The sequence below is a fragment of the Gossypium raimondii genome, chromosome 3 (genome assembly GCF_025698545.1).
Source record: "Gossypium raimondii isolate GPD5lz chromosome 3, ASM2569854v1, whole genome shotgun sequence".
Taxonomy (NCBI): Eukaryota; Viridiplantae; Streptophyta; class Magnoliopsida; order Malvales; family Malvaceae; genus Gossypium; species Gossypium raimondii.
The window spans coordinates 1,828,164-1,900,252 of record NC_068567.1 but is presented as its reverse complement, the minus strand read 5'-3'; the positions used below and the strand labels follow the sequence as shown (position 1 = coordinate 1,900,252).

The 72,089-nt window shown below is 34.2% G+C and overlaps 4 protein-coding genes and 2 pseudogenes across 4 annotated transcripts in view; 2 read left to right on the top strand and 4 right to left on the bottom strand.

The window, feature by feature from the left end:
- Nucleotides 1–2,370: 2,370 nt before the first annotated feature.
- Nucleotides 2,371–5,078, bottom strand: LOC105795583 (cytokinin riboside 5'-monophosphate phosphoribohydrolase LOG5-like; annotated as a pseudogene).
- On the bottom strand, nt 4,679–8,373 carry LOC105796435 (wall-associated receptor kinase-like 3). Its single transcript, XM_052627908.1, has 4 exons — nt 7,669–8,373; nt 6,737–7,546; nt 6,411–6,590; nt 4,679–6,295 (listed from the first exon to the last, which is right to left on the bottom strand). Exons 1-4 carry the CDS (start codon nt 8,360–8,362, stop codon nt 5,097–5,099), a joined length of 2,883 nt encoding a protein of 960 aa, XP_052483868.1. The 5' UTR covers nt 8,363–8,373; the 3' UTR covers nt 4,679–5,096.
- A 21,034-nt stretch (nt 8,374–29,407) lies between these two features.
- LOC105796433 (wall-associated receptor kinase-like 1) lies at nt 29,408–33,709 on the bottom strand. Its single transcript, XM_012626149.2, has 4 exons — nt 32,914–33,709; nt 31,308–32,129; nt 30,878–31,075; nt 29,408–30,778 (listed from the first exon to the last, which is right to left on the bottom strand). Exons 1-4 carry the CDS (start codon nt 33,665–33,667, stop codon nt 29,589–29,591), a joined length of 2,964 nt encoding a protein of 987 aa, XP_012481603.1. The 5' UTR covers nt 33,668–33,709; the 3' UTR covers nt 29,408–29,588.
- A 10,732-nt stretch (nt 33,710–44,441) lies between these two features.
- Nucleotides 44,442–53,504, bottom strand: LOC105795581 (wall-associated receptor kinase-like 1; annotated as a pseudogene).
- A 4,559-nt stretch (nt 53,505–58,063) lies between these two features.
- Nucleotides 58,064–61,397, top strand: LOC105796432 (wall-associated receptor kinase-like 3). Its single transcript, XM_012626148.2, has 4 exons — nt 58,064–58,866; nt 58,960–59,730; nt 59,827–60,015; nt 60,091–61,397. Exons 1-4 carry the CDS (start codon nt 58,206–58,208, stop codon nt 61,272–61,274), a joined length of 2,805 nt encoding a protein of 934 aa, XP_012481602.1. The 5' UTR covers nt 58,064–58,205; the 3' UTR covers nt 61,275–61,397.
- Nucleotides 61,398–71,221: 9,824 nt separating this feature from the next.
- The window catches only part of LOC105784965 (wall-associated receptor kinase-like 10), a 3,188-nt gene continuing 2,320 nt past the window's right edge, over nt 71,222–72,089 (top strand). The window contains exons 1-2 of the mRNA XM_012610894.2: nt 71,222–71,885; nt 71,980–72,089. The exon at nt 71,980–72,089 is cut by the window's right edge and continues 661 nt beyond it. Coding sequence (XP_012466348.1) covers nt 71,225–71,885; nt 71,980–72,089 — 771 coding nt within the window. The 5' untranslated portion in view covers nt 71,222–71,224. The remainder of the gene's footprint in view (nt 71,886–71,979) is intronic.

The window sequence follows — 72,089 nt, the reverse complement described above, 5'->3', positions numbered from 1 at the left end:
AAAGAAGCTTTACAACGAATGCTTATGTGATTATTATCCATTTTTATGATATTAAACCATTTATATAATTTAGACATTTATGAACTTGATATTAAAAAATTCTATCCTTATTTAAAAAATTAAAATTATTGTCTTTTAAGTTTAAAATCTTATGTATTCAAATATTTAATTGATTAATGGCCAAAAAATAATAATTAATCGATCAAATTTTCCAATAAAAATTCTAATATAATAATACATGTAAATATTTTTTAATTAATGCTTATGATGACATATAAGATTTATTCATAATGTATTAAACAATTGAAAGAATTAAAACTAATAATAATGTGTAAAATTTTCTTAATCATAAAATCTAGAATAAATAATAAAATTTTTCATAAAATTGCTTGACACGTGCATGTTGCAACAACCATGTATTCTGCTTCACGTATCGAGAAGGCTACTGTTTATTGCTTTTTCGATGACCATGAAAATGTCGCAGAGCCAATATGGAATAAATATCCGAATGTGCTTTTGTGATCATCCAAGTCATTATCTGATTAATCAACCAAATTTGAACTTTGTGAGTGTGTATAAAATAAACCATGATCCATCGTACCTTTAACATATCTCAAAATTCTCTTTGCTGCAGTCAGGTTATCTTGTTTTGGTTTCTCCATGTATTTGCTAACTATTCCCAATGCATACATGATGTCTAGCTCTGTTATAGTCAAGTACCTTAAACTTCCAACGATGCTTTTAAACAACGTCGGATTTACCAGATCTCTTGATGAATCAACACTTAATTTCATATTTGGTTCTGTTGGCGTGGTTACTGACTTGCAAACTTTCATTCTGAACTTTCTTAAAATTTGTTCTACATCTTTTGAGACATAAATATTTCATCTTTCATTTGTTTCACCAATACCTGTCATTTCAAATTCTTTACTCATAGTTTTTTTAATTTCATTGAACATACCTGGATTGTTTCCCATGAAAATCATTTCATCCCTGTATGGTCACACAATCCTGATGTCACCAATTCCATTTTTCTTCATATATAGGGCATGCTCATATGGGTTTTTCATAACTCATCCTTCTAAAGGTATTCATCTATTCTTTTCTTCTATGCTCTCAAGGCTTGCTTTAGTCCATATAAAACTTTCTTCAAGCAATAGACTTTGTTTTCATATCCTTATTTGCTATATCCAGGTGGTTTTTCAATATAGACTTCTTCTTCTTGATAGCCATTAAAGAATGCCGACTTCACGTCTATTTGATAAATCTTTCATTTATTTTGTACTGCAATTGTCATGAGTAGCCTTATAGTGTCAATTCTGGCAACCGGAGCAAATACTTCATTATAATCCACTCCATATCTTTCCTTGTAGCCTTTTGCAACTAGTCTTACTTTCTTTTTCTCTATTTTTCCTTCTTTGTTGGTCTTCATCTTATACACCCATTTGACTCCAATTGGGCTATGTCCTTCTAGTAGACTTGTTAACTCCCATGTGCCATTTCTTATCGCTACAATTTCTTCATCTATTGCCTTCTTCCATTTGATATCTTATTGAGTGTTGTTTCTATGGGTTCTGTGACCTCATAAATATATTGTAAACTACGTATTCTTGCAAGTGCTTTGGTGATCACGATGTTGCAGGATTTGTTGCAATAAGATTTGACTGGAGGGTTTTAATCATCACCGTGTTAAAGAAGATATGTTATAGGGTTAATTGCACCAATCTCTCTAAACTATTTCTCAAATTTTAAGTTGATCATTAAACTTCAAAACATTTTAATCGAGTCATCAAAGTATTTATATTGTATCAATTAGGCCTCTGCATCTTTTTTAACACCTCAGTCTTAAGTCATTCATAAGATACGTACATGTGTCTAAGCTAATGGTAAAACCGTTATAATTATATCATATTTTTGTTGTATTTATATAATAAATTACATAAGTTTAAGTATAAATTCATATATCATTGATAATTTCCTATGTTTTTTATATAATAGCTGTGTAACAATTTTTACATCTAACTCATTATTACATTTAATTCATTATTTTTTAATATCATGTAAATATATTATATTGTGAATTTGAAGGCATAGTGGTTCGATTTGAGTAAATGAAATGGTGATGCGGAAGACACACAACAGGAAGCAGGACCCGTATGGTTGTTATTGTGGTTGGGCCATGGGCTTTGAGGGTGATCCAAAAATCATAGCAAAAAGCTAGGCGCTTAAAAGACCTTTTTCCCAACCTTATGGTATGGTTGGTATTTGACCCAAAAATCATAACAAAAAGCTAAGCGCCTAAAACACCTTTTTCCCTACCTTTTTTTCATCTTTATTAAATTTCCATGTCTTCCTTTATAGAGCACCCCACCTATTGCGGCACTTGCTGCTGCTGCTGCTCAACCTCCCAACTTGCCTTGGCTATTATTCCATTATGCACAGGCACGTACTCCTAATCAAAACAAACCACTGTTACCATTTACAAGCAAACAAGTCTGTGGAAAGTAATCTGAGAGGTTCCTTTTCCTTCTTTTTTTTCTTTTTTCTTTTTGTGGTTTTGATAAAAGAGATTCCTATTTCTAAACCACCATATTACATTCCATATATGTTGAAAATGTGACCAACCATGCTGCTAACTTGTTTAGGTAGTGAATAATTTGCTTAACTGACTTGTTTTAGTGTACAATCAATGTTTTAGTGAGAAGTGCATATCAGTTTGCAAACAAGTTTTTTACTTGTAAACATTAGCTCATTTGTGCATGTTAGGGTTATTAGGACATAGAACAAGGAAGCAAGATGCATGAAATATTTTTACTTGCTCACAATCTTTCAGCAAGGGAGCTTATGGCTGATAGCTCATTTTACTTATTCATTCAATTAGAAAAAACAATACATTTATAGCCAAATACATCACCAAATACTACCTACTACCACTATTAATCATACTTTGAAACAAGTAAAACTTAACTTGCAGACAAGCTGATTATGTCAATCAACACCTAAAAACATCAAAACAATACCAACTTAGTTCATTTTCAACTAAGTAACTTAACAAAGTAACTAAACAACCTTGCTGTTACAGCAAGCATACGTGCTGTAGCATGTTTACAAGCTGCATGCACTTAATCAAAAATATAACAACAACATGGTTGGTCATTTTCAACACTGCAACAAGTAACCCACCTCAAGCTTCTAAATTAATTCTTTGACATTTGGTGTAGAGACAATAATGTGGCATTCAGAAGGTTTGACAAATTGATGTGTCGTTGAGAGCACCAAAAATATCCTATCCCTATAAAATAACAAAAAGAATAATATAAGGGAAGAAGGGCCAAATCTTTAGGGACTGATTTTGCACAAATTCCTGTTCCTCGAGATCCCAAGCAGAGTCGTGCCCAAGAAAAACGATCTACCTAGAAATAAAAAAACAGAATTAAAAGTTTGGATAAATCAAAATTGCGTAAATTGAAATTGAAATTGTAAAAATAAACAGAGTTGAGAAAAGAAAGTCTTTGATAGAGAGATTCCAACCTCCTGTTATCTCGATCCTCCTTGAGTTTAATCATAGGCTTTTAGTTGATCCTTATTGAACAAAATAAGCCAATTATAGTGGAAGAGGACGCCTACGACCACCAGCTCCATTAGATTTTAGACTTACGATTTAGAAGAACCTAACTCTAGCCAACCGTCACTTTTGTGGGACCGTCTTACACTAGATCATCATTTCTCAATGGCGAATGTCACGCCATTTTGGAAGGAATAACCACTGACGCAATAAGCTAACGAACCAACTATGCAACTTTACCAAAACATACAAAGCAACCGCCTTTACACAAGATGAAAAGATCACTTTTGGAAGGACATGGACGAAAGAGTCAGTCCCGTAATGCGGAGAAACGATGAATACTCGTTGAGAAGGCTAAGTGCATATTCTAAGTCTCGACAACCTTTGGCTAGATGAGTTTAGTGGCTCATGCTTTTCGAGAAAAAAGAAATAAATTTAATAAAATGGAAATTTATTGAATAAATAATAAAAACAAAAAAAGCTAGAGCTTTTTGGGAGAGGAAGCTTTTACCGAAAAGATAAGTGTTAATTAATTTGTGTCACTCCATCCACTATTTATAGTACTTAGAAAATTTTAAAAGATAAATGCTAAATTATATCTAAATAATCTTAACAATAATCCTAATATAATTAAAATTTAAATAGTCTTGTGTTTATAAAATCTCTTCTTTGCACTTTTGCCCTCAAGTCTTCCACACTTTACATTTTCAGCACCACTTCTTTCTTATTTCCCATACCGGTCCTTTTTATCTTTAAATTCATGCTTTTTACCTCCAAATTTTCTTTTGTCTTCAATTTAGTCCTTACAAGATAAAAACCATAAATAGCTCAGATTAGTAGGATCATACTCAAAATAAATATGTAATTAATACATATATAAAAATATATATTTCATAGTATTATCACAAACTCATCATCCACGGCTTTGTCGATGAAAGCCAATAGATTATCATAATAGCCATCAATATTAAGCAAGCCCACCTGCATATTTTTGGAAACATAAGTTTGGTTTCAAAAAAGAGGAACCAAAGGGCCTATAAATCAACTTTTTCTTTTCTATAATGGAAACAATAACATTATACATATTATTATTGCTTACAGGTTTGTCATGGATACCCAACTGAACCCAGGCTATCACTTCCAGTAACTCCTCCAAAGTTTCATACCCACCTGATACCCAACAAGAGAACAAAGTAAGCACTTTTTGGTTATATTTGTTGGACAGAATAGGTAAAGTACGTATGAATTTGGATATTATATTTAAAAGGGTAGATGGGACCTGGTAGGGCAATAAAACAATCAAAATGGTTGGCCATTGCTTCTTTTCTTTGGTGCATGCTGCTGACTGGTTTCACTTCCCCTACCGTTTCACCAGTTATCTATGTCTCCACATGCAACATACACTCAAGACATCATTGAAAAGCTAGACTCAAATCTCAAAAGAAAAAAAAAAGAAATTGATATGCACCTCTTTCCTCATCAGGGTTTTACGAATGATACTGTTAACAGGAATATAGCTAAATAACTAAAACTAGGTATCTATGAACAAAGTTACACTATCTTTTACAACAGAACAAGACGTTGAAAAGGAAGCAACACCCAAAGCTTCGGTCATTTCATCCGTATTAGAATCTTCATCTGCACTTTGTTGAATGGCATTAGCTTCTTCTGATGATCTAATCCACTCCAGCTCTAATGCAACTTGTTTCATTGTAGGTCTTTTCTTTCCTTTGAAATTCAAGCATCTTTTGGCTAGCTTAGCAACTGCTACAACTTCTTCTTTTGCATTACTATTCATTACCATCGGATCAACAACGTTAAGCAAGGAATTCTCCTTCATTGAGAGCAGAAAAAAATTTGCCAAGCTTCTCACCACTTCCTTTGATTCACTTGAACTGATGGGTTTTTGTCCTGTTATAAGTTCAACAAGAACAACTCCAAAACTATACACATCACTCTTTTCTGTAAATTTACTTGATCGAAAATACTCTGGATCCAAGTATCCAAAAGTTCCTTGTACTCGAGTGGTCACATGAGTTTGCTCAAGTGCAACCGATCTTGATATTCCGAAATCTGACACTTTTGCTCTGTATTTATCATCCAAAAGTATGTTGCTAGATTTGATGTCTCGATGATAAATAGGGATAGAAGCAGCTGAATGCAAGTAGGATAAAGCATTTGCAATTTCAATTGCAATCCGTAAACGCATTTTCCATATCAGCGGGAACTCTTCATTTGGCTGATTTATGAAGTGATAAAGTGTCCCATTTGGAATAAATTCATACACTAGCAAAGGGACTTTTGTCTCTAGACAACACCCTAAAAGCTTAACCACATTTCTATGGTTAATTTGTGATAAAATCATCACCTCATTTATGAATTGTTCAAGCTTTGTTTTATCTATTATCTTCTCTTCCATCAATTTAGATTTTTTAACAGCGACAATGGTTCCATCCGCCAACATTCCTTTATAAACAGTTCCTTGACCACCTTGACCAAGGACTCGATTCTTGTTATAGTGGTCCGTTGCCTTTTCCAACTCCTTCGAACCAAATAGCCTTAGTTTCTCAATGTTACCTTCATTTCTAGATAATTGTTGTTGTAGAAGTAACCCTCCGTTCCTTCTAAAATATTTTTGCTTTAGCTTGAATTTTTTTCTTCTATCTAGTACTTTGTACAAATGCCATGTACCAAGTAGTGCAAATAGTGTCCCCAAACTTGTGCTGCAACCTATGTAGTATAGAAAACATATTTTATTAAAACAAAAGCTAAAATTGCATATTAATAAATAAAATGAAGTCATACTACTAAAAATAAGAAAAATAAAATGAAAGTTAGCACGTACCTATAATGACAGTCGAAATTTGATGTTTTTTGGACTTTTCTGTCAATTTTATGGGTTCACACATAACTCCCGAGTACTGATATCCATCAGGACATGATGACGACGACGAACACTTGTTGCCAGGAGCATCCAAACAAAGCATATAACAATACCTATAATAGGTACATGTATATGGTTGATCTGTAAACATTAATGAAATGAATAAAAAATAGTTAGATACATATATAATACATATTATATAGGATATACCAGAGTAAATAAAAAGTTTATAGTATAGTTGAGGTTCATGCGGAAAGTTCAAGTAGCAAAACAATGAAGTACGATACCTTGGCATATATCAGTAGAAAAGTTATTGTCGTCCTCATTTGTGCAAACACATAGATAGCTTTGGCCCAAGTTTTTCCAACAGTATTCATTATTGATGCTTGAAAGATTATTTGAACTGCAATTACAAATCCCACGTTTCAGTGTGGCCCATCGCAGTGTTGTGGGAACGTGCGTCAACGTCCAATTGCTTGTGTCATTTTGGTCTGAATTTATTGTCTCAAGATAACGTTTATCGACAACAAAAGCAGATCCACACGATCGTCTGCTGCTATGACTAGGATTAATCTCTTTCATGTTTACCGCGAAAGATCTTAGATCCGTAGGAATATCAATGGAGCAGGTAGCATTGGAAGTCACAGAATCATCACAATAAGGTTGTTGGCAGCCACGTGCAGGATAATTATCCTTTGGACTACGAAGAAAAGTAGCTAAACTGCCGCAACCTATAGAGACAAATCTGTTGAAAGAATGTGAGAAGGAAAAATGGGTGTCTGTAAGGTTGACACTAACCCCATTAGTTTCTCCATTTTTGTCGAGGCAACTGAAATAAGTTATTGAATTGTTCACGACAACAGTGCTTTCGGAGTTATCGGAAAATGAAATCTTGAGTAGTTGCAAATTGATGCTACTTATGTAAGGTTTTGGCCCATCAGTAGTTTCCTTACAAGTCACTCTAAACCATTCATTCATGTAACAACCGGATTCTATTCCGAATGGGTATGAGATATCAAAATTCCCACAACTTCTGCTACAATCATCACGCTTGTAAGGTAGTGCTACACTTTTATCTACGTCAAAGCACAGTGCGGCTGCATAGAGATTAAAAACAACGTACCAATTAATCAAAATTGAAGTCCGTGGCAAAATTTAATCAAACAAAAGAAAAAAAAATAAAGAAATTAATAATGAAGTGAAGATAGTAGATAATGACCTTCCAAATCACATGGATTCCACTCGAGAATTGCAGGAACATGCGTGGTATTGATGCTTATCTTCCATGATGGTAATTGGTTAGAATCAAACAGGAAGGCAGATGCACATCTCTTTCTCCCTGCAGGGTTTTTCACCTCTGCTATGCTTGTTGTATAGGAAGTGAGCTGTTCCGAAATTAGAGCATAACAGCCACCGAACCCCAAACTCGGGTCGCCACAACTGTGCTGTACGCAGCTAGCGATTGGATCGATTTGATTGTTGCGAAAAACTGTAGCCAGATTGCCGCAACCTATAGATCCGAATGTGTTGTGTTGATTTGAGAAGAAAAACGGGGTGCCTTGTAGGTTGACACTTGATGGAGAAATGGTACTGTTGTCTCCTTTATCGCCGCAATTTAGATAAGTTACCGGATTGTTGATGGTGACGACTTTATTGTCCAGCCAAAATTTACCAAGTAGCTCCAGATTGATGCGAGTGATGAAAGGTTTTGGCCCATCAGCGGTTTCATTACAAGTTACTCTGAACCATGAATTATTATAGGCATAGCAACCCCTTTTTATTCCGAATGGGTACGGAATAGAAACAGTCCCGCATGTTTCACTACACCCAGAATCGCCTGCTTCGAGCGATGTTACCGGTCGTATAAGCCATGGTAGCTGCAGGATGAAGTAAAACACAAAACTAACGCCCATTCTCTCTTTAATTTCTCCCACCCTCGATTGCTAATGAAAATTTAGGTGAGTCTTTTAAGTCAATAAATATAGGCTGAAAGGGAGTGCGGTGGAGCAAATTAAAGGTATAAAGAAATTTCTTAGCTCTTGCTCGGTTAGAACCAGTTTTCTACTAATCAATTTTGACACCATTAAAAGAATTATGTAAAAAAAAAAAAATCTCTTGAGATTGAATAAATTGATGCCTCTTAAAAGGTTTAAGCAATTTAATTGTGGTAATTTTGAATGTGAGAAACTAAAGATGATTAATCACAGGTTAATATCTTTCATTAATTGTACATGATTTTAATTAGTATAGTAACAAAATTTAACTTTTAATATCTCCATATTTTATCATTTTGACCTTAATTCTAAAAATTATCAAATTTAATTTTAAAACGAGATCAATTTGTATATAGACATGACACAATTGAGTATTCCTCCTTGAAAAATCAAAATTATCTGTTCTTTTCTTTCAAGAAACAAAAGTCTTTTTGTTTGTATTAGTGGAGATTGTGATGAAAGACCATTCAGCTATCTAAAATGTAATAATTCCATACATCTACATCATGAGACCGTTCAAACTTATTAAATTTCATAATTTCATATCTGATTTAATTACAAAATAAGAATTTATTGTTATAAAATTCTCATTAAATTAATCACACAACATCAATTCAATTAAATAATAAATTTTGTTCATAGTTCCTCTATCCAAAGGAAGTCCATTTTCTAAGTTTTCTCTTTCTTGAATTTTCCTTAGTCTTCTCTCAAATTTTTCTTTAGAAATTGTAGTCTAGCCGATGCTAGAAAATATTCTATAGTCTTCTATTTAATAATTTTTGTAGACATTAAATTAAATTACAAATAATTTAAACACAATAATTATGTACAATAATAAAATAATAAAAATATCATATATATATATATATAACACTAAATTAAAATTCATATATTAAATTTTATATTACATCAAACTTCATATAAATAAATTTTAGATTTACCCAATTGTATAATGTTTATGAAGAAAAAGTATTTATTTTGTTTGAATAAAATTTCATTTTCATGTGAAAAACAGTGAGAGTGTCCAATACGGCTGAAACTCATTGACCTTTGGCCCTACTTTTTTGACTTGTTAGAATCTTCATTAACAAATCATAGGAGAGAGAAATAAAGAGAGAATGGGCATTGGCAAGGTGTACTTTTACTTCATACTGCAGTTACCATGGCTAATACGAGCAGCCAGTTCTGTTTGTGTTAGACTTTGGCCTTGGGACAAGCAGCAAGTTCACAAGAAGACCAGCAACAGCAAAGCAGCTTGAAGTGCAGCATTGAAGCAGAACCGAATGCAACAGCTGCTTTGATCATTTTGTTCCTAAGTAACTTTGCTTAGTTTACTTGTATTTTGTTCAACAAAGTTAGTAGGATTTGGTCTGATGTAATGGCTGATATGTCAGCCTATTTTGTGTGTAATTCAAGTTAACAATTAGTCATGTATTAGTGGGGGCAGTTAATCTATTAGGTAATTGTCAAATTAACTTTGTAACTCATATATTTTTCAATTTTTGAATGAAATGTTATGAAGTTCTTCAGTTACATTTTTGTGCTTGGCTGCTGTTTTTCTTTTTCTGTTTTTGCTTCTATTTCATTGCTTCTGTTTTGTTATTTTACTTTTGTTTTAATGTCAACGTTACAACAAATGGTAATCAGAGCCTGTCATCTTTGAGGGCCTCTGTTGTTGGTTGTGTTTTTGGTCAAAACAAAGCTTGGAGAAGAAAGAAATTGAAGCTGTTGGATTTGTTTTAGCAGGATGAGCTTCACACCGCCTCCACCACCTGTGTTCACTGGAGAGAACTACCACATTTGGGTAATTAAGATGAAAACATATCTTCAGGCACACGATTTGTGGGATGTGATTGAAAATGACATCGAACCACCTCCATTAAGAGCAAATCCCACCATTGCTCAGATAATGCAATATAGTGAAGAATGCTCCAAGAAGCACAAAGTAATGTCCTGCTTGCAGAATGGGGTATCAGATATAATCTTCACTAGGATAATGGTCTGTGAGTCACCTAAATAGGCATGGGAGAAGCTGAAGGAGGAGTTCATAGGGTTAGACAAAACAAGGCAGCAACAAGTGATCAATCTCAGGAGATACTTTGAGAATTTGAAGATGAAAGAGTCTGAGACCATTAAGCAGTACTCAGACAGAATCATGGCCACTGTTAATAGCATAAGGCTCCTTGGAGAGGACTTCAGTAAGAGCAGAGTTGTTGAAAAAGTCATCACTACTCTCCTTGAGAAATTCGAGTCAAAGATTTCATCACTTGAGGACTCGAGAGATTTGTCAGCTATCTCATTGTCTGAACTGATAAACTCCTTGTATGCACTTGAGCAAAGGAGAGCAAATAGGCAAGAAGAACATCTTGAAAGTGCTTTCCAGGCAAAAGCCAATGAAGGCTCAAGTTCAAGTCAAAAAATGAAAAAGCTTTGGTCCAACAGAAAGGAGAAACCAAGGAGAGATGTAGGCAAGAGAGAGTTCCCACCATGCATTCACTGTAAGAAGACCACACATTCAGAAAGATATTGTTGGTTTAGGCCAGACATTCAGTGCAGGAGTTGCAAGCAGTTTGGCCATGTTGAGAAGATGTGCAAAAACAAAAGGAAGGAACATGTTCAGTAACAGGCTCGAACTGCAGAAGACCTTCAAGCTCAAGAGGAGCATATTTTTACAGCCTCCTGTTTTGTTAGCACAACAAAAGTCAGAAGTGATTAGTTAGTGGATAGTGGTTGTTCACACCACATTGCAGCTGATGAGAAGCTGTTTAAGGATCTGGACAGGACCTTTGTTTCAAAGATTAGAATTAGAGATGGCAACCTGATTGAAGCTAAAGGGAAAGGCAATATGTTGATCAGCACTGGTTCAGGTAACAAAATAATCTTGATGTGCTTTTTGTGCCTAACATGGATCAGAACCTACTTAGTGTTTGCCGGTTAGTGGAAAAAGGATACACTTTGGTTTTTAGAAATGGCTTTTGCATTGTTAAAGACTCATTTGGTCAAGAGCTAGTTACAGTAGCTATGACTAATAGATGCTTTCTGCTTGATGTGAGTCAAGTTGAGAGAAAGGCCTATGCCAGTCTTACTGATAGTACTGGTCTTTGGCATAGGAGATTAGGCCATGCCAATTTTAGATCACTTGATCTGTTGCATAGGCTGAGTTTGGTTGATGACATGTTTAAGGTTGAAGTCAGTAGTACTGTTTGTGAAGTTTGTCAGCTTGGTAAGCAGGCTAGATAGCCTTTTCCTGCCAATAGTGCATGGAGAGCTCAAGAAAGGCTCAAATTGGTACATTCTGATGTCTATGGTCCAATGAAAACTCCCTCTTTCAATGACAACAAGTATTTTGTCCTGTTTATAGATGTCTTGACCAGGTTCTGTTGGGTTTATTTTTTGAGGCAGAAGTCAGAAGTGTTTGAAACATTTAGCAAGTTTAAAGCCTTGGTTGAAAACCAAACTGGTTGTAAAATCAAAGCCTTAAGAACTGATAATGGTTCTGAGCATGCATCTGACAAATTTCAAAAGTTATATGAACAAACTGGAATTCATCATCAGCTGACCACTGTTTATACTCCTCAACAGAATGGAGTATGTGAGAGAAAGAATAGAACTATGCTTGATATAGCCAGATGCTTGCTATTTCAGAGTAAACTTCCAAGCAAATTTTGGGCTGAGGTAGTCAACACCTCAGTGTATTTGCTCAACAAGTTACCAACTCGAGCTGTTAAAGACAAAACTCCCTTTGAAGCCTGGCGTAGACTCAAGCCAGTGGTATCGCACTTAAAAGTGTTTGGCTGTGTCTGTTATGCCCATATTTCAGTAAAAAGGAGGACCAAACTTGAAAATAGAGCTGTTCCAGGGATCTTTGTTGGCTATAGCAATACCAAGAAGGGCTATAGAGTGTTTGATACCTCAACAAAGAAAATTCTGGTCAGTAGAGATGTAAGATTTGATGAAGAGAAAGTCTGAAGCTGGAATGGTACTGAAGCAGACTCGATTGAAGAGGGTCATATGGATTTTGTCTTTAAACCAGCAAAAGAAGGATCAAACAGTGAAGCTATTGATGATGCTCCAGTGAGAGGCACTAGAACCATTACTGATATTTACCAAAGAAGCAATGTTACAATAATTGAGCCATCTGATTTTGAGGAAGCTGTCAAAGGCAAGAACTAGAAGAAGGCCATGGAAGTAGAATTGGGATGATCCACAAGAATGACGCTTGGAAATTAGTAAGCAGACCTGATCACAAGAAGGTCATTGGTGTTAAATAGGTGTTTAGAGCCAAGTACAATACTGATGGCTAGTTGAACAAGCATAAGGTAAGGCTTGTGGTGAAAGGCTACAGTCAGTAGTATGGGATTGATTTTATGGAAACATTTGCTCCAGTTGCAAGGCTGGACACTATCAAACTCTTGTTTGCTTTGGCTACTCAGAAACAATAGAAGGTTCACCAGTTGGATGTTAAGTCAGCATTTTTAAATGGTTTCCTCAATGAAGAGATTTTTATTGAGCAACCTGATGGATTTAAAGTTGCTGGAAAGGAAGATAAAATCTATAGACTGAGAAAGGCTATTTATGGCCTGAAGCAGGCACCAAGAGCCTGGTATGACAGGGTTGACACTTACCTGTCTAGGCTCGAGTTCGAGAAAAGTATTAATGAAGCTACACTTTATGTAAAGAGATCAGAAGGTAGGACATTGCTGATTGTTTCTATTTATGTGGATGCCTTACTTGTGACTGGAAGTAATAATGAATTGATTGATGAATTTAAAGCTAAAATGCAAAAGGTGTTTGAAATGACTGATTTGGGGATCATAACTTACTTTCTTGGTATAGAAGTACATCAGTTTAATCAAGGAATTTTCATTAGTCAACATGTTTTTTCTTTGAAAATTCTCAACAAATTCTGTATGCAGAACTGCAAAATAGTTAACACACCTGTGGCTCAAGGTGAGAAACTGACTAACAACGGGATCAAGAAAGGGTTGATGAGAAACAACAACAAAGTCTGGTAGGCTATTTGCTTTATTTAACATCAACTAGACCTGATATTATGTTTGGTGTTAGTCTATTGTCAAGGTTTATGCACTGCTGTGATGTGGTTCATCTGAAAGCAGCAAAGAGGGTCCTTAGATACATTAAAGGAACTGCAAGTCATGGTGTTAAGTTTGAAATGAGAAAGGAGCTTAAGTTAGCAGGGTATTCTGACAGTGACTGGGTTGGCTCTGTTGATGACATGAAGAGCACCTCTGGTTACTTTTTTACACTTGGATCAAGTGTCTTTTGCTGGAGTTCTAAAAAGCAACAAATTGTTGCTCAGTCTACAGCTGAAGCAAAGTACATTACAGCTGCTGCAGCTGTTAATCAAGCCATTTGGCTCAGGAAGCTCCTACATGATCTCAATGAAGATCAAGCAGAACCAACTAAAATCATGGTGGACAACCAATCCTCAGTTGCCATAGCTAAGTATCAAGTCTTTCATGGCAAGACCAAACACTTTAAGATCAAATTTCATTTTGTTCGAGAGGCTGAACAATCGAAAGAAGTCAGCCTTGTTCATTGTAGCTCAGAGACTCAATTGGCTGATATACTGACTAAGCTATTAAGAGCTACTAGATTTGAAACTTTGAGGAAGGCAATTGGTGTTTGTTGCATACAGTCCAAGGTGGAGTGTTAAACTTTGGCCCGCAATGCAACATGGGACCAACAGTAAGTTCATAAGAAGACCAGTAACAGCAAAGCAGCTTGAAGTGCAGCATTGAAGCAGAACCGAATGCAACAACTGCTTTGATCATTTTGTTCTTATGTAACTTTGCTTAGTTTACTTGTATTTTGTTCAACAAAGTTAGTAGGATTTGGTTTGATGTAATGGCTTATATGTCAGCCTATTTTGTGTGTAATTCAAGTTAACAATTAGTCATGTATTAGTGGGGGCAGTTAATCTATTAGGTAACTATCAAATTAACTTTATAACTCATATATTTTTCAATTTTTGAATGAAATGCTATGAAGTTCTTCAGTTATATTTTGTGCTTGGCTGTTGTTTTTCTTTTTCTATTTTTTCTTTGATTTCATTGATTCTGTTTTGTTATTTTACTTTTGTTTTAATGCTAATGTTACAACAGTTTGTGATGAAAACAATTTATAGTTTAAAGTAACTTGCAACCAAACCACTAATGGACCAAAAACCTTTCATCAGTCGCATCAATCTGGAGTTACTTAGTAATTTTTGGTCAGTCAACAATGTCGTCTCCTTCAACAATCAGTTGACTTATCTAAATTGTGACAATAAAAGAAACAATAGGCTAATAGCATCACTCTACAAGGCACTCATTTTTCATCTCAAGTGAATATAACGTATTCGGGGGTCAGCTGTTTGTGGTAATCTTGTCACGATTTTTTTAACAGCAAAACTAATCCAATCGCCGGTTGCCTACAGCAAACATGTATGACAACATGGGTTCTAAGTTAGGAGGCTACTATAATAAGAAACATACAAAGAACTCGAGTAATAAAAACACAATCCATAGTGATTGGAAAGGCTCAATTTCATTGTATTTAAACACAATCTGTCAACTGATAACTAATTTATAACTGCTAACTACTATAATAGTTTTCATTCCTTAGCATGCCTCCATCTTTGAACTACTCTTAATAGTTGTTGTTTGTTCAAACTTTGCAACAACTTTAAGATACAATCTAAATTTTGCAAACTAATAAGCTGATAAAGGTTTGGTAAACACATCTGCTGCTTGTTCCTGTGCTGGAACATGCCCCACTGTAATAGCCTAAATTTTTAGTGGTGTCGGAATGGTGATTCGAGATCACTAAATCTGACAAACGAGTAGAAAATATTATAAATTTAGTAAGTATAAGTTAAATGTGAAGTTAGGAAAATTTTTGAAATAGTGAATAGTGTACTAGGAATAAATATTAAAATAATTAAAATAAAAAACGAGGTATCGAGACCTCGAAGATTTTAAACCGAGCCATAAATATTTTTAGAAATATTTATAGAGTGTCATTGAGTTGGTATTAAAGTTTCGTTAGAAAATTTTAACGTTTGGATAGTTAATTAACTAAAAGGACTAAATTGGGAATAGTGTAAAATTTGTTAAATTGTGATTAAATAGCTTAAGTGACTAAAGTGGAGGGATTTAAAGGCTATTAGGCCCAAATTATATGGGCTGGACGGTTGGGTAAGAAAAATCAGCAGAATGTAAGGAGAAACAGGGCAAAATTGGAAACTTAACAAATTAAACATTTAAAACAAAGACAAAAGTGAAAAATCTAGAGATCTCTTCACAATTTATCAGCAAAATGCCATAGGAGGTCTGGAATAAGCTGGTTTTTCATATTTTTGAATCATGTAAGTTTAATTCTTGATTATTTCTTCTAATTTTGTGATTTTGATACTTTTACAATTAGGTCCAACTAATTATTTCATTAGTTTTTGATTCCATGGCTGATTTTGAAAGTTACCATTGATTAGTGTTGGATTTTATGATGAATAAACATGAAATTGAAGCTTTAATTTTGTTATATGATGATTTTATTAAGTAATTTTGATAGAAATTGATTTTAGGGACCTAATTGTGAAAAAGTTGGGAATTAAGGTTTGGTGTTGCGGTTTTGAGTATGAAAGGCTATGTAGTAGTCTAAAATAGTTGGAAAAGGTGTTAATTGAGAAAAATTAGATCAATTGAGGGTTAATTGAGTAGGGATCAAATTGTAAAAGCTGTAAAGTTTGGGGTAAAAGTGTAACTTCAAAATTAAAGGGCATAAATTGTGAAATGAATTAGAATTGAATTAAATGCTGATGAATGAATAAATTTGCATTTTAGATCGAGAACACAAACAAGTCGAGGAAAAGAAAAAGTAGTCGATTAGTCCCGAACTTTTACAAATTCGCAAATCGATCCAGGTAAGTTCATATGGCTGAAATTTAATGATTAAATGTTAATTTCATGAATTATACAATGTATGGTGAAATGTATTTATTGTTGAAATGAGAATAAAATAAAAATGTGAAAATCGAATAAATGATCAAATTAAGTGGAACGTTGGTTTGAGTACTTCTGATCAAGTGACAAAGTGATAAGTGGTAGTTTTAGCTACACTTATCTGATCAAGAAACAAAGTGATAAGTGGTTACACTTATCTGATCAAGAAACAAAGTGATAAGTGGTTACACTTATTTGATCAAGAAACAAAGTGATAAGTGGCTACACTTATCTGATCAAGTGATAAAGTGATAAGTGGTAGCTTCAGCTACACTTATCTGATCAAGTGGTAAAGTGATAAGTGGTAGCCTAGCTACACTTATCTGATCAAGGACAAGTGATAAGAGGTCATATGGCAAAGTGAAAGTGAAGTACTCAAATTTCCATAACCGTTCCTTAATTTTGATCAAGGATGGTAAGTGACAAATGGGCCCAAAGGAATTATGGTAAAAGAATAAGTAGTAGTGAGTTTATACCAAGGAACTCACCAAAGATTGTGGTTGACAGGTAAATTTAGTAATGGTGTATATTGTATAAGTGTACAAGTGTTTGGTAAGATTTATGTTTTATGCCTATGAACTTACTAAGCTTTTCTATAAGCTTACATGTGTGTGTTTATTGTTTTTGTAGATTAACGTATTTATACATTGAGGATCGGATCTACATCAAGAATCACACTACCCGGATATACTCCGTAGTTTATGTTAAGCAACTTTTGGATTTATATGGCATGTATAGGAATTGAAGTAAAAGTAAATTTGAATGTTATGGTTGCGTTAGATATCGAAATATATACATGTTTTAGTTTGAAATGGTTGATTGGTTGAACTTCATTAGTATTTAAATGAAGTAGATGAAATCTGGAATTGGTTGTGACTTGAAATTTGCAGGGAAGGTTAGACAATTATAAAGGGTTATATTGAATTTTTTAAAATTGCAATGGAGCGATTCTTGGACAAAGACATTGATGTAACTTTTAAAAATCACCAAAAATAGTGGAAATAGAATTAGAAGTTGAGTGAGATATGAAATTAAAGCTGAAAGAGTCTACTTTCATAGGAAAGAAGTGGAGTAAGCAAAAGAATTATATACTTTCATAGGAAAGAAGTGGAGTAAGCAAAAGAAGTGGAGTAAGCAAAAGAAGTGGAGTAAGCAAATGAGTCTATTTTCAGTAGAAATAAGTTTAATCACCATATGAAGCCTTTAATAAGAGATAATTAAATTTTAGTGATGAGTGGTTAGGATAGTCGATTAGTGAAACAGGGGAGACTTAAACTAATAAAATGTACTAATTGGCTAAAGCAAAAATTCTGAAAAATTTATGGTGAATAGATATATGAGTCTAGTTTTATGGAAAATTTACGGATCTAAATTTCGAGTTTCATATCTTGAATTATAATTATTTTAGTGACTCATGCAGGAGGACAGACTTTATTATGAATGATGAAATTAAATTTGAAAGTAAATTTTTATGCCCCGAACTTTTAAGTTAAGTCAAGTAACGCCTCATGCTCGACTCCGGCCATGGTCTCGGGTAAGGGGTGTTACACCCACACTTAGCTTTCTAGCAATAACTTCCTCTCGAACAAAGAACAAATCTAGCTCGATATGCTTGAACTTTGAGTGCAACACTGTATTAGTATATACAACAACTACTCCTAAGTTATCACACCACACTGTTGCCTTTCTTAAGGTAGAAACATGCAACTCAGGAAAGAGAGACTCTAGCCAGACCACTTTTATAATAGTGTGAGCTAGCCCTCTATACTCAGCTCTATAGTCGACCTGGAGACAATTTGTTGTTTCTTGGATCCCCAAGCCACAGGATTACCCCTAAGGAACACACAAAACCTTGTAGTAGACCTTCTATCCACATCAATTCCCTAATTTTCATTCGAATAACCAACCAAATCCAAGTGGATAGCTACTATAAAGTGAAGTCCATAGTCCACAGTGTGTTGAAGATACTTGAGAATGCGTTTTATAGCCTTGAAGTGCTGGTCAAGAGGCTTATGCATGAATTGACAAACTTTATTAACAACAAAAGTAATGTCAGGTCTGGTGATTATCACATACTGCAGAGCCTCCACAATACTTATATACTCAGATTTAATCTCTATTGCACTGCCAACATGTTGAGACAAGTTTGTTGAAGTGACCATGGGTGTGGAAGATCCTTTTGCCTGATCCATTCGAGCCTTCTTGAGAAGATCAAAAACATATTTGCTCTGACTTAAAAACAATCCATCAGTGGTGGGAGTTACTTCAATACCAAGGAAGTAACTTAGAGGCCCAAATCTTTTAATGAAATCTGGATATCCAAGGTTGAAACAAAGTTATCTATGCTACCATGATGATTTCCAGTGACAATGATGGCATCCATATATATTAGGACATACAGAAGCATATACAGAAGCACACTCTTAACTTTTATAACAAAAAGAGAATCATCTGACTTAGCCAAAACAAACTGTGGAATAGGAAAGAAACCTCTTAGCTTGGAGAACCATGCTCTAGGAGCCTGTTTAAGACCATACAGTGCTTTCGTTAATCTACACACCAAAGGTTGTTCACCATGCTTCTGCTCAAAACTAGGAGGATGAACCATATAAATTTCTTCAGAGAAGTCACCATTAAGAAAAGCATTGTTGATATCCACTTGCCTTAGCTGTCATCTAAACTTCATAGCCAATGTTAAAACCATTTGAATTGTTGTTAGTTTCACAACTAGGCTGAATGTTTCTTGAAGATCATTACCTGCCTCTTGAAGATATCCCTTGACTACCAAACATCCCTTGCAATGAGAAATAGTGCCATCTAAATGGCATTTGAGTTTGAACACCCACTTGCATCCTACACCCAATTACATCCCTTATAATGAGAAATAGTGCCATCTAAAGTCATATGTCTTATTTTTCAGTAGAACATCATATTCCTGCTGAGCTACTAGTGTCCACTCTTTACTAATAAAGGCTTCCTCAATTGTAACAAGCTCAGTCTCACTCAACTCAGCTGAAAACACATTAGACTTGAAAATGCCACTTTTGGACCTGGTTTGCATGGGATGAGAATTGATAGGTAAAACTGATGGATGATCCTGAAATTTCTCAACAAACAGATTATCACCAGAAGCTATACTTGAGTTCTTATGAGGATTTGCAACATGCTAAGATGAATTTGGTGTATGAGTAGAACGAGCAAAACTACTACTTTTATCTTCATTCCTGGTGAGATGCTATCATCTTGCCTCAATCTCATATCAGTGGACTTCAAAGGAAGATTACCAGAATTTGGAGTAGCAGACCTTGACACATCACCTAAATTAATCTGAGCTGAAGTAGCAAGCACATTTAGAGCACCAGATTGTTCCAAAGAAGATACCACAACTGGAACCTGAGACTGTTGATGCTAAAACTTTGGTTGAGTCCAAGAAGTCGCAGAACCACTACTTGATCCAGTAGAACTAGCAAAAGGAAAACATTTTTCATCAAATACCACATGCCTAGAGACAAAAATCTTACTAGTATCATCAAGACATTTGTACCCTTTGTGAACAGGAATATAGCCAAGGAACACACAAGGCCTAGAATGATATTGTAACTTATGAGTATTAAAGGGTCTGAGATATGAATAGCACCTATATCCAAAAACCTTTAAATACATGTAGTCTAGTAGAGTCTTATGCAACACCTCATAAGGTAACCTTCTATTGAGAACAAGTGTGGGAAGTCTATTGATGAGATAAATAGCACTAATGAAAGCATTAGCCCAAAGATGCATGGCACACTAGCTTGAGCCAACAATGTCAGGCCAATATCAACCACATGCCTGTGTTTCTTCTCCACCAAGTCATTTTGCTCAGAAGTATGAGGACAAGAAATCCTATGATGAATCCCCATTTAAGAGAGTACTTTTGGAAATGAACAAAATTCTCCATCCCAATCACTTTGAAAAATATTAATCTGACATCCAAACTGAATTGCAACAAACTTCTGTAGATGAATAAATTTGTCTAGGGCCTCAAACTTGCAGATCCCCGTAGATCATAAACAATTAGTTCAAAGGGAGCTGAATAAACAATAGTAGAAGTAGGAAATAGAAGTTTATGAAACTTTCCAAGTTGACATGCTGAACAAACTGAATTCAACTTACAACTCTTTAAAACAACATTAAACTTTTGAAGAACTGTAGTGATAGTTTTATTACAAGGGTGACCAAGACGTTTGTGTTACAAATAAAAAACTGAACCACTAGAAATAGGAGACCCTAGCTGAGTAGTATAAACAGTGGTTGGAGAAGAAGAAGAAGAAGAAGTTTTGAAACTCTGAGTGTCTAATAGATCAAACTGGTACAAACCATCATAAATGCGGAGAAGTTTTGAAACTCTGAGTGTCTAATAGATCAAACTGGTACAAACCATCATAAATGCGGCCCATCAACAAGATGCTCCCTATCTTGATATCCTTCACAAAGCAATGGAAATGATGGAATTCAAAATAAACTTGATTATCTTTAGCAAATTGTGTAACAAACATTAAATTTTTACAAATTCTTGGAACATGCAGAACATTTTTCAAATGAAAAACTCTACATTCACTTGTAAAGAATGAGGAGCCAACATGAACCACTAGTACAAACATACCATTCCCCATGAAAAGCTTGTTGTTACCTGTATATTTTGCTGCCTCTTGAAAATTATCCAGATCATTGGTAACATGGTTGGATGCTCCTAAGTCTGGATACCATACTTTTGTATTCAATGAGCTTGTGGGAAACTGTCATTTTGTTGAGACAACATTAGTTTGCAAACCAAAACTTTGCACAATGTTTCTTTGGGAACAATAATAAGAACCACCATAGGTTAAAATTAAAGAATCTTGAAACTGACGACAATTCACCTACATTGTCTGATCAGAAACCCTTTTAAAAGACCTATCAAATTTATAGTAACACTTCTGTACAGTGTGATCAATCCTACCACATAGTTGGCATTGAGGTTTGTTATGGACAAACCATCCTCCTCGACCACTGCCTCGAAATGTCTTAGAACCACCACCTCTATAGTGTGGTCTAGAACCTCTATTGAATTTCCTAGTGCTTCTATCATCATTACCACTTTGTTAGGCAACATTAGCCTGTAAAGGCACACTAGAAACAAAATTTTATTGTCGAGCTTCACAATCAGTAAGCATCTTAACAAGAAGATCAAGAGGAACACACATTGCTGAAGCCACAACTCGAATTGGCTCATACTCTACTGAAAGACCAACAAGAATGATGCTAATTTGTTCTTGCTCAGAAATTGCATTTCCTGTAGCCATTAAGGTGTCACACAAACTTTTAATTTTGGCCAAGTACTCAATAATGGTTAATTGCCCCTTTTTCTGAGGATACAAAGAATGCCTCAGAGTAGAAATTATCCTATTAGACTTAGTAGCAAACTGCTTCACAACTGTACTCCACACATCAAAACTCGATCGAGCACTAGTGAGATGTACCAAGATATCATCACAAATGGTGGGCAATAACAAAAAAGCTAACAATTTATCTTGTTGCTTATGAATCAAGAAATCAAGATTATCAATAAGTTTACCATCTCTATCAATAACAGACTACGGAAGAACATTAACAGTTCCAAGAACAAATTCATGCAATCCGTATCCCTAAAAAAATTAACATAATATGTTGTTTCCATAGAAGACAATTATGCTCACCTAGTTTCACAGTGTCACGCTTAAGAAATTATTGAATCTTTCTCAAAAACCGCAACTAGGATTGGGAGAAGAACCATCTATTGGTACAACTGTGTTGAACGACTGATGATTCTCTTCATCATTGCTAGAAACAACCTTTGTCGCCATGGAAGAACCACAAAAAAAAACACTTAAACCAAAAAATGGCTAAGGCTCAGATACAATAATGAGAAACATATAAAGAACTTGAGTGAATAAGAACACAATCCATAGTGATTGGAAAGGCTCAATTTTATTGTATATAAATTGAATACTGAGACATGGTATTTAAACACAATCTGTCAACTGATACCTAATTATAACAACCTGAACTACCAAGCTCTAACTGCTAACTGCTATAACAGTTTTCATTCTTTAACATGCTACGTCATAGTTCCTTAACATCTTGTTTCCTATACCACAAGCATGACGGTATGAAAAGATGTGGAAATGTTGTTAATCTATTCTTGTATATCTTCATGTCAACCTCACCGCCACCCTTTTTTTTAACTTTTAGAATTAAAATTAAATTTAAATTGAAACATTTAGTAAATACTAAGGGTTAAATTTGTTGATTTTTTTAGAATTAAAACTAAAATGATAAATTTTATAAATATTGATAGTTAAATTTGTTGATTTTTTAAAATTTAGGATCAAATTAATAGAATGTGTAACAATTGGAACCTAAATTTGTTATTAGGCTAATAAAAAACTCACTTCAACTTTGTGTCACTCATCTAACAACAACTAACGAGAGAGTAATTGAATATATTTAATTTCAAAAATTAAGTGACTAAATAAAAAATTAATAATTGGATTATTGAAATAGAATAAAAGGTATAGTTGGGTGATTTATGCGTCTAGTTTACCCAATAAAAATATATAATTTTTCAACAAAATTTAAAGAATATGGCTAAATGTTTATAATATGAATTATTAACATAATTAGAATAGAGTAAGTACTCCAATCCTATAATTTTTTTTACAAAATAAAGATTAAAGACATGATAAATATCCACATAAAATAAATTGGCATATGAGCTTTTAAGTAATCTCATCCTTACCTCTAATATAAAAAAAACTCTTAAGAACTTTTTTTATAAAAAAATAACTGTATGAAATTAATGTTGATTATTTATTTTATTAAAGCAACAAATGCAAAATGTGTTTTAATTGTTAGAGAGAATCTAGAGATGATGAAGGGAAGAGACACTCAATGTGGAATGAATTCTTTTTTTATTGTTTTAGTCACATCATAACTTTTTCACTTAGTGGTAGAGGTAGGGCCAGGTAGGAGCCCCAACCACCCCCTCCCCCTAAAATGGAAAATTTTATGGAATTTTCTGGCTTCAACCCTATTTTCACTCTATAATGATTTATCACTTACAACCTTTTATACAGTAGTTATAAGTGACTATTATTTTTCTATACATGCATCTTGTGACTCTTGATATACTACATTCACACATGTTAATTAAATGACTATTAGATTCTTCAAATCCATTCATCTTAGTCACTTTGATTAAACACAATTTTAATGACATCACATTATCTAACATACTCGCTCTTAATGTGATGTTATTTGATTGTGTCTCATTGAGCAACTGGAGCAAAAATCTCATGATAATCAATATTAGGCAATTGTGTATAGCCTTTCATCGCTAATCTAGCTTTGCTTCTTTGGACGGAACCATTTGAACCGTGTTTCACCTTGTACACCTATTTCAAACCAATAGTTTCTTTATTATTTAGCTTTTCAACCTACTCTCACGTCTTATTATTTTCAATTTCTTATTATATAGCTTTCTTCCAAACAACCTATTTGATTACTTCTTCAAAGCATTTTGGTTCAACTACACAATAATTGCACCTAGCATAAACTCTTCAATTGCTTTTGATTCAATTGTTTCAATTTCTTCTTGTATAGCTTTAAATTGCAATTTCTTTTTGGAGTGAAACTAGGTGATAAAGAGCTAGAACTTGGAGAAATTAACAAGAATGGAGAATTTAGTGTAGAATGGGTTGGTTGCTCATCAACATTTATTGAATGCATAATTATAGCAGGAAAGGTCTTCTCAACCTTTTTTTCTTGCCAATTCCATGTAACATTTTCATCAAACACCATGTCTTAACTAATGATCACCTTCTTGGTCTTCAAGTTGTAACGTCTATAACCATTTGACATAGAACTATAGCCAATGAAAACACACTTCTCACTTCTTTCTTCAAGCGTTGTCTTCTTTTCTTTGGGGATTTGAGCATAGTAAACACACCAAAAACTTTAAGATGGTTCACATATGGCTTTCTTCTACTCCATGTTTCAAATGAAGTCATATTTCATACGACTTTAGTTGGACATTTGTTCAGCAAATACACAACTATATTAATAGCTTCATGTAACATTCTGATTTTAGCTAAATCAGAACATTGGTTTCAGAACCACAAATCTGAGGTTGTAAAATTATTTTAATATTATTTTTGGTATTTACAGTATGTTATTTAATATGTGTGAAAATTTCGTGATTTAATTTTACCGATTGGTTAGTTAATTTGATAAAAGGACTTAATCGTGTTAAATATAAAAGTTGTACACTATTTGTTTAAATTGCCTAATTACTATAATTAATTAAATTAAAAGTCCTTATGGTGATATTAAACCATTAATTAGATAGTGGATGATAATGGCTTGGCAGAATTGAAATATTGAATTAGTAATAAGTTTAATTAAGTCATTTAGTAAATAAATGATAATTAAATAAAAACAAAAGCCATTTTCTTCATTATCATCTTCTTCTAACCGAAATTAGGGTGGAGAAAAGCCATTTTCAAGCTTTCAAAGTTTCGTCTACTTCATTTGGCTAAATTGATCAAGAAAAGCGGAATTCGGACCTAGATCGGGGGAAAACTAAAGTTATTGACTAAACGACTCGATTCACTATTTTAGCATCCCAGGTAAGTTCGTACGTAATAAACATTGTTACAATTATGCTTTTATTGCTTTGATATTGCATAAATTGTATACATGAGAATACGGTCATATTTGACAATAAATCGACTATGTTTATCACTTAGTGTGCGATTTGAGATAGATTCGGCTATTTATGGCACTTAGTGTGCGATTGGGAATAGCTTCGGCTATATATGGCACTTAGTGTGCGAGACTGAGATAGATTCGGCTATGTAAGGCACTTAGTGTGCGGGATTATAATAGCTTCGGCTATGCAATGGCATTTAGTGTGCGAAACATTGAGTATTCGATAATGTTACGAGAAAATATGAGTTCGTTATGAATTTGTACGTACAGGTATATACATGTAAGTATGAGGTTCAAATAGAAAAGGTTAAGACTTTGCATAATAGTATATGAATAAGCTTATGGAAGGTTTGATATTATCATGAATTATACCTTAATTTGTTCAAATTGATGATTTGTGTTTTATGAATTGTTGAGTATATTTAGTACGAATTTACTAAGCTTTGTAGCTTACCTTGTTTGTTTTTCCTGTGTTTTATAGTGAGTTCAAGGCTAGCTCGAATTCGAGAATCGTCAGAGACTACGTCACACTACCCAACCATCTACTCGGTACTTTTAAGTTATGTATATATGGTATATGGCATGTATAGGCTAGTGTCAATAGGATATGTTTTGAGATATGAAATTATCCATACGAAAATGGCTTGATAATGAGGTTAATGTTTGTGTTTATTAGGCCATGTAATTAGTTCATTTTGGAAGTATGCTATATGGTATATCTTGTGTGATTATAAGGATGTTCAAATATGCTTGTAGATTTTGCTTCTTAATGTTCAGATATGGTTATTAAGTAATGCTTGAATGTGTTTAAATGCTTGTTTATAATTGTCTTAATGGCGACTGAATAGGGCTGCTCATTATGCTATAAATGTGTTTCAAAGGTATTAAAATGTGGTTGTTTTTACATGTTATAATGTTGTCCAAATGTGGTTGCTTTGCATGTATAAATGTTGTCCATTTTGAGCATATTAATGCTGTCCATTTTTCATACAAATCTATGTTGTCCGAATGTTATTAATGTTGTCCAAATTAGTGCTTAAATGCTGTCCATTTTTGGTACAAGTCAATGCTGTCCAAATGTTTTTACTGCTGTCCAAATATTTGCGAATTAATGATGTATGAATGTTGCAAATCAAAGTTGTTCAAAACAAGACATGTTTCCTATGATTACCTAATGTAAATGCTTGTTAATGACTTATGTTTTGATGTGTAAATTGCCTTGTAAGTTGTTTTGTAAATGATGAAAATTTTATTTGATCATTAGCTGAGATAAATTATTTGGCTATAGTATTTGGTTCATTTTGATAAGCATGAAATTTTGATAATTGGTAATGTATAAAGATTATATTTAACTATTTGTTGATGTTTACTAATGAATCATATTTGGTTAACTAATAAATGATATAATAAAATTAGTTTTAACTTGTTATGTGAAAATGCATAAGTATATAAAATGGTTCGTATAATAATTAGTCATTGAAATAGATGTATACTAAAGAATGAGGTGATATGATTAATAAGGCATGTTTGAATTATTTGGTTATGTGCTTTGTATATATATATATATGAATTTGACATATATGAATGAGTAAATGGTAGCTGTCTGAATTTGATAACTATTGTAAAGAATTTTAATAAATGATCGTGATAAACTATGTCTTGTTCTATAATACCTCGTAACCCTAATCCGGCGACTGGTGCAGGTTTGGGGTGTTACACTTCAGGCCAAAATTCGTTAGGCATACATTTCTTGAACAACATCAATTAAGTGACATTGTTGAAGGAATTAAGAAAATTCAAATTTGATTAGGATTCTCTTGATTTCTTAAAAAGATAATGAGCAGATCATATTAACATTGACTTTAAGTGAGACACATATTTGCTAAGAAGTTGATCAAGTTTACTTTAAGAGAGATTGAACTTATTGAAGGCTAACATATCTTATTTCAACTTGAGATGAAATTGTTCAAAACCTATTTATTGGCTACCAGACATAGGGTGTGCTTTTTTGTTGAGTATTTACTGTCTGATTCAATATTTTTGGAGCCCTTTTCTTAGGCATCTTAGCATCCTTTAAAGAGTTTAATTGAATGTATTGTGAGATTCTTTAGTTACAATATTTATTAGTGTGAGGGTAGATTACTCTTAAATCAAAAGATATATTAAATAAAATGTTGAGTAAAACCATTATTTTGGCAAGGCTTTAAAGAGGTAGGATTGTTGAAATCCGAACCAAGTTGCGTTGATGATAAGCCATAAAAGTAATATATTTTTAGTCTCATTATTGATGCATTTTTGGATGATTTATTATGTAAATTGGTGAATTTGATGCTCTTAATCCTTTAAATTCATGTTTCTATACTTAGGTGAGCATAGAGGAGTGAAAGGAGCAAAAAACAAGCCAAAATGGGATAAAAAGAGCTATTTTCGGGATCCACACGGCCTGGGCATTTCCACACGGGCTGGCCACATTCCCATGTGCCAGTCCATGTTGATTTCGCACCATGCTTCCCTTTTACGCAAAAAAAAAAACTCAATTTTTAGGGTTTTTGAGCAATCTAAAGTCTATAAATACCTATTAGAAGAAGACCTAAGGGAGCCATCAGAGAAGATTGAAGAAAACACTCGAAGAACGCCATCGAAATCAACTCGGAAGCGGATCTCCATCAAGATCGAAAAGCTCCTTTTAATTTCTTTTGAAGTTTTATTGAGTTTCTTTATGTCTTGTAGTTATCCTAACTTTGAGGTGTTTCTATTCAAAATTATGAACTAAATTTCCTAGATACCTAAGGAAGATGAAACCTATGATGAATCTTATTACTTGATTTCTGATTTACGCGATAAATATTTGATTCTTGTGCTCAATTATGTATGCTTATTTCTTGTTTTGATATTTGTGGGATATTAATTCAAGTTTAATGTGCTTATTTTTGTGGAGTAAAAGCCCCTGTTTAAGAGTAGATCTAGCATAATTGAGCGGATCTGCATGCAATCCTAGAAATAAGACGACATAAATCTACTGGATTAGAGTCAAATCTAATAAGGGAATCCATAGATCGAGTTAATACGATGATATGGGTTTTAATTAGAAAGAGATTTCAATTAATCAACCTAGAGTCAGTTGTTCTTACTCTCGAAAGAGATATTAGCATAATTTAGGGATTTCTACGGATCAAGTCACAAGTGAATAAATCGTTTAGTTCAGATTCATAATAATAGGTGAAGTCTAGGTGGATTCTTTTTTGGGTATTGTCTATCTCATTAGTTATTTTCGATTATTTTTCTATTTCATTCTATGTTGCGTTCTTAGTAAATTAGTATAGTTAATTTTAGATAAAAATAATCTCCCCAATTTGTCGACTAAATAATAAGAAGACGGTAATTACTAGCACTTTTAGTTCTCGTGGATACGATATTCCCTACTCACCATAACTATACTATTTTTAGATAGGTGCGCTTGCCTTTGTCATATTTATAGTTAGTTTATTGACCATCAGTTGATTTTTAATCTCCTTACTTATCTCATTCTCTCCTTACAAAATTGCATTGTTCTATTTTCTTGTCCTAATCCTTGTTTTGTTGCAACAACAGTTAGAACATTTAGTTCGGACAAAAGGCAAACCAAAGTAATTTCAATAATAATAAATTGCAATGGAAAATAGAATCAAGAATCAAGAAACAAGTTTCAATATTGGCTATAATGGGCAGAGTTAGAATTAAATTGTATATTTTACAATAATAAAAATGTAATTTCATAATTTTAAAATATTAAATCAAAATTTTATTATTTTTAGGCTAATAATTTTATCATTTTAAATTTTAAATTTTATAAATTATAAAGTGACCTAAATGAAAATTTTTCAATTTTAGTGGAATGGAGCTCCTCCTAACTTCGCCACTCATTATAAAGTCTTCTTGATACCATCCTGATCTAAGGATGTTTCCAACAAAATTCAATTAAAACACACAATAAAAAGAAAAGGATGCGAAAGAACTGAGAAGATTATACAACCGATTTACATGTGTTCCAACACCAACAATTAATACATTCTCATTAGGTGGTACAACCAGATTGGATGATTAAAAATTAATGAAATTATATTATAAATCTACATTTAACATATTATGGAACATAAGCATGGAGATTTGGATTAAGTACCCAAAAAATGATACAACTGCATCAACACTCGTCTAATAAGTATAAATATTACTATTCTTAGTTGCATTTAGTCACTATCATAAACAAACATAGACCATAGTAAAGATAAGTCTTAGATATGCATTTAAGAGCTAAACCACACAAGGAGACATTACAGAGAAAACACACTATTGGGATAACGTTTAACCAGTGTTCGAAACTAAATAGAACTATGCATCTATTTCAAAGTTACACTATCTTTTAGAACTGAACCAGACGTTGAAAAGGAATCAACACCTGAAGCTTCGATCATGGCATCCGTATCAGAATCTTCATCTGCACTTTGTTGCATGCCATTAGCTTCTTCTGATGATCTAATCCGCTCTAGCTCCAATGCAACTTGTTTCATTGTAGGCCTTCTCTTTCCATTCAGATTCAAGCATCTTTTTGCTAGCTTAGCAACTGCTACAATTTCTTCTTCTGCATTATCATTCATTACCAGTGGATCAACAATGTTGAGTAAGGAATTCTCCTTCATTGAGTGTAGAAAAAAGTTTGCCAAGCTTCTCACCACTTCCTCTGATTGACATGAAGAGACGGGTTTTTGTCCTGTTATAAGTTCAATAAGAACAACTCCAAAACTATAGACATCACTCTTTTCTGTAAATTGGCTTGATCGAAAATATTCAGGATCTAAGTATCCGAAAGTTCCTTGAACTCGAGTGGTTACATGAGTTTGCTCAAGTGCAACTGATCTTGAAGTTCCAAAATCCGACACTTTCGCTCTATATTTATCATCCAAAAGTATGTTGCTAGATTTGATGTCTCGATGATAAATAGGAACGGAAGCAGCTGAATGCAAATAGGATAATGAATTAGCAATTTCAATTGCAATTCGTAAACGCATTTCCCATGTCAGTGGGAACTCTTCGTTTGGCACATGTAGGAGTTGAGAGAGTGTTCCATTGGGGACGAACTCATAAACCAGCAATGGCACTTTTGTCTCTAGGCAACATCCTAAAAGCTTTACCACATTTCTATGGTTAATCTGTGATAAAATCATCACCTCAGTAATAAACTGTTTAAGCTCATTTTCATCTAGTTTCTTGTCCTCTGTCATTTTTGACTTCTTAATTGCTACAATGCTTCCATCCGTTAACATCCCTTTAAACACAGTTCCTTGGCCGCCTCTACCAAGGATTCGATTCTCGTTATAATAATCTGTTGCCTTTTCCAGTTCCTTTGAAGCAAACAACTTTATTTTCTCAAAATTACCTTTATTATTGGACAATTGTTGTTGCAGAAGTAAGCCTCCATTTCTTTTAAAGTATTTCTGCTTCAACTTGATGTTGTTTCTTCTCTCTATTAGTTTGTGCATATGCCATGTACCAATTAGCACAACTATTGTCCCAATACTAGTGCTGCAACCTATTTAGCATGAAAAACATGGTTTATTCAAGCAAAACATAAAATTTCAAATTATATATATACCTATTTAGCATCACTTGAGCTTTAAGGTTCACGTACCTATAATGACTGGCAAATTTTGAGATCTTTTAGACTTTTTGGTAGGAACCTCTGATGAATCCAAAACATTTAGGGGCGGGCACATATGTCCCAAGTATTTGTATCGATCAGGACACGATGATGAACAATCGTTGCCATCAGCATTCAAACAATGTATAAAACAATTTCTATATTTCATATCCACACATTTACCTATCTCTGCCATTTGCGAAATGAAGTAAAGTTAGATCCATATAATAAATGTTAATTAAGAAATATCAAAGCAAATGGACATTTATAATATGGATATCAAGTTTCATTTTCCTTTATTTTGTGCAAAATTTCACTCTAAAACAAAATATTTTATAAGATGGTAATGCTTCATAAAGTAGCAAAGCCATGTGATGGTGCCTATCCGAATGAAGCCTAAGACATTGTACTAATATGATACCTTGGCATACATCAGTGGAAAGATAATCATAGTCATTATAGGTATCCGGGGTACAAACACATAGATGCATTTGGCTCAAGCTTGTCCAACAATATCGGCCATCGGGGCTACAAAGGGTGCCAGACTCTTCTCCCAACTCACAGAGCCCACGTTTTGGTATACCCCATTGCAGTGTTGTGGGAACATACGTCCCACTACGATTGGTTGTTGTGGCATTGTGGTCAGAATTTGCCTCAAGGGAATCAAGAAAACGTGTGTCAACAATGAAAGATGAAATGCATGAGCTCTTGCTGCCATTATTAGGATAAATCCGTCTGATATTTGTGACAAAAGAACTAAGACCCGGAGGAATATTGACAGCGCATCTAACAATGGAAGTCATATTATTCTCACAAGGAGGTAGCTTGCAGCCACCAATACGATGATCATTAGTCGGACTATCAAGAAAAGTAGCCAAATTGCCGCAACCTATAGACATGAATCTGTCGAAGATATGTGAGAAGAAAAATGGGGTGCCTGTTAGGTTAACACTACCCTCGTTATTTTCTCGATCTTTGCCAGGGCAGTAGGAATAAATTACTGAATTGTTGACGAGAACTGTGCCTTCGTAAAAAGAAACATTAAGAAGTTGCATATTGATGCTACTTATGAAAGGCTTCTCACCATCAGCAGTTTTGTTGCAAGTTACTCTGAACCATTCACTCTTGTAGCAGCCCACTTTAATCCCAAATGGAAATGGAATATCAACATTCCCACATCTTTCATTACAGCTTGTCTTGTAAGGTAATGCATAATTTGGTCTTACCATTGAGCATAATGAGGCTGCATAGAAGAACAAATAAAGCACCAACCAATCAATTAAACAGAAGCACCTATACATACATCAATTAATTAGTTAATAATAAGTATTGTATCCATATTAGCATGACTGGCATAGTGTAGTATTTACGAAATCCGTGCAATCTAACATATTTCTATAGACATTGTCATTTTGAGGCTAATTTATTAATGAAAATCAACTCGAATAAAGTTATTAAATTCACTTGTATATTCTTAAAAGAAAATCATTTATGACTTATTTAAAATTTGTTTATTGTGCAATTATTATATAATTAGTAATAATATTATTTGTGTTTTATTTTATTTACTAATAAACAATTTCTTTTTGGTATTATGCATATTCGTTTTGTTCGGGGTTTGTGACTATCTCTCCCAACAATATTGTCTCCAAAATTTGAGACATTCTCCCCTTGAAAATGTAATATGCCTTACCATCGCAGCTAACCACTTATTGATATTAATAAATTTTTTACTAAATTATTATCAAAAATAAAATGAAAAAATCTAATAAATTATTTGGAAAGTGAAAGTTGACCAATAAAATACACAATAATAATAGAATATTTTAAATTTCCTCAACTAAAAATGAATTAAAGTATTAAATTTTTTAAAATTTAAACCCTAAATTGAAACCCGACAAAAATATAATAATTTAGGGAGAGTTGTTGAAATAAACATGATGAGATCGAAAAAAAGAAAAAGAAGCTGTATACTTAAATTAATAAAATAAGAAATCAAAAGTAACGTGATGATAGTAAAAGGTCACCTTCTAAATCGCATTTGACCGGATTCCACTCCAGCGTTGCCGGAACATGCGTCATATCAATGCTTATTTCTGAAAACTCGTTTGAGTCACCAACAAAAGTAGATGTGCATCTCTTGCTGGATTCTTTTTCCCCGGGACTTATGATCTCTGTCATGGGCCTCAAGGCTGTTGTATAGGAAGTGAGGTTTTCAGGAACCATAGTAAGGCAGCCAGGTAATTTAGAGGAAATATGGTCCTCACATCTTTGTTGTAGGCAGGCAGCGATGGGATCAGTTTGATTGTTGCGAAAAATAATGGCCAGATAACCGCAACCTACTGATCCGAATATATTTTGTTCACTTAAGAAAAATGGACTACCTTGTAGGTTGACACTTGAAGAAGAAGTAGTGCCATTGTTTCCTTTATCATCGCAATTTAGATAAGTCACTGGATTGTTGACGGTGACTCGGTTGTCTTCGACTAACCAATATGAAGGAAGGAGCTCCATATTGATGCGAGAGATGAAAGGCTTTGTCCCATTAATAGTTTTGTTGCAAGTTACTCTAAACCATGAATTTTGATAGCAACCTCTTTTGATTCCAAATGGGTAAGGAATAGAAACATTCTCACATGTTTCTTTACAACCAGCCTCACCTGCTTCGAACGTTGATGCTGATTGTATGAGCTGTGGTAGCTGCAGGATGAAGTAAAACACCATGCGAATGCCCATTCTCTCCTCAGTTCTTTGTGAAGACTTAGCTGGGTCACAAGTCATTAAACATAGGCCGGAGGAGACTGAAATTGAACAAATTTAAGGTTCGAAGAAATCTCTGGGCTCTTGGATCTTTAGGCTTAGTTTTCTACTAATTAATTTTCAACGACTTTTAGCGCTCGAGTAGGGCCAGGGACAAGGAACTTCCATAGTGATGGATATTTTCATTGTCTAAGGATCAGTTTGGATCGACGGTGGGATGTGATTCAGTATGTTTAATTTATTTTTTATCTCACACTACAATATTTAATCTCACTACTACCATTGTTTTTACACTAACCGCATATAAACATATCATCAATCCAAACTTATCCTAAACCTTATCATTTCTAAAAATGTCAAAAGAAAATCCGAAATCAATGTCTTAAATAGGAGGATAAACATGTTTCAGCACGCTCAAACTCACATTCTCCTACTGAGAACAATGCTAATGCTAACTGAGCTAAAACTCAATCGGCCAAAATCAATGGTTTTTAATCCAATATAATCTGTTAAGATTTTTTAAAATTAGATTTGAGATACGTCAGATTAACTATAAAAGCAAGTAAAGTTGGGCCAGGTATATTTCGTTTGAAATGATGATTTAACGTGTCACATCAGCTTATATTACGTGTTTTCGTCTGGTTGTTCCATCAATAAGACTAATATTTAACGGCAAAAATAGATTCAACTTTTAACAGAATAATTGATTTCCTCTTAGATAAAATATAGACACCTCTATGATATCATATCCAATATCAGCAAGGTGGAAGAAAAGCAAAGATCAGAAGGTTCCACCTCCTACATTAAATTATTAAATACCTATTAGTGGTGGGCTTACATTAAAGATAAATTACGTCTAATACTACTTAATATTTGGCTTAACAGCTAAGAGATTACTTAACATCATTTTCTTATTTCGCCTTTATTAACTGTGGGTCCAAATATCATCTTTTCTTCTTCTTTTTCTCAAATGCGTTGAAATTGGTAAATGCATTTTCTCTTCTGTTCACGTTTATGCCCTCCCTACCTTCAGAAGCATGTCCACAACAATCAATTAAAGTAATACTTTAAAAATAAAACAAATGTTAACTTTATATAAAGTTTTAACAGTTTAATAATTTTACTTATTCAAGCTCTGTAGGCTAAGTCAATAATGGTGTACAGTACATTATGTACTTAGAAAAAGCACCATGTGCTACACCCTTTCCTGCTTTAATGGATTCCTTTCTTATATACTACAAAGAATGATCAGTGCCTTAATGTCAAAAAGAAGAGAATTATTCTTCCATGAAACTTGGCATTCTCGCTTGGCTATTTATGGACGTATTCCATGGCCACATAAACTGTTCATTAAGTCCCAAAGAAATCAAGAAACAACGGATGTTCTTCGGTTGTTGTTTTACTTCACCCTACTGGTATGGCCATCACTGCAAGAAGAATCATTATATAAATAATCATTCAACCAATAGCTTGGCACTTGCCTAAGCATCAAGCAACAACACTGGTTAACGTACTTGCACACATTACATATAAACTCATCATACATAATTTTTCTTGTATCAAGATATTAAAGATAATAATACATTTACATGTCATGATACATATTATTCTCTTGTCGTTTCTTCATTGGCATATATCGTTCATTTCATTATTTCGATATTTCATCTACCATCATTTTCATGAATTTCGCGTACATACCGGTAATAGTTCATTTCAAACTCATGTTATCTCATTTCAGAAATTTGGCTGTTATATCATTTAAATATCAATGGTTACATTTATTTCAGATCAATACCAATAATAATCTATAAATCTTTCAATTCAATCACATAAGTCTTTTACCGTTTCTTTTTGAATCGAAGAACGACTTACGGATACGAGTACATCGTTCTTAGGTGTCATAGTCCAACTATGGTCTTGCACATATAAACATTGCCATGGTCCGACCATGGTCTTACGTTCATAGTGCCATAACCCAGTTATGGTCTTATCTGTCAATTCATTATTTGCCACAGAACGATTGTACTCAATCCCGCGTTCAATCTAAATTGAGTATTAAATTTGATAATATATTTCCAATAACAATTCAATTTGGCTTTCATTAGTTAATATCACATACTATCACATTGTGCCATTATTTATCTCATGAATATTTAGTTCATGCTTTCTATTCACATTTTCATATTCAATTCACATTTTCAAATTATATTTCACAATCACGTTTCTTTTTATGGCTCAACTGATTCATTTCGTTCAATTTAACTTTTCAATTAATTAACCTTATTAACAGACTCGGACTTTGACGGATACACAGATCCAACCAAACACACCAGAATGGCACCCAGTGCCTCATCGGATAGTTCGAAGCAATAGTTGACACCCAGTATCTCATCGGCCAAGCCGAAGTAAGTTGGCACCCAGTACCTCGTCGAATCTATCCGAAGTAACAGTATGACACCCAGTGTTTCATCGACTCAAGGTCGAAGTATCCCTGAACACTTCCAATCCCATGGCATGCCAACTATATCCGACTCAGCCCGATTAGCTAATAGGGTATTCAAATCATTTTTCTATTTCAAATTCACTTTCAATTTAATCACAATTCAATTCAGATTCACTTCCCACTTTCTAATCAATATACAATTTAATACCAATACATATTTCAGATATTCACATATAATCATACTTGATTCAATTCAAACCACTTTTCAATCAATACACAATTCACATATTCACACATAATCATAATTTAATTCACTTTTATTCAATTCATATTTTTAATTCATTTTCCAATCAAATTCAAATCACTAATTATTTTTCAATCAATATACATTTCAAATACTCACATATTTTCTTCATTCAATTCAATTTAATTCAATTCAATTCAATATTATCATTTCAATTGCTTACCTAATTTTACTTACCATGCATTTTAATTAAAATATAACAATTAATAATAAATAGATTTGAATTACAGTAATACAAACACATATTTCTTATTCAATTCAATTTTCTAAATTCAGTTCAATACTAACACACACACACATATATATATTATAGTAATTCAATTCATAATTTAATTCATACATTCTTTCTCATAATCAATCTCATTTTCAACTTTTCATTTCAATTTATTAACTTAAATAAATAAACAATTCATTTTATGCAATTTGGTCATTTTGACATTTTACAAAATTACCCTAAAATTTACTTTTATTCAATTTAGTCCTGAACCTATAACATGTAAATTAGCTATTTTAAGATAAACTCATATTAGCTGAATATTTACATATACTTTTCCTCCTCCTCCACTCCATTCCACATCCTTAATGTGTATAACACACTTAAACAACATTAATTATAATTTTACTATTCACTCATATGTATATTCAAAGCTGTTTATCCAAGTCAGAGTCACTAAATTATTTTTATCCGGAGGTACAGAGCTCCAAATTACGATCTGTTAATTTTTCCTAAAACTAGACTCACATATCTTCTTATCATAATTTTCAGAATTTTTGGTTTAGCCAAATAGTACAGTTTATTCCTTAAAGTTTTCCTTATTTTGCTGTCTGACAGTTCCGACCACTCTTCACTAAAAATTAATTACCTCATCGTACGGGATTCGGATGATATTCACATTTATTTATATTAAAAATATACTCATTTAGGATTTTTAAGCATGTAAATTTTAACCCCTAATTATTTTTCTCCAATTTTTGATGATTTTCCAAAGTTAGAACAGGGGAACCCAAATTCACTCTAACCTTGCCTCACAAAATTTATTATATCTAATGATTTACAATTTCATTGCTTAAATTGTTTCTTCTATAAGAAACTAGACTCAATAAGCTTTAATTCCATATTTTTCTCATCCTCTAATTTGATTTCAACGATTTATGGTGATTTTTCAAAGTTAACCTACTGCTGCTGTTCAAAACTGTTTTAATGCAAGATATTGATTACTAAGTTTATAACTCTCTTATTCCCTTTCTCTATAATATTTCCCATCACTTTCACTTATTTCCCTTCACTAATATATCAAGAACATAAGACCTTATATAGGAAAACTCTACTATAACATCATTTCCATGCTTTTCAATAATATCAAACTTAGAAGTATATTGAAATCTTGATGTTCTTACCTTGTGCTATTGATTTCAGTCTTTAACTTGATTTTCTCTCTCCTCCAGCTTCTATTTCTTGAATCTAACTTGACATTCTAGCTCCCCATTGTCTCATTATTTTTCTCTCTTAGAAGCTATGGAAATTCTTTTGATTTCTAGGTGGAAATAGTGAATTTTTTATAAAAGGACCAAATTGTAAAGAAAGGAAAATTTCTTTCTTTTCCTCTCTTCTCATGTTGGTTGCATGGAAAAGATGATGATTTCTCATCATCTTTCCTCCCTTTTATATTAATCATTTAATAATAAAATAATACTAAAAATCTTAATAAAATCTTAATAAAATAATATTTATTTAATTAATTATTTAAAAATATCACAAACATCATCATTACCTTCTAGAATTCTCTCTCTCTCTAATTGATCATTTTTCTCTTTATAATATTTTGAAATTCCATCATTGAGTCATCACTTAATTTGGTAAAATTACAATTTAGTCCCTCAAAATTCTTCACCTTTTCAATTTGGTCCTAACTCGTCCATTTTCCTTAGTTTCTAGATTATTCCACCCTTAAAATATTTACACTATTGGTCCTTCAAATTTTTTGTATTTACACTTTAACCCCTCAAATTTTGAGTATTTACTCTTAGGCAACAATGTTGACAAAACTCAAAATTACCATTTTTATCACTTTATTTCTTTATTTTACTATATCAGGGATAATATTTTACTTTCTTACTGTAGTAATTTTCGGGGTATTACACCACTAGAACCTTCCACGTTACCTTTGCTAATGCTCAACTTTGACCTCACACGCTTTGCAGACCAAGGCTCCAACCTCGAAGGACTACGATATTTTTTCTTCCCACAATCTATACACCTACCTTGAACCATTTCTCTGGTTCTTTTTCAGCTAGCCTTAACCACCTTCTCTAGAACTTCACTCACTACCCGAGTCAATGCCTCAGTACCAACCTCCGGGTTGTCGCTACCTGAAGCTGGCGGTGTAATGGCCCAAATTCAAAGTTATCGGAATAGTGGTTTCGTAACCACAAATCCGATTTAAAGAGAAATATATTTTAATATTTTTGCATGAATGTTGATAATATAGGAAAATCGTATGAAAATATAGATAGAAAAATTTTACTGATTTAGCGGTTAGTTAGAAAAAGAAATTATTGAAGAAATTGGGTAAAAATAAGGTATCGAGACTTCGATCTCATAAAACTGAGTCAAAAATATTTTTATAAATATTTATGAAGTGTTAGTAATATGGTATTAAAATTTCGTTAGAAAATTTTAATGTTTGGGTAGTCAATTAAGTAAAAAGGACTAAATTGAAAAAGGTGTAAAAGTTACTAGAAGGATTAAATAGCTCAATTGTTAAATGAGGAGGGACATAATATGCAAATAATCCCAAAAGAAGATATTTTGGGCGGCATACGCTGAGAAAAATCAGGAGAATTAGTGAAATAAGGGTAAAATGGGAAAATAACAAATTTTACGAACATAAAAATGGGACCAAATTGGAATATCTAGAATTCTCTTCATATTTTCTGCATTCTCATCAGCCAAAAACGTCCTAAGCGGTTCTTCAAGTTGTTTTTTCATGATTTTTGCACCAAGTGAGTTAATCCTTGCCTTTTTCTTGTAATTTTTGTGTTTCTAAGACTTTTACAACTAGGTCCTATTACTAAATTCATTAGTTTTTGATTTTATGAATGAAATTGAAGCTTTAATTTGTTTATGAGATGATTTTATTAGGCAATTTCAATAGAAATTGATTTGTAGGACCTAATTGTGAAAAAGTTTGGAATTAAAGTCTAGTGCTAAAATTTTGATTTCCAAAGGTTATAAAGTAGTTTAAAGTGATGGAATAATGTTTTAATTGAGAAAAATCAGCTCAATTGAGAGGTTAATTGAGCAAGGATGAAATTATCATTTATTGAAAGCTTAGAGAAAAATGGTAATTAACCTCATGCACTAAAATAGTTTGGACAGCTGCAGTAGGTTAACTTTTAAAAATCACCATAAATTGTGTAAATTGAATTAGAGAATTAAAAAAATATTGAATTAAAGCTTATTGAGTCTAGTTTCTCATAAAAGAAACTATGTAATCAATGGAACTGTAAATCATGAGATATAATAGGTTTTGTGAGACAAGGTCATAATGAATTCGGGTTCCCCTGTTCTGACTTTGGAAAATCATTAAAAATTGTAAAAAAAATGATTATGAGTTATAATTTATATGGTTAGAATCCTTAATGAGTCTATTTTCAGATGAAACAAACGGAAACATCATCCGAATTCTGTACAGTGAGATAATTAATTTTTAGTGAAGAGGGGTTGGAACTGTCAAATAGTGAAATAGGGGAAACTTTAAAGAATAAAATGTAATTATTGGCTAAACCAAAAATTTTGAAAATGTTATGGTAATAAGATGTGTGAGTATAGTTTCAGGGAAAATTAACGGATCTTAATTTGGAGTTCTGTAGCTCAAGATATAAATAATTTAGTGACTATGACTCAGTGAGACAGCTTTGAATGCACTATAAATAATAATGGAATTTTAGAGAATGTTACATATGAACATGAAATGTATTAGATTAATGATTAAATTTAATTATTTAGATCCAGAAAATTCAAATATGAAGCTAGATCGAGGAAAAGAAAAAGTTCGGGATTAGTAGATTTTTGTTTACGAACAAGTATTGAGGTAAGTTCGTGTAACTTGAATTATATTCTTAAATGCTTGAAATGTTTGTTATTGTTGTGAATATGAGTTGTATGTTTATTGTATGATAATTGATGAAGTATTGATATTCTTGATGAAAAGAAGAAATAAATCCCGGTTGAATGGAAGGAAAAATTCGATGGATCTCTAAAAGGGAATTGACGGTAAAAAGGATCTATCCCGGACGGGTGATCCTATCCTGATATAGCCCTCCAAAGAATATGTGGAAAATGGAATTAGCCGGACGGGTAATCCGAATTAGGGTCTAACTTTAGCTTTGGGTGTAATTCGGATCCAAGCTCATTAGAGTAATTGTCGTTGCAGGGGATTTAGCCTAGACTGGTAATCCTGACAATACTCTATTAGTTTATATTACGAGGATTTAGCTTGGGTGGTAATCCTGCTTGTAAGGATGAGGTTCATGAGTGTGCTCTCTGAAATGGAAATGTGCGCACGTGAATATGAATTGGCGGACCCGGACTTGTACACTTAGGTGTACCCCTGGAAATCCATTGAAATGCCAAGTAGTTCAACGGGATAAATATGGAAAAATAACAAGGGAATGAAAAACATGGAATTGATGAGCTCATCAATCATGGTATATATATTATTGATACATGGAAATTATTGAACTAACTTGAATGTGGAGTTTGTGCATGATAGGGGAATAATGTATTGAATGGATGTATGAATGTTTATTGCATTGTATTTAAAATATTAGGTAAGTATAATTCTTGTTACATGAGCTTACTAAGCACAAAGTGCTTACTCTGTTTCATTTTCCCCTATTTTGTAGTGTTAAGAGCTCGGAGGTCAAATTTGGTCGGAGACGCATCACACTATCAACCTCGAGATCTCGGTATATAAAGAAACTTTATTTTGGAAATCAATGGCATGTATAAGCTAGTAAAGTAAATGTTAATGTGAAATGAATGTGTGGTTAGCCATTGGTATGGCTAACAAATCTTGGTTTTGGTATGTGATGAGGTTATATTATGAATACGTTAAATCTATCTTGAAAATATATTGAAATGGATTGGTTGTGTTGGATTGGTCTCGGTTTAAAATTGCAGGGAAGATTAGATATTTATAAAGGGGTTATATTGAGTTAAAAAAATTATTCGGTAAAATCTGGTAATGCCTCATACTCTATTTCGGCGACGAATACGGGTAGGGGGTATTACAGGCGGAACCACATTGGCTTCTGACTCTGGAACAGACACGTCCCAGAGAAGCTAACAACTCCTCGAGAGTCTCACCAGGCTGATCCTCACGATCTCGCTTATCACCAAATCCATATCGGTCTTATAATTTAAAAGATCTACAATTTCGAAACCAAATACAAAGATAAATATCTAGACACTACAGTTCCAATCTTACGGAACTAATCTTACAATCTCGAATTTCCACTTGGACCAGCATCGGAGTCTCAAACTTTTTATTTTCCCAAAATCAGTGAAATCATTTCAAAACACTATGGTATGGTTTATCAAAACTATTTTTTACGAACACACATGCACACAGGTACGTAAAAACACAGGTCGAGTTTTTGCTAACCTAGCTCTGATACCACTAAATGTAACACACCAAAACTCGACCTAGAAGTTTCGACTTGATGTCTGAGGTTACATTGATCACCGAAGTGATCTAAAAGCAATTACAAAAAAAATGTTTAATCCTGTTATGAACACAGTTTGCTAAAATTGAACTGAATTGTTTAACAGTTTATGGTTTAAAACAGTAGTTGTGTGGCGTTAAAAACATTTAGGAATAAACAATTTAAAGTTTTGCTTTCGTACAGTTTCAAAAAAAATTCATCCATTTTGCCAAACGTATCTCAGAATTTTAAAATTATAAGTTGTGCAAAAAACATGTTGTTTTCTCAAATGTGTATGAACCTTGAGATAATAGCAAAAACCAAATTAAAAATAGAGTACGAAATTTTCAAAATGATGTTCAACTCAAAATCATGTAATTTAATGAAAAATTAGAACCAAAACTCATACCACAGTTTATATAGTCGCCTTACAAATAAGACCTAAGGGAGCCATTGGAGAAGATTGAAGAAAACACTCGAAGAACGCCATCGGAATCAACTCGGAAGCGGATCTCCATCAAGATGGAAGATCTCCTTTTAATTTCTTTTGAAGTTTTATTGAGTTTCTTTATGTCTTGTGGTTATCCTAACTTTGAGATGTTTCTATTTAGAATTATGAACTAAATTCCCTAGATACCTAGGGAAGATGAAACCTATGATGAATCTTATTATTTGATTTCTGATTTTCGCCATAAATACTTGATTCTTGTTCTCAATTATGTATGCTTATTTCTTGTTTTAATATTTGTGGGATATTAATTCAAGCTTAATGTGCATATTTTAGAGGAGCAAAAGTCCCTGTTTAAGAGTAGATTTAGCATAATTGAGTAGAGTTGCATGCAATCCTAGAAATAGGACGACATAAATCTACCGAATTAGAGTCAAATATAATAGGGAATCCATAGATCGAGTTAATAAGACGATATGAGTTTTAATTAGAAAGAGATTTCAATTAATCAACTTAAAGTCAATTGTTCTTACTCTCAAAAGAGATATTAGCATAATTTAGGGATTTCTATGGATCAAGTCACAAATGAATAAATCGTTTAATTTAGATTCATAATAATAGGTGAAGTCTAGGTGGATTCTTTCTTGGGTATTGTCCATCTCATTAGTTATTTTCGATTATTTTCTTATTTCATTCTATGTTGCGTTCTTAGTAAATTAGTGCAGTTAATTTTAGATTAAAAATAATCCTCAATTTGTCGGCTAAATAATAAGAAGACGGTAATTACTAGTACTTTTAGTTCTCGTGGATACGATATTTCCTACTCACCATAACTATACTATTTTTCGATAGGTGCGCTTGCCTTTGTCATATTTATAGTTAGTTTATTGACCATCAGTTGATTTTTTTATCTCCTCACTTATCTCATTCTCTCCTTACAAAATTGCATTGTTCTATTTTCTTGTCCTAATCCTTGTTTTGTTGCAACAACAGTTAGAACATTTAGTTCGGACGTAAGGCAAACCAAAGTAATTTCAATAATAATAAATTGCAATGGAAAATGGAATCAAGAAACAAGTTTCAATATTGGCTGTAATGGGCGGAGTTAGAAATTTTTGTTGAGGGGTCAAAATTAAATTGTATATTTTTATAATAATAAAAATATAATTTCATTATTTTTAAAAGATTAAATTAAAACTTTTATTATTTTTTTAGGCCAATAATTTTACCATTTTAAATTTAAATTTTTATAAATTATAAAATAACCTAAATGAAAAATTTTCAATTTTAGAGGAATGGAGCTCCTCCTAACTTCGCCACCGATTATAAAGTCTTCTTGATATCTTCTTGATCTAAGGATGTTTCCAACAAAACTCAATTAAAACACACAATAAAGAGAAAATGATGTGAAAGAACTGATCAGAAGATTATACAACCGATTTACATGTGTTCCAACACCAACAATTAATACATTCTCATTAGGTGGTACAACCAGATTGGATGATTAAAAATTAATGAAAATATATTAAAAATCTACATTTAACACATATTGGAACATAAGCATGGAGATTTGGATTAAGTACCCAAAAACTGATACAACTGCATCAACACTCATCTAATAAGTATAAATATTAATATTCTTAGTTGCATTTAGTCACTATCATATACAAACATAGACCATAGTAAAGATAAGTCTTAGATATGCATTTAAGAGCTAAACTATACAGGGAGAAATTACAGAGAAACACACCATTGGAATAACGTTTAACCAGTGTTCGAAACTAAATAGAACTATGCATCTATTGCAAAGTTACACTATCTTTTAGAACTGAACCAGACGTTGAAAAGGAATCAACACACAAGCTTCGATCATGGCATCCGTATCGAATCTTCATCGCACTTTGTTGCATGCCATTAGCTTCTTCGATGATCTAATCTGCTCTAGCTCCAATGCAACTTGTTTCATTGTAGGTCTTCTCTTTCCATTCGATTCAAGCATCTTTTTGCTAGCTTAGCAACTGCTACAATTTCTTCTTCGCATTATCATTCATTACCAATGGATCAACAATGTTGAGTAAGGAATTCTCCTTCATTGAGTGTAGAAAAAATTTGCCAAGCTTCTCACCACTTCCTCTGATTGACATGAAGAGACGGGTTTTTGTCCTGTTATAAGTTCAATAAGAACAACTCCAAAACTATAGACATCACTCTTTTCTGTAAATTGGCTTGATCGAAAATATTCAGGATCTAAGTATCCGAAATTTCCTTGAACTCGAGTGGTTACATGAGTTTGCTCAAGTGCAACTGATCTTGAAGTTCCAAAATCTGACACTTTTGCTCTATATTTATCATCCAAAAGTATGTTGCTAGATTTGATGTCTCGATGATAAATAGGAACAGAAGCAGCTGAATGCAAATAGGATAATTTTTGGTGCAAATGGCTGCAGCAAACTGATTTTAAGCTTGCTTATACAGCAAGCCTCGAGCCTTGTAGAAGAAACAATCTCAAAAGAAAACAGAAAAAGAACCTTGCAAGTGGAAAAACAGAAAAGAAAGAGAGAATTTGGATGAAAAACAAGCTGAAATTCTTCATTAACCATTGAACAAGGCATTAAGCCATTACATATATCAGTCAACTTGTCAAATGAACAAGTAATCACCTAATCAATTACCTAACACCACTAATATGCATTGAAACTTACAAGATTAGCTTGGACATATTGCATTGCTAATTTTTCAGTCAATCAATATCAAAATCACACCAAAACATTCACCTACTTAGTTCAATATGAACTAGATTACAAAATAATTAAAATACAACTAAAAAAACAAGTAGTTCGGTAACTTGAAGCTCAAGCTGCTGCACACCACGGCTCGATTGCCTGCTGCCATTTTTCTGCATGGCCACCTTTGCATGTCTTGCATGGCCAGCTTTGCATGGGAACTAAACTCAACACTCCTCCTTAGTTTCCATGCTAGTGACACCTAATTCCCTTCTTAATTTAACAAATTTGGACACATTGAGTGCCTTTGTAAAGATATCAGCAATTTGCTCTTCTGAATTGCAATGAACCAGCTCGATTTCATGAGCTTGCTCCATCTCCCTTATGACATGTAGCTTGATGTTGAAGTGCTTTTTTCTACCATGGAAGACAGGATTCTTTGCAATTGCAACAGCAGATTTGTTGTTACAGTAAATCTCTGTTGCCTTTTCTTGATTTTGGTTTAAATCAGCTAGGATTTTTCTAAGCCATATGGCTTGATTCACAACAAATGCAGCAGCAACATATTCAGCTTCTGCTGTTGATTGTGCAACTAAATTCTTCTTCTTAGAACTCCAGCAAAACATGTCTGAGCCAATGCTAAATGTATATCCAGATGTGCTCCTCATGTCATCACATGATCCAGCCCAGTCACTATCAACATAGCCTATCAGCTTCATGTTTTCAGCCCTTTTGAACAACACACCATGATCAATGGTGCCTTTGATGTATCTCAGCACTCTTTTAGCTGCCTGAAATTGCTGATCATTGCAGTAATTCATGAATCTGGATAGCACACTAACAGCAAACATGATATCGGGCCTTGTTGCAGTCAAATACAACAGACTACCAATGAGGCTCTTGTACATAGTCTCACAAACTGGTTCACCGCTCCCTTGCCTCAATAGCTTCACTCCAACAGTCATTGGTGTGCTTGTTGGCTTGCAGTTCTTCATAGAGAACTTGTCCAGAATCTTCATAGTAAAGGAACTCTGATTGAGAAAGATTCCTTTTGCTGTCTGCTTCACTTCCATTCCAAGGAAGTAGTTCATTCTGCCTAGATCAGACATTTCAAACATTTCCATCATTTTTCTTTTGAAGTCTTGCAGCATTCTTCTATCTCCTCCAGTTACCAATAAATCATCAACATAGAGTGACAAAATGAGCTGAGTTTCAGCTTGATCTTTCTTGACATATAATGTTGGTTCACTAGCACTTCTCTCGAATTCCAAACTGATCAGATTGGAGTCAATTCGAGCATACCAGGCTCGAGGGGCCTGTTTCAGGCCATATAAGGCCTTTTTAACCTGTACACCATATGTTCTTTGCCAGAGACTGCAAATCCTTGAGGCTGCTCGATATAGATTTCTTCTTCCAGATAGTCATTAAGGAATGCTGACTTTACATCCAACTGATGAATGGTCCATTGATTTTGAGCAGCCAAGGCAACTATCATTCTGACTGTGTCAAGCCTGGCTACTGGTGTAAAGGTCTCCAGGTAGTCCAGGCCATATCTTTGGCTGAAACCTTTAACAACAAGCCTGGCTTTCAGCTTGTTAAGACTGCCATCTGCATTTTGGTTTGCTCGATAGACCTACTTCACCCCAATGGCCTTCTTTCCAGCAGGCTTATCAACCAGCTCACATGTTTGATTCTTCTGAATCATGTTGATTTCATCAACCATAGCCTGCTTCCAACCTTCATCTGACTCAACCTCTTCAAAACTGGTAGGTTCTGCTATAGCAATCTGTGCTCTTTCATAAATTTCATCCAAGGGTCTTGTGCCTCTTACAGGCACATTATCAATGTCCATTTCAGAACCAATTTGCTCAAGTTCAGCTTGGTTAGGCACCATTTCTTTTGAATCAACTTCTGGTCCATTCTTCTCCCAATTCCAACATGCCTTTTCATTGAAAATTACATCCCTGCTTACTTGAATTTTGCTTGTCAAGGGGTCCAGGATCCTGTAACCTTTCTTGACTGAGCTATAGCCTACTAGAATGCCAGGCTGAGCTCTCTTTGATAGCTTATCCCTCTTTACTGCTGGTATTTGTGCATAGTATAGACAACCAAACACCTTTAGATGTGCCAAAGAGGGCTTGAATCCAAACCAAGCTTCAAACGGTGTCTTGTGAGCAAGAGCCTTAGTTGGGAGCCTATTTTGAAGATAGACTGATGTGTTAACTGCTTCAGCCCATATAGATTTGGGCAGATCTTTCTCAAACAGCAAGCACCTTGCTATATCTATCAGGCTTCTGTTCTTCCTTTCAGAGACTCCATTCTGCTAAGGTGTGTACATATTTGTTAGCTGGTGTTTGATACCAGCATCATTGCAGATGGCTTGAAACTAAGCTGAAGTATACTCAGTGCCATTGTCTGATCTTACTGACTTCAACTTGTAACCTGTTTCAATTTCAGCTGCAGTCTTGAACTTCATAAACACTTGAGCTACCTTAGACTTCTGTTTCATGAAGAAAATCCAGTAATATCTTGTAAAATCATCAATGAAAAGGACAAAGTACCTATTTTTGCTGAGTGATTCAGTCCTCATTGGGCCACACGCATCAGTGTGCACCAGTTGCAGTCTTTTTGTAGCTCTCCATGAGTGTTTGTAGGGAATGGCAATCTTGCCTGCTTTCCCATCTGATACACTTCACAGACTTCATCATGCTCCATTGAGTTAGTGAAATTCTCAGCCAAGCCTTCACTGACCATTTGAGCCATCGACCTAAAGTTGGCATGTCCAAGCCTTTGATGCCAGAGCTTGGAATCATCAACAGAGGCAGTGTATGCTGACTTTGAGTTATTCGGCCAATGAACCTCAAAGCATTTGTCAGTCATTGTGACTGTCATAAGGCTTGATCCACTTGGATCAGCAATTTGACACTGCTTGTCTTTAAACACAACTGAATAGCCTTTCTCGAGCAGTTAAGCTATGCTGAGAAGGTTTCTATCAATCTCAGGCACCAATAGCACATTTGGAATGACTTTGTTGCCTGTAGGAGTGCATACCAGCACATCCCCTTTTCCTTCAGCCTTTATAAACTGACCATTTCCAACCTTGACCTTGGTTTTGCAGTTTCGATCCAAGGTTTTGAACAAGAAAGCATCTGGTGACATGTGGTTTGTGCAACCACTGTCCAACAACCAGCCTTTAGAACATTTCTTCTCAGTAGCTAAGCAAGAAACAGCAAACACCTACTCTTCTTGATCACTGCTATCTTCAGCCACACGAGCTTCAACCTTTGATTGCTGAAATTGGTTCTGCCTTGGCTTGTTTCTGTTTTTACAGACCCTTTCAACATGGCCTTTCTTCTTGCAGTGTTGACACACAGCATCTGGCCTAAACCAGCATCTATCTTTTGGATGTCCTGACCTCTTGCAATATCTGCAGGGCTGATCATTTCTCCTTGCAGCATCAGGCTTAGGCCTATTTTTCCAAGGCCTTTGCCTCTATGAGCATTGGTGCTCGAGGTTTCTTTGGCCTTGGCTTGAAATGCACCTTCTTGGTGATCTTCAGTCTGCTAGCTCTCTTTTGTTCCTGAGCATAGAAAGTGTTAATCAACTCAGTTAAGGAGATGCTAGCTAGGTCTCTTGAGTCCTCTAAGGAGGATATCTTTGCCTCATATCTCTCAGGCAAAGTGGAGAGGACTTTCTCCACAATTCTTGCCTCATCAAAGTGCTCACCTAGGAGCCTTATGCTGTTAACCACTGCCATTATTCTATCTGCATACTGCTTCACTGTTTCTTCTTCCTTCATCTTCAGATTCTCAAAATCTCTTCTCAAGTTTAGCAGTTGCTGTTGCCTTGTCCTCTCTGTGCCTTGAAACTCCTCCTAGAGCTTATCCCAGGCCTGTTTTGGAGTCTCACAGGCCATAATTCTGGTGAAGATGACATCTGACACACAGTTCTGGATGTAGGACATGGCTTTGTGCCTTTTGGTCCTCTCATCAGCATGTTGTCTGATCTGAGCTACTGTGGGATTAGCCCTCAGTGGTGCTGGCTCAGCATCTGTGTTGAGAACTTCCCACAGATCAAAGGCCTGCAGGTAAGTCTTCATCTTTACCAGCCATATGTGGAAGCCTTCTCCATTGAAGAGTGGTGGGGCTGCTGGCGAAAAACCTGAAGAAGCCATTTTGATTTCTTGGTTTAATACAACAGGTCCACTAAGACAAAAGCTCTAGATACCAATTGTTGGTGCAAAGGGCAGTAGCAAACTGATTTTAAGCTTGCTTATACAACAAGCCTCGAGCCTTGCAGAAGAAACAATCTCAAAAGAAAACAGAAAAAGAACCTTGCAAGTGGAAAAACAGAAAAGAAAGAGAGAATTTGAATGAAAAACAAGCTGAAATTCTTCATTAACCATTGAACAAGGCATTAAGCCATTACATATATCAGTCAACTTGTCAAATAAATAAGTAATCACCTAATCAATTACCTAACACCACTAATATGCATTGAAACTTACAAGATTAGCTTGCACATATTGCATTGCTGATTTTTCAGTCAATCAACATCAAAATTACACCAAAACATTCACCTACTTAGTTCAATATGAACTAGATTACAAAATAATTAAAATACAACTAAAACAACAAGTAGTTTGGTAACTTGAAGCTTCAGCTGCTGCACACCATGGCTCGATTGCCTGCTGCCATTTTTCTGCATGGCCACCTTTGCATGTCTTGCATGGCCACCTTTGCATGGGAACTAAACTCAACAATAATGCATTAGCAATTTCAATTGCAATTCGTAAACGCATTTCCCATGTCAGTGGGAACTCTTCGTTTGGCACATGTAGGAGTTGAGAGAGTGTTCCATTGGGGACGAACTCATAAACCAGCAATGGCACTTTTGTCTCTAGGCAACATCCTAAAAGCTTTACCACATTTCTATGGTTAATCTGTGATAAAATCATCACCTCATTAATAAACTGTTTAAGCTCATTTTCATCTAGTTTCTTGTCCTCTGTCATTTTTGACTTCTTAATTGCTACAATTCTTCCATCCGTTAACACCCCTTTAAACACAGTTCCTTGGCTGCCTCTACCAAGGATTCGATTCTCGTTATAATAGTCTGTTGCCTTATCCAGTTCCTTTGAAGCAAACAACTTTATTTTCTCAAAATTACTTTTATTATTGGACAATTGTTGTTGCAGAAGTAAGCCTCCATTTCTTTTAAAGTATTTCTGCTTCAACTTGATGTTGTTTCTTCTCTCTATTAGTTTGTGCATATGCCATGTACCAATTAGCACAACTATTGTCCCAATACTAGTGCTGCAACCTATTTAGCATGAAAAACATGGTTTATTTAAGCAAAACATAAAATTTCAAATTATATATATACCTATTTAGCATCACGTGAGCTTTAAGGTTCACGTACCTATAATGACTGGCAAATTTTGAGATCTTTTAGACTTTTTGGTTGGAACCTCTAATGAATCCAAATAATTTAGGGGCCAGCACATATCCCCCAAGTATTTGTATCAATCAGGACACGATGATGAACAATCGTTGCCATCAGCATTTAAACAATGCATAAAACAATTTTTATATTTCATATCCACACATTTACCTATCTCTGCCATTTGCGAAATGAAGTAAAGTTAGATCCATATAATAAATGTTAATTAAGAAATATCAAAGCAAATGGACATTTATAATATGGATATCAAGTTTCATTTTCCTTTATTTTGTGCAAAATTTCACTCTAAAACAAAATATTTTATAAGATAGTAATGCTTCATAAAGTAGCAAAGCCATGTGATGGTGCCTATCCGAATGAAGCCTAAGACATTGTACTAATATGATACCTTGGCATACATCAGTGGAAAGATAATCATAGTCATTATAGGTATCCGGGGTACAAACATATAGATGCATTTGGCTCAAGCTTGTCCAACAATATCGGCCATCGGGGCTACAAAGGGTGCCAGACTCTTCTCCCAACTCACAGATCCCACGTTTTGGTATACCCCATTGCAGTGTTGTGGGAACATACGACCCTCTACGATTGGTTGTTGTGGCATTGTGGTCAGAATTTACCTCAAGGGAATCAAGAAAACGTGTGTCAACAATGAAAGCTGAAATGCATGATCTCTTGCTGCCATTATTAGGATAAATCCGTCTGATATTTGTGACAAAAGAACTAAGACCCGACGGAATATTGACAGCGCATCTACCAATGGAAGCCATATTATTTTCTCAAGGAGGTAGCTTGCAGCCACCAATACGATGATCATTAGTCGGACTATCAAGAAAAGTAGCCAAATCGCCGCAACCTATAGACATGAATCTGTCGAAGATATGTGAGAAGAAAAACGGGGTGCCTGTTAGGTTAACACTACCCTCATTGTTTTCTAAATCTTTGCCAGGGCAGTAGGAATAAATTACTGAATTTTTGACGAGAACTGTGCCTTCGTAAAAAGAAATATTAAGAAGTTGCATATTGATGCTACTTATGAAAGGCTTCTCACCGTCAGCAGTTTTGTTGCAAGTTACTCTGAACCATTCACTCTTGTAGCAGCCCACTTTAATCCCAAATGGAAATGGAATATCAACATTCCCACACCTTTCATTACAGCTTGTTTTGTAAGGTAATACATAATGTGGTCTTACTATTGAGCATAATGAGGCTGCATAGAAGAACAAATAAAGCACCAACCAATCAATTAAACAGAAGCACCTATACATACATCAATTTATTAGTTAATAATAAGCATTATATCCATATGAGCATGCTTGGCATAGTGTAGTATTTACGAAATCCGTGCAATCTAACATATTTCTATAGACATTGTCATTTTGAGGCTAATTTATTAATGAAAATCAACTCGAATAAAGTTATTAAATTCACTTGTATATTCTTAAAAGAAAATCATTTATGACTTATTTAAAATTTGTTTATTGTGCAATTATTATATAATTAGTAATAATATTATTTGTGTTTTATTTTATTTACTAATAAACAATTTCTTTTTGGTATTATGCATATCCATTTTGTTCATTTTGTTCGGGGTTTGTGACTATCTCTCCCAACAATATTGTCTCCAAAATTTGAGACATTCTATGCCTTACCATTACAGCTAACCACTTATTGATACTAATAATTTTTTACTAAATTATTATCAAAATAAAAATAAAAATCTAATAAATTATTTGGAAAGTGAAAGTTGACCAATAAAAATACACAATAATAATAGAAAATTTTAAATTTCCTCAACTAAAATGAATTAAAGTATTAAATTTTCTAAACTTTAAACCCTAAATTGAAACCCGACAAAAATATAATAATTTAGGGAGAGATGTTAAAATAAACATGATGAGATTGAAAAAAAAAAGAAAAAGAAAAGCTGTATACTTAAATTAATAAAATAAGAAATCAAAAGTAACGTGATGATAGTAAATGGTCACCTTCCAAATCGCATTTGACCGGATTCCACTCCAGCGTTGCCGGAACATGCGTCATATCAATGCTTATTTCTGAAAACACGGTAGAGTCACCAATAAAAGTAGATGTGCATCTCTTGCTGGATTCTTTTTCCCCGGGACTTATGATATCTATCATGGGCCTCGAGGCTGTTGTATAGGAAGTGAGGTTTTCAGGAACCATAGTAAGGCAGCCAGGTAATTTAGAAGAAATTGGGTCCCCACATCTTTGTTGTAGGCAGGCAGCGATGGGATCAGTTTGATTGTTGCGAAAAATAATGGCCAGATAACCGCAACCTACTGATCCGAATATATTTTGTTCACTTAAGAAAAATGGACTACCTTGTAGGTTGACACTTGAAGAAGAAGTATTGCCATTGTTTCCTTTATCATCGCAATTTAGATAAGTCACTGGATTGTTGACGGTGACTCGGTTGTCTTCGACTGGCCAATATGAAGGAAGGAGCTCCATATTGATGCGAGAGATGAAAGGCTTTGTCCCATTAATAGTTTTGTTGCAAGTTACTCTAAACCATGAATTGTGATAGCAACCTCTTTTGATTCCAAATGGGTAAGGAATAGAAACATTCTCACATGTTTCTTTACAACCAGCCTCACCTGCTTCGAACGGTGATGCTGATTGTATGAGCTGAGGTAGCTGCAGGATGAAGTAAAACACCATGCGAATGCCCATTGTCTCCTCAGTTCTTTGTGAAGACTTAGCTGGATCAACAAGTCATTAAACATAGGCTGGAGGAGACTGAATTGAACAAGTTTAAGGTTCGAAGAAATTTCTGGGCTCTTGGATCTTTAGGCTTAGTTTTCTACTAATTAATTTTCAACGACTTTTAGCGCTCGAGTAGGGCAGGGACAAGGAACTTCCATAGTGATGGATATGATGGGCGGTAGGATGTCATTCAGTCTGTTTAGCTTTTTTTTATCTCATATAATAATATTTAATTTTACTACTATCGTTATTTTTACACTAACTGCATATAAACATATCGTTCATCCAAACTTATCCTAAATCTTACCATTTCTAAAAATGTTAAAAGAAAATCCGAAATCAGTTTATTAAATAGGAGGATAAACATGCTTCAACACGCTCAAACTCACATTCTCCTGCACTGAGAACAATACTAATGCTAATCGAGCTAAAACTCAATCGGCCAAAATCAATGGTTTTAATCCAATATAATCCGTTAAGATTTTTTAAAGTTAGATTTGAGACACATTAAATAAGATTAATTATAAAAGCAAGTAAAGTTGGACTAGGTATATTTCGTTTGAAATGATGATTTAACGTGTCACATCAGCTTACTATTACACCGTTAACGTTAATTAACGATTCAGTCACTAAAATGTTACAACGCGATAACGTAAGTGACTAAAACATAACATTTCAAACATAAGTGACTAAAATATAATTTAAGGTAAACAAAAATACTATTTTGATAGTTTAACCCTTTTTAAATTTATTTAAAAATGAGGTATAATGACTTATTTAACCATCTAACTTTATAGAAAAAATCATTTTAGCGATTTGTTTAATTTTTCACTTTTAGCCTTTAAACTTGTTTTTTTGTCAAATCACCCCAACATGAATAAAAAAGTTAATTTTTTTAACTTTCCTAAGGTGATGAGACACTAGTATTTAATTAATTTTTAAATTTTTAATTAAAATTGAAAATTAAAAATCATTAAAATTATTAAAATTATAAAATATTTTTAAAATATCTTTAAATTTTATGAAATTAATTAAGTTTCGACATATCATCCATATGGCAATCCGTGTATGTTATGTACTTTCCAAAATTTAAAATTTCAATATTGACCTAAATTGTAGTTAAATCATCAAATTCAATTCTATTATTTTGAAAATATTATCGATAAACATATTATCACATACTCAATCCCATATCAATATGCTATTTTTCACATGATACTCATAAAACGCCATGCCGTTTTAGTTAAGGGATTTAATAGTTATTAGACCTGAAAATTAAAAATTTAAAATTATAAAATTAAAATAATTAAATTAGAAAATAAAGATTAATTTTACAACTTACATATTATACGACTAATGGATTTAACATTTATTATTTGGGTGAAGACTAAAATTTTAAAAATAGAAAGTATAAAAATTAAAATTAATCATATTAGAATACAAAAGCTAAAAATGTCACTTATAGGGACTAATTTAAGAATTTTTCCTATTAGAGATATATTATACATTTAGTTGGTTATAGACCTGTCCAGCGCCGCTGCCCGTCCACAGCCGTTTCCACTCCGGCGGCCTCTCAGTCTCCCGCTTCCTCTGTCGTCGGCGATCACCGCTGCCATCGCCTTCTCCGCTCCAGCCTTCAGCCGTCTCCGTCCCGCTGTGATGCCGGTCAATCTCATCCAATTCCAGTTAAACTCTGTTTCTGAAGAACTTTCGATCCTTTGAACTTCAAGTATTATATTCAAGAAAACCGACTTTGTTCTTCAGATGCCCATGATCACCTCTAGTTCCTTGCTTTGCTTCTATTATGTAAAAGTGTGTGCCATTCCCAATCCATTCATAAACATATCACTTTCTTTTTTTTCAACTTCGCCGTCACGCTTTCATCAAACATAAAAAAAAAAAAAACCCGCCTTCATCTCTCTCAATTTCCCCCTTTTCATTCTTTTGAATTTGCAAATTTTATCAATCTTGTTTGTAATTTTGTTTCGATTTCTCGAATTTCATGTTCTTTTCATTTGGAATTTCATCTATTTCCGTATTTGGTTATTGATATTCTCTTCCGATTTCGAAGTTTTTTTTTTCAAATTAGGGTTCTTAATTGCTGAAAATACAATATACTTATTTATTAAAAATTATATAATATACTTATTTATTAAAAAAAAAGTGTTATAATTTTTTGTCATGACAAAAAATTTATATTTTACACTTTATAAAATCTTTTTGTAATGGTAGATATTATAATTTTTAATTTTTTAACTAATTTACATGTTATAAAAAGGATTATTACCTAACATAATTCTTTCTCCAATTTAAGTTTATATAAACTTTTATAATCAAAGCGACATATTATTTACATTCTGGATCCAAATATTTGTGATAGTGATGCTAGTTATGCAAATACAAAAAGCTTTCTTCCATCATATCGTGGGGTACGATACCAGAGATAGCTCACGAACTATTTAATTTGAGGCATTTAAAGCTTTGAAATGTGATTGAGAGAACATTTACTGCTCTAAAAAAAGATTTCTCATATTAACATCACCTCAGTATAGCATAAAAAATAAAGTTGGATTATATTAGCATGTTGCATACTTTTTAACTTCATTTGTAGGTGGAATTGAAGCGATTCATACTTTGAAGAGTATAAGTAATAAATCTTGATAATATTAATGATCTGATTCAAATTCAAAGGATGAAGAACTCGATCAATGACTAATAGATGATAATAATGAGTATATGTTAATAGTCCAACAAATATGGAATACTAGAAATTATATAAAATTGCATATTATGTTTATTTTTCTTGGTATTTTTATTAGTAATCGTATTATCAACTAATTTCTTGGATTATTACATATGATGATTTTATTTTATTTTTGTTACTAATTAAATTTTTTTTATTGTACTTGAACAATTGCTAATAAATAAGCTATGTGCTTGGAAGGAGTGGCTAAGGGAGTGGACACTCCTTCAAACATTGCGATAAACATGGGACACAAAGGTTGTTTACACAGTTTAGTTTCTCTTCTGTGGAGCCTATATTAGTGAGAAATATTTAATATTTTTAACACTTACAATAAGTGATACCAAATCTATCACAAACCCGTGACAATTTCCTCACTTTTGCACCTTGAAGATTAATATTCAAACTGCTGAATTCACCCTTGTGAACTTAGGAAGTAAAATCACAACACAACAAATTTTACTAATCACACTACAATCATAAAATAAAGTTTCTAACTTGAACAAATTAAGTGTTATCTCTCTCAGTATATAATAACCTATACAATCTCTAAATTATATAAAATATTTCGAGACTTGCTAACATAATGAAAATTTATCACAATCCCTATTTCACAACAACTAAATAAGTTGAATACAATATAATAATAACAAACAATGTAAACAAAGATGGTTGGCAGCAAAGTCTTCAATGATCCGGTCCGATCTAATCCAATCCAATCCAATCCAATCCAACTTTCTTGATCCAAGAATGATACAATCTTGTCCTCCATATATGTTTCCTCAAGTGATATAATATTCATTAATGGACTAAATACATTCCACAATATCAAAACAACCCAAATATTTGGTTCAAAAGATTGTCAATAATTCAAATATGAAAACTAACACGATTGTTGCAGTTAGTTAGGGAGTCGACACTCCCTTAAGCACTCCTTCATTCTTTCCATACTTTTCAACAATATTGATAATATTTTTATAGTAATTAATATTTTTAAAAAATATAAATTATGCAATTGTGATTACAATTTGTACAACCAAACAAATCACAGGGAATTACAATTTATCAGTCAAACAACTGTAGGAAATTATAATTCCAAAGAATTATAAGAAAGTGTAATTACTATCCCATAATTTTACTGTCCAGTTGCTTAAATTAGTCCCTCCATGTTAACAATTCATCCCTTTCACTATTTGTTAAAATTTCTATTCATCTTACTTGAATTAGTTCTTTCTTGTTAACATGAGTTACACATGATACATTACGTGTTTTCAGCTAGTTGTTCCATCAGTCATATGAACACTTAACGGCAAAAATAGATTCAACTGTTAATAGAATAATTGATTTCCTCTTAGATAAAATGTAGACACGTCTATGACATCATATCCAATATCAGCAAGGTGGAAGAAAAGCAAAGAGAAGGTTCCACCTCCTACATTAAATTATTAAATACCTATTAGTGGTGGACTTACATTAAAGATAAATTACGTCTAATACTACTTAATATTTGGCTTAACAGCTAAGAGATTACTTAACATCATTTTCTTATTTCGCCTTTATTAACTGTGGGTCCAAATATCATCTTTTCTTCTTTTTTCTCAAATGCGTTGAAATTGGTAAATGCATTTTCTCTTCTGTTCACGTTTATGCCCTCCCTACCTTCAGAAGCATGTCCACAACAATCAATTAAAGTAATACTTTAAAAATAAAACAAATGTTAACTTTATATAAAGTTTTAATAGTTTAATAGTTTTGCTTTGTAGGCTAAGTCAATAATGGTGTACAGTACATTATGTAGTACTTAAAAAAAGCACCATGTGCTACACCCTTTCCTGCTTTAATGGATTCCTTTCTTACTACAAAGAATGATCAGTGCCTTAATGTCAAAAAGAAGATAACTATTCTTCCATGAAACTTGGCATTCTCGCTTGGCTATTTATGGACGTTTTCCATGGCCACATAAATTGTCATTAAGTCCCAAAGAAATCAAGAAACAATGGGTGTTCTTCGGTTGTTGTTTTACTTCACCCTACTGGTATGGCCATCACTGCAAGAAGAAGAAGGCAAGTGTGATGAAACATGTGGGAATGTTACTATTCCTTTCCCATTCGGAATAAAATCCGAATGCTATAGCGATCCCTCGTTCCGAGTAACCTGCAAAAATGGAGAAAAGCCTTACATCAGCCGTATCGGTATGGAGATACTCGGTTCGTTTACGTCACGAGACGTGATCGTCAACAACCCGGTTACTTATTCCAATTGTCCGAGTAAAGGTGACAACGGAAGCGGCGATGTGGACTTAACAGACAGTCCGTTTTTCTTCTCAGGAAATAACTTGTTCGGTTCAATAGGTTGCGGTCATTCGGCCACCGTTTCTAGTAATAGAACTGACCCCATCGGTGGCTGCCTGCAACCGAGATGTGGCGACGGGACTGAATTTCAGGGCTGTTATGCCACAGTTTCTGAAAATTTAACTTCTTATACTGCAAAAATGATCCCATTTACTAATGAAAGCAACGGCAGGAATGCCTGCACATCTGCTTTTATGTTCTCCGTTGGCAATTTCGGACATTTCTCATTTCCTCGTGACATAAACATCAGTTCGACGCATGTTCCTGCAATTCTGGAGTGGAAAACCTTCGATCCCAAATTGAAAGGTCATTACTCACTTATAACTATGATCTTTCAAATTTTTTAGCTCGTTTTATGAAATGAAATCAATAAACATGACTATTTTACTTGTTCTTCAGTTCCTCTTCGGAAGTCTGATTGTGCAGAAAAATGTGGGAATATTGATATCTTATACCCGTTTGGAATAGAAGACAGGTGTTACATGAACGATGCGTTCAGAGTAAGTTGTGAAGAAACCATTGATGGATCAAAGCCTTTCATTAGTAGCATCAATCTGACATTGGTCGATGTTAAATTTTCCGAAGGAAGAGTCATCATCAACAATTCAATAACTTATTCTAACTGCAATAATCATCAAGACGACCGTAAAAAAGGAGTTAGTGTCAACCTAACAAACACGCCTTTCTACTTCTCAGATATCTTCAACCGATTTGGGTCGGTAGGATGTGGCAATTTCGCTACCATATATCACAATCAAACCGATGATCCTATTGGTGGTTGCTTGCAACCCAGTTGCAACAGCAATGCTAATTTAAGTACCAATGATATGTGCATCACGTCAATTCCACCACGTCTTGACACCTTTGCCGCAAGCTTGACAAAGAAGTATCGTAGTTACGATGGCAACCGATCATGCGGATCGGCTTTTGTGTTCGATATGGATTCGTTGGATAATGATGGATTATTAACAGTCCCACACACCAAAGGGCATGTCGCTACATCCCTACAATGGGGCAAACCATTGCCTGCGCCTTGCAAGTTGAAAGATGGTAAAAAGACCTTTTGTAACTCGGAAGGACATTATTGTTGGTCATGGTTGAGCCGTGAACTTTTATGCGTTTGCAGCGACAGCGACTATGCCAGCGCATATTCAGTTGACGTTTGCGAAGGTATTTTAAGAATAATATATTTGCTCTAGAATTCTTACATGACATAATTTTATATGGAAATAACTTTATTTTATTTATTTCTTGAATTATTGATAGAACCAGGCAAATGCGAGAATTCTAAGCGTAGGTATTGTAATATGCTTTGTTTGAATGCTCCTGGCAACTATTGTTCATTAACATGCCCCGAAGGATATAAATACTCAGATGAGGAATATAGGTGCAAGCTCATAAAAACTAATTCATCACCATTGCCCGGAAGGACCCGGAATTTGATAATCATTATAGGTGAGTACTGAACATATTGAATATTGATTTCCAAATTTGGTTGATGCATTTATTAGATCTTGTGCCTATCTATAGGTTGCAGCACTAGTATTGGGACTATATTTGCTTTGCTCTGTATATGGCGTTTGTTCAAAGCACTCGAAAGAAGAAACGATATCAAGTTGAAGCAGAAATACTTCAAGAGGAATGGAGGATTACTGTTGCAACAGCAATTGTCCAATAACGAAGGTAATGTTGAGAAAATAAAGTTGTTTGCTTCAAAGGAGTTGGAAAAGGCAACAGATTACTACAATGAGAATCGAATTCTCGGTCGAGGCGGTCAAGGAATTGTTTATAAAGGAATGTTGACGGATGGAAGCATTGTGGCAATTAAAAGGTCCAAGTTGGTGGAAAAGAAGGTATTAGAAGAAATGAAGCTTGAACAATTCATCAATGAGGTGATAATTTTATCACAAATTAACCATAGAAACGTGGTTAAACTGTTAGGTTGTTGCTTAGAGACAAATGTTCCTTTGTTGGTGTACGAGTTCATCCCAAATGGAACACTATCTGATCTCATACACAAGCCAAACGAAGAGTTCCCATTGACATGGGAAATGCGATTACGAATCTCAACTGAAATCGCGAATGCTTTGTTTTACTTGCATTCAGCTGCTTCTGTCCCGATTTATCATCGAGACATCAAATCTAGCAACATACTTTTGGACGATAAATACAGAGCAAAAGTATCGGATTTCGGAATTTCGAGATCAGTTGCAATCGAGCAAACTCATGTGACCACTCGAGTTCATGGAACTTTGGGATACTTGGATCCCGAATACTTCCGATCAAATCAATACACAGAGAAGAGCGATGTATACAGTTTTGGAGTTGTTCTTGTTGAACTTTTAACAGGACAAAAACCCATCTCTTCGAGTCAATCGGAAGAACAAAGAGGAAGCTTAGTAACATTTTTCTTGCATTCAATGAAGGAGAATTCTTTATTTGATATACTCGATCCACAAGTAATGAATGAAGGTCCAAGAGAAGAGGTTATAGCAGTTTCATGGCTGGCAAAAAGATGCTTGAACATCAACAGAAACAAAAGACCGACAATGAAACAAGTCGCAATGGAACTGGAACGGATTCGAACATCAGATGAAACCAATGTTCTTCAAGAACAAAGTGACGATGAAGAAGATTATGAAATAATGGACGACGTGACAGATCCTTGGGGTATTTCTTCTTGTTCAACAATGGTAATTATAGACAACATATAAACCCTTTTTTCATCATTTAAGTTTGCGAGTTTCAGATTTAGTCAATTATCTTGGCCTGGTTTGTTCATATGTTGTATAACTTTGTTCTACTCAATTCGGTATTGAATAATCGCGATTTTTAAACTTCCATTCCTTAATTTTTTTTTCTAGTAACCAGTATCCACATAAATAAGTATGTTTTAATATATGTAAACTGACCATAACATCGTTCGACTAAATAATTAATATATGGAGCTAGCCTTATTGATACTAACCTCTTAGCAATGAAGCAAAGCAACATATTGTAACACGATTCGAGTAAGAAACAACAAATTGGGGTTTGAACTAATCAAAAACAGCAGCAGCTTTAAATTAAAGACAACCACATTATGGAAAGCATCAAATTTTTTAAAGGAGACTGAAACAAAAATTGAACGCCCCACAATGGCTTTCAAGGAGCATGGAAGCGGCTTTAAGAACGGCAAGTAGTTGATGTTTGGATGGCTTGGTACGATAAATATGGATGAAATTGCAGTAAAAAGGAGCAAATTCAAGGGATGATCGGCACTTAACAGCAGTGAATTGGAATGGAATTAGTGGCAATTGGCAGAGCAATTGAACGGAAAGATTAAAAAGTTAATTGGCAAGCAAGGAATTTGAACGATAATGGGATTGATGGGTTAGTTACTTTGGATGGTAAGAGCGGCTTCAACATCGGTAAAGGAGGACAAGGAGATGGTGCCTGACGTAGGGGAATAGAAGATAGTAAGAAGGAGAAATATATTTGGAGTAGAAATTTTGTAAAGAAGGGAATTTTTTAATATATTTTTTTGATTCTGTTTTACAGTTTGTGTTTGGAGTTTGTGATTATCCTCCCTACAATGTCTGGATTTAAGGAATAATGTTGACTTAAAGGAATACTTACCTAAATTTCAATGAAATAAACTGAAGGCTAAAAGGCTTGGACCACTAAATGATGATGAATAACTTATATTAGGATACTAAAACACTAGTTTTTAGTCAACAATCAAATAATAATAAGAGGGATAATAATAATATATATCACGCCGCCAATGTATAAAAAATACGTTTAAAAAAAAAGTTAATCTCAATTTAATCATGGAAACAAAAGCAAATTTTAATTCAGTCTCAAAATTAAACAAAAAATCAAATAAGTCCATGACTCTGACAAATATTAAAAACCTAATTTTACCTTTTCAACTGAAATTTCAAAAACAGTTTATTCGAAAAATTTTAACCAAACTTATATCAGTCTAGCACGAAATTCGAAACCAAATTTTCAGATCAAAACTTGACTCTAATACCAAAATTATAACACCCCAAACCTGACTCAAAAATTTGATCAGATCCAAGTGTCACAATGATAACAAGAACGAGCCGCTCGATCAATCATTCATTTAATACAACTGCATTCTTCCATCCCAGATAATGTAACATTTTGAAGTATTGATCTGACATGTTCGGGTATTCCACAACAGTGGCGTATTACTCTATGTTTAGTGGTTGCGTTCTTATCAATCTTGATCAACACAGGTTTGGTGGAGCATTCACCTAGATCCATACAATTTGTTTCCTTCACAAACATTGTAGGACTATTCATAGCAACTTTCCTTTTATCCACATAGTCGAGCCCTCCTTTTCATGTATCTCTCGATCTAGCAACAAGTATCTTATCTAGTTTTTCACTACTAGAATTAAACTTTTTGAGCATCAGTTTGGTTTCAAAAACTCCTCTCAGTCTCCTTCATATTCAATCTTAGTATCACCATCATCTGATCCTATAGTAACATTTGTTGTGAATACCACATAGTTGCTAAGATAATCTTCATCAGACTCAAAGTTGCTAGTGGAATCCTCATCACTTCAGGTTACACATAACAGCTTCTTTTTCTTCAATGTGTAATCTTGGATATGTTTGACATTCATGACACTGGTTTCCTTTCTTTGTTTTTTTTTTCTTTCTCTGTCTCTTCCTTGATAACCACACCTTTGGATATAGTCTTGGGATTTGTTGGTGTTAAAGGCAGTAGCAAGCTGTTTTTAGTCTTGCTTGTATAGCATGCCTCGAGACTTGCAGAAGAAACAAAAATGAAGAAGAATAGAATTTGCAAGTGAAAAACAGAAAAAGAATGAGAGAATTTGAATGAAAATCTGGCTGAAATTTTTCATTAACATTAGAATAAGGCAATGAGCCATTACATATATTAGTTAACTTGAAAAGTAAACAAGTTATCACCTAATCAACTACCTAACACCACTAATTTGCATTGAAACTTGCAAGATTATCTTGCACATATAGGTTTGCTGATTTTTCAGTCAATCAACATTAAAAATTACATCAAAACATTTACCTACTAAGTTCAAAATGAACTAGATTACAAAAGGATTATAAGACAACTAAGTATAGCAAATAAGTCAGCAACTTCAAGCTTCAGCTGCTACACACCAAGGCTCGACTGATTGCTGCCCCTTCTTGTGCATGGCCACCTTTGTGGATCAGCTAGTTACATGGGAACTAACTTCAACACTTCTCCTTAGTTTCCATGCTTGTGACACCTAGTTGCCTTTTTAATTTTACAAACCTTGACATATTGAGTGCCTTGCTAAAGATTTCTGTAATTTGCTCTTCTGAATTGCAATGAACTAGCTCGATTTCATGAGCTTGCTCCATCTCCCTTATAACATGTAGCTTGATATTGAAGTGCTTTGTTCTGCCATGGAAGACAGGATTCTTTGCAATTGCAACAGCAAATTTGTTGTCATAATATATCTCTGTTGCCTCTTCTTGATTTTGGTTTAAATTTGTTAGGAATTTTCTAAGCCATATGGCTTAATTCACAGCAGCTGCAGCAGCAACAAATTTAGCTTCTGCTGTTGATTGTGCCATAAGACTTTGCTTCTTAGAACTCCAGCAAAACATGCCCGAGCCAAGACTAAATGCATATCCAGATGTGCTCCTCATATCATCACATGATCCAGCCCAGTCACTATCAACATAACCTGTTAGCTTCATGTTTTCAACCCTTTTGAACAAAACACCATGACCAATGGTGCCCTTGATGTATCTCAGCACTCTTTTAGCTGTTTGAAAGTGCTGATCATTGCAGCAGTTCATGAATCTAGATAGCACACTAACAGAAAACATAATATCGAGCCTTGTTGCAGTCAAATACAGTAGGCTACCAATGAGACTCTTGTATATTGTCTCACAAACTGGCTCACCACTTTCCTGTCTCGATAGCTTCATTCCAACTGCCATTGGTGTGCTTGTTGGTTTACAGTTCTTCATGGAGAACTTATCCAAAACCTTCACAGCAAAGGATCTCTGACTGAGAAAGATTCCTTTTTCAGTTTGCATCACCTCCATTCTAAGAAAATAATTCATATTTCCCAAGTCTGACATTTCAAACACCTTTTTCATTTTGTTTTTGAAATCAAGCAGCATACTTTTGTCTCCTCCTGTTACCAAGAGATCATCAACATAAAGTGACAGGATGAGCTGTGTTTCAGCTTGATTTCTTTTGACATACAATGTTGGTTCACTGGCACTTCTCTCGAATTCTAAACTGAGTAAGTAGGATTCAATTCGAGCATACCAGGCTCGAGGAGCCTGCTTCAGGCCATACAAGGCCTTTTTCAGCCTGTATACCATGTGTTCTTTGCCTGATGCAACAAATTCTTGAGGCTGCTCGATGTAGATCTCTTCTTCCAGGAAGCCATTTAGGAATGCTGACTTTACATTTAGCTGATGGATGATCCACTGATTTTGAGCAGCCAGAGTAACTATCATTCTGACTGTGTCAAGCCTGGCTACTGGTACAAAAGTATCCAGGTAGTCTAGGCCATACCTCTAGCTAAATCCTTTGACAACAAGCCTGGCTTTTAGCTTGTTGAGACTACCATCAGCATTCTGTTTTGCTCGATAGATCTATTTCACTCCAATGGTCTTCTTTCCAGCAAGCTTGTTAACCAGCTCCCATGTTTGATTCTTCTGAATCATGTTGATTTCATCAACCATAGCCTGCTTCCAGTCTCCATCTGATTCAGCTTCTTCAAAACTGGTAGGTTCTGCTATAGCAACCTGTGCTCTCTCATAGATTTCATTCAAGATCCTTGTGCCTCTCAGAGGCATATCATCAATATTTATTTCAAGACTAAGCTGCTCGAGTTCATCTTGGTTAGGCACTAGTTCTTCTAGAACAGCTTCTGCTTATTCTTCTCCCAATTCCAACATGCCTTTTCATTGAAAGTCACATCTCTGTTCACTTGAATTTTGCTTGTCAAGGGGTCCAGGATCTTGTAACTTTTCTTGACTGGGCTATAGCCTACTAGGATGCTAGGTTGAGCTCTATTTGAAAGCTTATCCCTTTTCACTACTGGTATTTGTGCATATCACAGCCAACCAAACACTTTCAGATGTGCCAAAGAAAGCTTGAATCCAAACCAAGTTTCAAAAGGTGTCTTGTGAGCAAGAGCCCTAGTTGGGAGCCTATTCTGAAGGTAAACAGTAGTGTTTACTGCCTCAGTCCACATGGTTTTGGGTAGTTTCTTCTCAAACAACAGGCATCTGGCCATATCCATCAGGCTTTTGATTTTTCTTTCATTGACCCCATTCTGCTGAGGTGTATACACATTGGTTAGCTGGTGTTTAATACCAGCATCATTGCAAATGGCTTGGAACTGAGTTAAAGTGTACTCAGTCCTATTGTCTGATCTCACAGACCTCAATTTGTAATATGTTTCTGTTTCAACAGCAGCTTTGAACTTCATAAACACTTGAGCTACCTCAAACTTATGCTTCATAAAGAAAATCCAGCAATATCTAGTAAAATCATCAATGAAGAGGATGAAATACCTGTTTTGTTAAGTGATTCAGTCTTCATAGGGCCACAAACATCAGTGTGTACTAGTTGCAGTCTTTCTGTGGCTTTCCATACTGTGTTTGTAGGAAATGGAAGTCTTGCCTGTTTTTTCATCTGACACACTTCACACACTTCATTATTTTCCACTGAGTTGGTGAAATTTTCAGCCAGACCTTCACTGACCATTTGTGTCATTGATCTGAAGTTGACATGTCCAAGCCTTTGATACCAGAGCTTGGAGTTATCAGCAGAGGCTGTGTAGGCTGACTTTAAGTCACTTGGCCAATGAACCTCAAAACATTTGTCAGTCATAGTGACTGTTATGAGGCTTGATCCACTTGGATCAGCAATTTGACGTTTATTGCCTTTGAACACAACTGAGTAGCCTTTCTCAAGCAGTTGAGCTATGCTGAAAAGATTTTTGTCAATCTCAGGCACTAATAGCACATTTGAGATGACTTTGTTGCCTGTGGGACTGCATATCAACACATCCCCCTTTCTTTCAACCTTTATAAACTGATCATTTCCAACCTTAACCTTGGTTTTACAGCTTTTGTCCAAGGTTTTGAACAATGATGCATCTGGTGACATATGGTTAGTGCAGCCACTGTCCAATAGCCAGTCTTTTAAGCACTTCTTCTTAGCAGCTAAGCAAGACACAGTAAAGACCTGCTCATCATGGTCACTACTGTCTTCAACCATTCAAACCTCTGCATTTTTCTGCTGAGAGTGAAGCTGTTTAGGCCTGCCTTTATTTTTGCAGACCTTTTCAACATGGCTTTTCTTCTTACAATGTTGTCTGAACCAGCATCTCTCCTCTGGATGACCAGGCCTCTTGTAATGCCTGCAGGGCTGGTCACAACTTCTTGCAGCATCAGGCTTAGGCCTGTTTTTCCATAACTTTTTGCCTTTATGAGCATTAGTGCTCGAGGCTTCTCTGGCTTTAGCTTGAAAGGCACCTTCATGATGGTCTTCAGCTCTGCTAGCTCTTCTTTGTTCCTGAGTATAGAAAGTGTTAATCAACTCAGTCAAAGAGATACTAGCTAGATCTCTTGAGTCCTCTAAGGAGGATATCTTTGCTTCATATCTCTTAGGCAGAGTAGAGAGAACTTTCTCCACTATTCTTGCCTCATCAAAGTGCTCACCAAGGAGCCTTATACTGTTGACCACTGCCATTATTCTATCTGCATACTGCTTCATTGTTTCCTCATCTCTCATCTTTAAATTTTCAAAATCTCTTCTTAAATTCAATAGCTGTTGTTGCCTTGTCCTCTCTGTGCCTTGAAACTCCTCCTTAAGCTTGTCCCAAGCCTGTTTTGGAGTCTCACAGGCCATGATTCTAGTGAAGATGACATCTGACACACAGTTTTGAATGCAGGACATGGCTTTGTGCCTCTTAATCCTCTCATCAGCATGTTGTCTTATCTGAGCTACTGTGGGATTAGCCCTCAGTGGTGCTAGCTCAGCATCTGTGTTGACAACTTCCCACAGATCAAAGGCTTGCAGGTAAGTTTTCACCTTGACCAGCCATATATGGAAACCTTCACCATTGAAAACTGGTGGGGCTGCTGGTGAAAATCCTGAGGAAGCCATTCGGATTTCTTGGTTTTGCTACAACAGGTCCACTAAGACAAAGGCTCTAGATACCAATTGTTGGTGTTAAAGGCAGTAGCAAGTTGTTTTTAGTCTTGCTTGTATAGCATGCCTCGAGACTTGCAAAAGAAACAAAAATGAAGAATAATAGAATTTGCAAGTGAAAAACAGAAAAGAATGAGAGAATTTGAATGAAAAACTGGCTGAAATCTTTCATTAACATTAGAATAAGGCAATGAGCCATTACATATATCAGTTAACTTGAAAAGTAAACAGGTTATCACCTAATCAACTACCTAACACTATTAATTTGCATTGAAACTTGCAAGATTATCATGCACATATAGCTTTGCTGATTTTTCAGTCAATCAACATCAAAAATTACATCAAAACATTTACCTACTAAGTTCAAAATGAACTAGATTATAAAAGGATTATAAGACAACTAAGTATAGCAAATAAGTCAGCAACTTCAAGCTTCAGCTGTTGCATACCAAGGCTCGATTACTTGCTGCCCCTTTTTGTGCATAGCTACCTTTGTGGATCAGCTAGTTGCATGGGAACTAACTTCAACAGGATTGCTTTTGGTGGCCTCCATCTTCTTAAATCTTTTAGAATGCTTCTTGAAAGCTTTTTTGAAGTTACAAGTAAGCAAAGTTATTTGTTCTTGGAGTTCCTCAATCGTAGTGAAGTAGGAAGTGGGCACTTTACCTACCACTTTTAGAGCAATACAACTTTCACCTTTGGTTTGCATTCATTTAACTTCATCTAGGTTCATTAGAAAAAACTGCAATGATCCTATTTATTCATCAATCCTTAGTGTTTCAAGATCTTTGAACTCTTCTATGACTATGACTTTGATGACAAATCTCTCAGAAAAAGATATTAGCACTTTTTTGACCAGCTTGAACTTGGAAAACTCTTCACCAAGAGCAAACATTTGATTTGATAGATAACTCTTTTCATTTATTTTACTGTTTATGGATTAATATACTTATTTATTAACAAAAAGTGTTATAATTTTTTGTCATGACAAAAAATTATATTATTTTACACTTTATAAAATCTTTTTTTGTAATGGTGTATATTATAAATTTTAATTTTTTACCCAATTTACCTGTTATAAAAAGGATTATTACCTAACATAATTAAGTTTACATTGTGGATCCAAATATTTGTGATAGTGATGCTAGTTATGTAAATACAAAAGCCTTTCTTGCATCATATCATGGGTACGATATAAGAGATAGCTCGCAATTCTTTAACTCGAGACATTTAAAGCTTTGAAATGTGATTGAGAGAACTTCTACTGCTCTAAAAAAAATTTCATATTAACATCACCTCAATATAGCATAAAAAATAAAGTTGGATCATATTAGCATGTTGCATATTTTTTAACTTCATTTGTTGGTGGAATTGAAACGATTCATACTTTAAAGAGTACAAGGAAGAAATAAATCTTGATAATATTAATGATCTGATTCAAATTCAAAGGATGAAGAACTTGATCAATAACTAACAGATGATGATAATGAGTATATGTTAATAGTCCAACAAATATGGAATACTAGAAATTATATAAAATTGCATATTATGTTTATTTTTCTTGGTATTTTTATTAGTAATCATATTATAAACTAATTTCTTGGATTATTACATACGATGATTTTATTTTATTTTTGTTACTAGTTTAATTTTTTTATTGTACTTGTATGTTTGAACAATTGCTGATAAATAGGCTAAGGGAGTGGACACTCCTTCAAGCATTGTGACAAAGGTTGTTTACACAGTTCAGTTTCTCTTCTGTAGAGCCTATATTAGTGAGAAATATTTAATATTTTTAACACTTACAATAAGTGATCCCAAATCTATCACACACCCATGGCAATTTCCTCACTTTTGCACCTTGAAGATTAATATTCAAACTACTGAATTCACCCTTGTGAACTTAAGAAGTAAAATCATAACACAACAAATTTTACTAATCACACTACAATCATAAAACAAAGTTTCTAACTTAAACAAATTAAGTGTTATCTCTCTCAGTATACAATAACCTATAAAAATTTCTAAATTATCTAAAATATTTCGAGACTTGCTAACATAAAGAAAATTTATCACAATCCCTATTACACAACAACTAAATAAGTTGAATATAATATATATAATAATAACAAACAATGTAAACAAAGATGGTTGGCAGCAAAGTCTTCAATGATCCAATCCGATCTGATCCAAACCAATCTAATCCAAATTTCTTGATCCAAGAATGATACAATCTGATCCTCCATATATGTTTCCTCAAGTGATATGATCTTCATTAATGAACTAGATACATTTCACAATATCAAAACGACCCAAATATTTGGTTCAATAGATTGTCAATAATTCAAATATGAAAACTAACTCGATTGTCGCAGTTAGTTAGGGAGTCGACACTCCTTTAAGCACTCCTTCATTCTTTCCATATTTTTCAACAATATTGATAATATTTTTCTAGTAGTTAATATTTTAAAAAAATATAAATTAAGTAATTGTAATTACAATTTGTACAACCAAACAAAACACAGGGATTATGATATAATTACAATTTATCGGTTAAACAACTGTAGGAAATTATAATTCCAAAGAATTCTAAGAAAGTGTAATTATTATCCCATAATTTCACTGTCCAATTGCTTGAATTAGTTCCTCCATGTTAACAATTCATCCCTTTCACTATTTGTTAAAATTTCCACTTTATCTTAATTGAATTAGTTCTTCCTTATTAACATAAGTACACATGATATATTACGTGTTTTCATCTGGTTGTTCCATCAGTCAAATTAATATTTAACGGAAAAAATAGATTCAACTTTTAATAGAATAATTGATTTACTCTTAGATAAAATGTAGACACCTCTATGACATCATATCCAATATCAGCAAGGCGGAAGAAAAGCAAAGAGAAGGGTCCACCTCCTACGTTAAATTATTAAATACCTATTAGTGGTTGACTTCATTAAAGATAAATTACGTCTAATACTACTTAATATTTGGCTTAACAGCTAAGAGATTACTTAACATCATTTTCTTATTTCGCCTTTATTAACTGTGGGTCCAAATATCATCTTTTCTTCTTCTTTTTTTTCTCAAATGCGTTGAAATTGGTAAATGCATTTTCTCTTCTGTTCACGTTTATGCCCTCCCTTTAAAAATAAAACAAATGTTAACTTTATATAAAGTTTTAATAGTTTAATAGTTTTTCTTATTCAAGCTCTGTAGGCTAAGTCAATAATGGTGTACGGTACATTATGTACTTAAAAAAAGCACCATGTGCTACACCCTTTCCTGCTTTAATGGATTCCTTTCTTACTACAAAGAATGATCAGTGCCTTAATGTCAAAAAGAAGATAACTATTCTTCCATGAAACATGGCATTCTCGCTTGGCTATTTATGGACGTATTCCATGGCCACATAAATTGTTCATTAAGTCCCAAAGAAATCAAGAAACAATGGGTGTTCTTCGGTTGTTGTTTTGCTTCACCCTACTGGTATGGCCATCACTGCAAGAAGAAGAAGGCAAGTGTGTCGAAACATGTGGGAATGTTACTATTCCTTTCCCATTCGGAATAAAACCCGAATGCTATAGCGATCCCTCGTTCCGAGTAACCTGCAAAAATGGAGAAAAGCCTTACATCAGCCGTATCGATATGGAGATACTCGGTTCGTTTACGTCACGAGACGTGGTCGTCAACAGCCCGGTTACTTATTCCAACTGTCCAAGTAAAGGTGACAACGGAAGCGGCGATGTGGACTTAACAGACAGTCCGTTTTTCTTCTCAGGAAATAACTTGTTCGGTTCAATAGGTTGCGGTCATTCGGCCACCGTTTTTAGTAATAGAACTGACCCCATCGGTGGCTGCCTGCAACCAAGATGTGGCGACATGACTGAATTTCAGGGCTGTTATGCCACAGTTTCTGAAAATATAACTTCTTTTACTGCAAAAATGAGCCCATTTACTAATGAAAGCAACGGCAGGAATGCCTGCACATCTGCTTTTATGTTCGACGTCGGCACTTTCGAGCGTATCATATTTCCTGGTGACATAAACATCGATTCGACGCATGTTCCTGCAATTCTGGAGTGGAAAACCTTCGATCCCAAATTGAAAGGTCATTACTCACTTATTACTATGATCTTTCAAATTTTTTTATCTCGTTTTATGAAATGAAATCAATAAACGTGGCTATTTTACTTGTTCTTCAGTTCCTCTTCGGAAGTCAAATTGTACAGAAAAATGTGGGAATATTGACATCTTATACCCATTTGGAATAGAAGACAGGTGTTACATGAATGATGCGTTCAGAGTAAGTTGT

What these genes read in the sequence shown, in the direction of transcription:
- LOC105796435 (XM_052627908.1), bottom strand. Translation starts at nt 8,362, where the DNA reads ATGGGCGTTAGTTTTGTGTTTTACTTCATCCTGCAGCTACCATGGCTT. An exon ending in GAATCCATGTGATTTGGAAG is followed by an intron (nt 7,547 to 7,668) that starts GTCATTATCTAC and finishes ATCTCTATGCAG; the next exon opens with CCGCACTGTGCTTTGACGTA. An exon ending in TTCTACTGATATATGCCAAG is followed by an intron (nt 6,591 to 6,736) that starts GTATCGTACTTC and finishes TAATGTTTACAG; the next exon opens with ATCAACCATATACATGTACC.
- LOC105796433 (XM_012626149.2), bottom strand. Translation starts at nt 33,667, where the DNA reads ATGACTTGTGACCCAGCTAAGTCTTCACAAAGAACTGAGGAGAGAATG. An exon ending in TTCCACTGATGTATGCCAAG is followed by an intron (nt 31,076 to 31,307) that starts GTATCATATTAG and finishes CGCAAATGGCAG; the next exon opens with AGATAGGTAAATGTGTGGAT. An exon ending in AAATTTGCCAGTCATTATAG is followed by an intron (nt 30,779 to 30,877) that starts GTACGTGAACCT and finishes CATGCTAAATAG; the next exon opens with GTTGCAGCACTAGTATTGGG.
- LOC105796432 (XM_012626148.2), top strand. Translation starts at nt 58,206, where the DNA reads ATGGGTGTTCTTCGGTTGTTGTTTTACTTCACCCTACTGGTATGGCCA. An exon ending in CTTCGATCCCAAATTGAAAG is followed by an intron (nt 58,867 to 58,959) that starts GTCATTACTCAC and finishes CTTGTTCTTCAG; the next exon opens with TTCCTCTTCGGAAGTCTGAT. An exon ending in GAATTTGATAATCATTATAG is followed by an intron (nt 60,016 to 60,090) that starts GTGAGTACTGAA and finishes GCCTATCTATAG; the next exon opens with GTTGCAGCACTAGTATTGGG.